This window comes from Atractosteus spatula, unplaced genomic scaffold (genome assembly GCF_055471065.1).
Source record: "Atractosteus spatula isolate fAtrSpa1 unplaced genomic scaffold, fAtrSpa1.hap1 Scaffold_45, whole genome shotgun sequence".
Taxonomy (NCBI): Eukaryota; Metazoa; Chordata; class Actinopteri; order Semionotiformes; family Lepisosteidae; genus Atractosteus; species Atractosteus spatula.
In genome coordinates this window covers 77,943-150,031 of record NW_028296874.1, presented here as the reverse complement: position 1 = coordinate 150,031, position 72,089 = coordinate 77,943, and the positions used below count along the sequence as shown (strand labels likewise).

Sequence of the window (72,089 nt, the reverse complement as noted above, 5' to 3'; positions counted from 1 at the left end):
ACAAAGCAATTAAGTGTGTTTACAAGTCATTTCCTCTGTATCTGGTCTTTCTTTACATATCAGAAAAGTGAATTGGTGGCTGTTGGAAAGTGTCTGCTCCACATGTAATAACCATGTAAAAGATGCGATTACATTTCTTGGTATTAAGATTTTTAAAAATGTGATTTGTGATTTGATGTTCTCTTCTTTAGTAAAATAAAAAAAAACTTTATTCATGGTTGTTATTTGTCAAACACAGACAGAAGGAGGCCTAAATGCTTCAGGTTGTAGAGCATCTAGTATTGATACCGATAGAGAATTATTTACAAAATTGAGCAGTGTAGGTGGTGTATGTTTCCCCTAATTTAATCTTTCAGGAAGTAGAGGGCATAGAGTTTTACTTGAATGTCATTTGGATGCTAGGAACCACCCCCCCAAACTTGCCAGCTTCCATGAAGTTCTCACGTGGTCTCTTACGGATAAACATACCCCCCATAGATGCATCATCTAGAATACAGAGAAATAACTTTGAGACGTAAACCCGTGCTTTGAAAACTGGGTTTAAAATAGTATAATTGGGGTCAAGAAATTAACTGATGTGGATGACAAAATGTTGAATTAAGCAGATTTTGTGATTAGATTTAATGTTTGTGTTAAGTCTGATAACAATACCTCGTAACCAAGGCTACCCCTAGAGAGGTAGCGATGCTTTTAAGAAACTATGGAAGAATTTACAACCTTTATTAGACTACAAGGAAACAGATTTAGTTGCACTTGTACTAATAGATATTTAAGATCCCTCTTGCAATCTCACAATATCTTGTCAAACTATTTTGGAGCACCTCTTTGGGGAAACTAAATAACTGGAAAAAAACATGACTATTGTCAAACAAATATTGTATGAAGGTTAAGGTTAAGGTGGCATCATTACACAATTGTACATTGAATTGACCCGGTAAAGATACATAGTGTGCATAGATTTAAAAGTAATATAGATGATAACCGTCTTTTTCGAAGCAGCCCAGAAACCTTATGTTTGTTTTTGTTTCGTCCTGTTGTTAAAACACTCTGAACTGATCGGCACAATTGTGTAAAGAAGGTTTTTAATTCTGACATTTATTGGTGAGAAATAGATGTTATTTTACTGCTCACTACTGCTGAACCGAATATAAAATATAATTTATCATTGACTTAATCATTATACTTGCTCGTTATGATATGTATAAATAGCCTAAAGATAAGAACTAATCGAAAATTTAATAATTAGACCGAATGTCGTAATAGCAGATTGTACTTCTCGCCTAATTTATGTGGTCGAGCAACACCACAATCGCCATACAATACGTCCGTTCTCATGCTCTGACTTTCAGGTTCGGCAGTGGAATGGAGTCCAGGGCAAACTCGTTCTTGTTTGATTATCCGTGTGAAATCTCGCCCAATATAACAGGTAAGCTCATGCACTGAAATTATGCGCTTCCAAATTGAAGCGACTCGCATTTGAATAATTCAAAATACACACGAGGGAACGTCTCCAAACCATGTCTAAATATCACAACATGAAAGCTGTGCGTCCCTTATCTTTATTTGCCTGTATAATGTACTCCGGTGATCAGGAATGTAGTCTTGCGTGCATCGTAAAGGATTTCTATTATTGGACGATAAAGAAAGAAGAAAACACAATGAGGTCGAATTTATCAGCAGCGTGAGCCGACTCGCCGGTAAATACACTCTCCAGCGGTGTCTGGAGTTCACTAATAACTCTCTGCCCTGAAAGACAGGTTTCCAGGAGCCCGCAGTGCTCGACGAGCAGAGAGCGGAACCACACCGAACTCAGCGACAGACCGGTACTTGTATTTGTATTGTATTCTTTGTTCTTGTTAATGCTTACTTTAAAAAATGTAAAAAAAACAATTCAAAAGTGACGCGTTGTTCTGTCTTCCGGCTGCTTCCGCGTAGATCCGGCGTCCCACATTGACCCCAGCGCCGTGATCTTTTCATAAAACGTTTTCATAAACTTTTTTTCATAATTTCTCCTTAAGCTTCTGAAGAAGAGTATAGAGTGTCGGCATAGGAAAACACGGAGTGGATCAGCCTTCCACTGGATCCGGACTGACGGCAGCAGAAAACCCGGAGTGGATCAGCCTTCCACTGGATCCGGACTGACGGCAGCAGAAAACCCGGAGTGGATCAGCCTTCCACTGGATCCGGACTGACGGCAGCAGAAAACCCGGAGTGGATCAGCCTTCCACTGGATCCGGACTGACGGCAGCAGAAAACCCGGAGTGGATCAGCCTTCCACTGGATCCGGACTGTCGGCATAGGAAAACCCGGAGTGGATCAGCCTTCCACTGGATCCGGACTGACGGCAGCAGAAAACCCGGAGTGGATCAGCCTTCAACTGGATCCGGACTGACGGCAGCAGAAAACCCGGAGTGGATCAGCCTTCCACTGGATCCGGACTGATGGCAGCAGAAAACCCGGAGTGGATCAGCCCTCCACTGGATCCGGACTGTCGGCATAGGAAAACCCGGAGTGGATCAGCCTTCCACTGGATCTGGACTGTCAGCAGCTTTTGTCCAATCAGCGCCGCGATTTCAAGTGACGCGTCGTTCGGACTTCCAGCTGCCTCTGCTCCAGTTTCTGCTCTGAACTTGAGTGACGCCGCGGAGATTTCTTGCCAACAACTCAAACACACATTGACATCTACCTTTACCTTACATGTCAACAAGCTCACTCCCCACAATTTTCTATCCTTTTATTTCATTCTGTTGATGCATGTTTTTGCACATCTGATGTTGTTTTGCACATTACGTGTTACTTTTGTTGTTTTGCCCACTGCCTGTTGTCTCTGTCTTTCTTTAATTATACAATTGTATTGTTGTTGTTTTTTTGTACTACGTATCGTCTGAGAGCTAGCTAAATCGCATTTCGTTATACCATATACCCGTCTATGAGCAGGATGACAACAGACCTGACCTGGAACTGGAGCAGGCGGCTCTTGTCCAGTCACACAGCTTCAGTCCCGGGACTGTCCGCATCCCGGCGGGCGGTGACACTTCCGAGAAATGTCCACTGGGCGGCGACAGAGATACACGAGTCTATGGAGGCGAGTCTCACAGCGCTGTGGCTGACTCTTGACGTGCGGAGATTGAAAATCAGCGTAGATGATAACTGTGACCTTTCTGAAAGCAGCCCTGAAACCTAAAACATTTATTTTGGTCATGTTGTGGTTTGGAAACATTCTGGACTGTTTTAAAAACTGATATAAAGAAAGAGACTAATATTGATATGACTTTTAAATAAATTAATTTATGTTACATTTGAATCCCATTGAAAGTAAGATAGAAATATCGTTTGTATATTTTAAATTATTATACTTGCACGATATAATAATTAACGGAGTGGTGTGGGAAGAAACCCATGTTTGAACAGTTTAAAACAGATGTAAAGACGTACCGTACCGTGTCTAGTTGTAAGAACGTTGAAGCATGGACGGACCTTATCTGCATTTACCTTGTTTAATCTTTTTTTCCATAACATGTACATGTATTATTGCATGTACCCCTGACAATACGATTGCTGCGTTACGTTTTCTTGTAGTTTTTGGTCTCATAAAAAATACAAGAGACGCGAGTCGATGACGTCAAAATGTTGTCGCCCACAGGGCTTGTGGGTAATGTAGTCTGTAGTTCACCGGGCTGCCCTGCCCACGTGTTTCGCTGATTTGATTGAACGTTAGAATAAATTATATTCATACAATTTCAGCGTATTTATCGTGTCTTGTATTTCTATGTCTATGTATATTTATTATATCTATGTATATTTCTTTTATTTCACGTGTCTGCAGCGCTGGTTTATCGACCTGGCACCTAAAGCAAACCCACTGTCGTCGTGTTTCTTAGCTCCCGTCTTGTTTGCAAACTTTTCTCCGGTGTTTATTTTACTTTGGCAATAAAACGTGGTTGCCGTGGCAACGGAGCTGTAAAAGTTGTTGCGATCTGACCTCCAGGAGGTAAACAGCCGGCTTTTTAAATCTAATCGGCGAGTCTCCGGTCCCGTCCTTATCTGCATGTGGAGGTGAAAAGGGGAGAGACGGCAGCGCTGGGACCCTGGGCCCGGTTTCCTGGGGTGCTGTCTGTGTGGAGTTTGCACGCCCTGGCTGTGTTCTCATGGGCCCGGTTTCCTGGGGTGCAGTCTGTGTGGAGCTTGCATGCTCTGCCCCATTCTAATGGGTCTGGTTTCCTGGGGTGCTGTCTGTGTGGAGCTTGCATGGTCTGCTTATGTCCGGAGTCGGAGTCAGCAGTAGATACGCAGTTGTTAGCATTGGAGGATTACAGAAGAGGTTACAGCAGTGCTGGGGACCCCGGTATCTCTTCCACCGAGGACCCTCTAGCACAACCAGAGGTGTGAAATTGCCTCCATTCTTTGTAAAATTACAGGTTTCTCTGGACTGCAGTCCCCTCGCACTTCGCTTTGTATATGCAGTGCTGTTCTCTACAACAGAAGACCCTTTGTTTGGAAGGAATGGGAAGCTAAAGGCAGAGTCACAATCTCTGATACATCTAATCAAAACAGTAAGTTCTTTAAAACAACTAAAAAAACTGTCATCAAATAAAAATGAATTTGCAAGTCAAGGTGCAGTCGTATCGCAGTCGAGGAGAAAGCCAGGGCCCAGGCGCTGCGAGGCTGCAATGGCAACCAGTCCGTCACTCCAGGTGTCGCTACACACGAGTAAAAACCTTTCCTGTTCATCACCTGTCAGGTTTCAAGTCATCGGAGAAGGACGGGCGTCTTCAGGCTGGTCTCTGCAGCTGAGGCTCTGAGGAGCTCCTGACAGACACGAGTGGAGCTTCGCTTTCAACACCACTGTGGTCAGTAAAGGTTTAATATTCTTAAACACCGAGAGCTGGAGTTTCTCTGAACGTGATCTGCATCACAGCGGCTATGTTTCATTCACACCGGAACTCACAACACACACAAACAGTGCAAGTTAACATGACCTTAAAAATACGCATCGTATGACATAATATATTTGTGAAGCAACCCGAAGGCGCTGATTTCACAGGCGTCTCCCTGATGTGCTGTAGAGTGGGACTGCTGGACGATGGACGGACGAGTCGCCCCTTCCTGCAGATGCAGTACTTTGACACCAGAGGGGTGAAAACATTTGTAGAAAATTCATTTTCAGATACGTTGTGTTTTCTTGAGAGAGGGAGTCTTCATTATCCCCGAGGTGGGCATGTGTTTCATGGCAGTAGGCAGTATATAGAAAAGCACACAAACTAACAACACACAGGCACATGCCCAAGACAGTCATCTGTTGAGATCACACACTGTATTATTATTACTGAGATACAGGCTCACTGTCTGTTCCTCAGGCAGGTGTGGGATACATTTGGGTCTTCATCACACAGTTGCTATTGCCTGATTGTGGTCTCTGAACCTGTACTTGTCAGAGTCTGTATCTCTCTGCTGGTTCTTAGCCTGGACAAATATCCAGCTAGATAAGATAAGATTTCATTGTCCCCCGAGGGAAATTTTGTGTGGACACCCAGCACTCCTGTCCATTTAAATAGAATGCAAACAAAAAAAAAGAAGAAAAGAAAAACATTGCACATCGCTCTATTGCACCTGTACAATATAACACATAGCAACATGAAACTTTTATAACACATCACAAAACATATCGCACTCAAGTGGGTTGTAAGAGTCAAAATTGTGTTTATCCTTGACATTTGCATTGGCAGCTTTAATGGATAGTGGAACACAGGTATGTTTGTATCTGTTTGACTTATATTTGGGAACCTAAAAACGTTTGACAGAAGGAAGAGGTTGGTATTCAGAGCTGAGGATGTGGGAGGGATCTGATATATTTCTTCCTGCCTGTTTGATGAGGGACTTTTCAAAGATTGTCTGCAAGGAGAGATGCCGTTTCACTCCCATGACCTTCAAAGCTGTCTGGAAGAGGCGGTTATTTGTGATTTTAAATGAACTGATAGTTCAGTACAGATACACTGTAATACCATATCTGATAATGCTCTCGATTACAGCACGGTAGAAGAGTAGCATTACTTCTTGTCCAACCCCAAGCACTCTTAGTCTTCGCGGGAAATGTAAACTCTGCAGCAGACCAGACACTCTCAACACGAGTAGGTTACTGCCTATGTGTACACCTAAGTACTTATATGAATCAACCTGAGTGACAAATTCATTGTGGATTACTACATGCGTGTGATCACCAACTGCTCTGGGATCAAAAACTATTTCGTTTGTTTTTTTAACATTGAGAATTAGGCTATTGTTGTCACACCATTGCACAAACCTTTAGACTTCTGACATGTATACAGATAAGCTGCTACCTCTATGCATTAACTGGCGATGCTGTTCAGAACAACTGTCATCTGAGAATTTGAAAATGAAGTTGCTTTGACTACTGCTTGTACAATCATTTGTATAAAGTGTGAACAGAACTGGAGAGCTCACACAGCCCTGAGGGGCACCTGAGCTCATAGATCGTGACGCGGAAAGAGTTTTGTTGAGCCTGACATACTGTGTACGATTTGTTAAAAATGAATGGTACCATCTCATAATGTTCTGGTTAACAGAGTTAGTGTGTGTTGTGTGTATTGTCTGTTTAGGATTCTGTAGCATTCCAGTTGGGAGGATGTTTTTTCAGAACTCTGTGCATGGAGTATCTACGGGCTGTTTGTCTCATTTAGTGTCATCTTGCTCAGTGAAGGGATCCCACACTTCCCTGCTGCATAGGGCAAATGGTTCGATTGCACTTTTTAATATTCAGAGCCAGTTGTATTTGGGGGACTGATGTTGTAGAGCCTCCTTTTACTGGCATGGAAAGCCCTGTGTGCCTGCTCCTTCAGTGACTTCACTGCCAGGAAAACTCCCAGATGAACTGCTTGTCAGTCAGAGGTATGTGTAGTAGGTTGGGTTCCCAAGTGTTGTTGTTCAGTGTGAAGTTGTAACTGTTTTCCGGAGATCTGGATCTCTTCTGGAAAAGCATGACTCTGGTCTCATGCAGAAGGGCTGTCAGTGCCCAGGTCTGACAGTCCTGCTCCAGCAGTTCCAGGCTCTGCTGTTCTTGGTCTAGATGGGCTGGCAGTGCCCAGGTATGACAGTCCTGCTCCAGTAGTGCCAGGCGTTACTGTTCTGGGTCCAGATGGGCCATCAGAGCCCAGGTGTGAATGTGTTGGAATGTGTGGGGGTTTGGTAGGAAGCCGGTCTGACTCGAATGCAGGACATTGTGCTCAGTAAGGAGGGCCGGTAATCAGATATTCAAGATACGACAGAGTTCCTTCCCCAGGTTACTGTTCACACTGAAGCCCTGGTACCTGTTGGGGTCGAGTCTGTCTCCATTCTTACAGACGGGCGTGATCAGTCCTTGATTCCAGGCCTCAGGGAAACAGCCAGCCGTCAGGACGAGGTTGAGGAGTTTGAGCAGGCTTTGCTCCAGGTCTGAGCTGCAGTTGGGTCAAGCATTAATACAGCATCGCAAGACTTCTTTAGTCATTTTCCACCCCTCCACCTCGGTGAATCACGCATGTTAAACTTCCATCTCGTGTTTTAGAACAGAAATGGGCAATCCTATAATACTTATAGGATTATAGGAAGTACAAATACTTACCACCAGACAATTTAAAGTTTTCTCACAAATAATTCATGGTGAAACTTTATATTTTCACAAAATAGGTTTTTTTTCAAATCCACAGTGCGTGGGCTTCATTTTCCTGTCCAGTATAGCGCTATATAAGGGTAAGCAATTTTTAATTCATTAGAAGCAGTAGGACGAGTGAAGTGCGCCTCTGATGGCCGATCATTGGAATTAAAAAGGAAAAATTGTCTTAGAAATTATGATTTTTACAATAATGTGCCAATGGCGCCACTTGGTGGTCATGAAGCAAAATTTCACCTACAGTTTTTTTTATTTAAAATACCGTTAAGAATATACGTATTAATAGTTTTTTTGTTTCTATTAAAAAAAGCATTATCAACAACAAATAATACATTGCAAACAAGGGTAAAGTATTAAAGTTATATAATACAAAAGACAAAATAAATAAAATAAACTTCAAAGACGCGAGTCGGTGACGTCAGAAGGATGTCGCCCACATGGCGTATGGGTAATGTAGTCAGTCTCTGTAGTTCTCCTGGCTGCACTGCCCACTTGTTTCGCTGATTCGATTGAAGGGCAAAACTCGTTCTTGTTTGATTATCCGTGTGACATCTCGTCCAATATAACAGGTAGCTCATGCACTGAAATTATGCGCTTCCAAATAGAAGAGACTGGCATTTGAATAATTCAAAATACACACGAGGGAACGTCTCCAAACCATGTCTAAATATCACAACATGAAAGCTGTGCGTACCTTCTCTTTATTTGCCTGTATAATGTACTCCGGTGATCAGTAATGTAGTCTTGCGTGCATCGTAGAGCATTTCTATTATTGCACGATAAAGAAAGAAGAAAACACAATGAGGTCGAATTGATCAGCAGCGTGAGCCGACTCGCCGGTAAACACACTCTCCAGCGGTGTCTGGAGTTCACTAATAACTCTCTGCCCTGAAAGACAGGTTTCCAGGAGCCCGCAGTGCTTGACGAGCAGAGAGCGGAACCACACCGAGCTCAGCGACAGACCGGTACTTGTATTTGTATTGTATTCTTTGTTCTAGTTAATGCTTACTTTAAAAAATGTAAAAAAAAACACTTCAAAAGTGACGCGTTGTTCTGACTTCCGGCTGCTTCCGCGTAGATCCGGCGTCCCACATTGACCCCAGCGCCGTGATCTTTTCATAAAACGTTTTCATGAACTTTTTTTCATAATTTCTCCTTAAACTTCTGGAGAAGAGTATAGACTGTCGGCAGAGGAAAACCCGGAGTGGTTCAGCCTTCCACTGGATCTGGACTGTCAGCAGCTTTTGTCCAATCAGCGCCGCGATTTCAAGTGACGCGTCGTTCGGACTTCCAGCTGCCTCTGCTCCAGTTTCTGCTCTGAACTTGAGTGACGCCGCGGAGATTTCTTACCAACAACTCAAACACACATTGACATCTACCTCTACCTTACATGTCAACAAGCTCACTCCCCACAATTTTCTATCCTTTTATTTCATTCTGTTGATGCATGTTTTTGCACATCTGATGTTGTTTTGCACATTACGTGTTACTTTTGTTGTTTTGCCCACTGCCTGTTGTCTCTGTCTTTCTTTTATGATACAATTGTATTGTTGTCGTTTTTTTGTACTACGTATCGTCTGAGAGCTAGCTAAATCGCATTTCGTTATACCATATACCCGTCTATGAGCAGGATGACAACAGACCTGACCTGGAACTGGAGCAGGCGGCTCTTGTCCAGTCACACAGCTTCAGTCCCGGGATTGTCCGCATCCCGGCGGGCGGTGACACTTCCGAGAAATGTCCACTGGGCGGCGACAGAGATACACGAGTCTATGGAGGTGAGTCTCACAGCGCTGTGGCTGACTCTTGACGTGCGGAGATTGAAAATCAGCGTAGATGATAACTGTGACCTTTCTGAAAGCAGCCCTGAAACCTAACAACATTTATTTTGGTTATGTTGTGGTTTAGAAACATTCTGGACTCTTTTACAAACTTACATAAAGAAAGAGACTAATATTGATATGACTTAAATTAATTTATGTTACATTTGAATCCCATTGAAAGTATGATGAAAATATCGTTTGTAGTTTTTAAATGATTATACTTGCACGATATAATAATTAACGGAGTGGTGTGGGAAGAAACCCATTTTTAAAACAGATGTCAAGACGTACCGTAACCGTGTCTAGTTGTAAGAACGTTGAAGCATGGACGGACCTTATCTGCATTTACCTTGTTTAATCTTTTTTTCCATAAAATGTACATGTATTATTGCATGTACCCCTGACAATACGATTGCTACGGTACGTTTTCTTGTAGTTTTTCGTCTCATAAAAAAAACAAGAGACGCGAGTCGATGACGTCACAATGTTGTCGCCCACAGGGCTTGTGGGTAATGTAGTCTGTAGTTCACCGGGCTGCCCTGCCCATGTGTTTCGCTGATTTGATTAAACGTTAGAATTAATTATATTCATACAATTTCAGCGTATTTATCGTGTCTTGTATTTCTATGTCTCTCTTATGTGTTCCCTTGTGTGTATTTTTTCTTGTATTTCACGTGTCTGCAGAGCTGGTTTATCGACCCGGCACGTAAAGCAAACCCACTGTCGTCGTGTTTCTTAGCTCCCGTCTTGTTTGCAAACTTTTCTCCGGTGTTTATTTTACTTTGGCAATAAAACGTGGTTGCCGTGGCAACGGAGCTGTAAAAGTTGTTGCGATCTGACCTCCAGGAGGTAAACAGCCAGCTTTTTAAATCTAATCGGCGAGTCTCCGGTCGCGTCCTTATCTGCATGTGGAGGTGAAAAGGGGAGAGACGGCAGCGCTGGGACCCTGGGCCCGGTTTCCTGGGGTGCTGTCTGTGTGGAGTTTGCATGCTCTGCCCCCATTCTAATGGGTCCTGTTTCCTGGGGTGCTGTCTGTGTGGAGTTTGCATGCTCTGCCCCCATTCTAATGGGTCCGGTTTCCTGGGGTGCTGTCTGTGTGGAGTTTGCATGCTCTGCCCCCATCCTAATGGGTCCGGTTTCCTGGGGTGCTGTCTGTGTGGAGTTTGCATGCTCTGCCCGCATTCTAATGGGTCCGGTTTCCTGGGGTGCTGTCTGTGTGGAGTTTGCATGCTCTGCCCCCATTCTAATGGGTCTGGTTTCCTGGGGTGCTGTCTGTGTGGAGCTTGCACGCCCTGGCCGTGTTCTCATGGGTCTGGTTTCCTGGGGTGCTGTCTGTGTGGAGCTTGCATGCTCTGCCCCCATTCTAATGGGTCCGGTTTCCTGGGGTGCTGTCTGTGTGGAGCTTACACGCCCTGGCCGTGTTCTCATGGGTCTGGTTTCCTGGGGTGCTGTCTGTGTGGAGCTTGCATGCTCTGCTTATGTCCGGAGTCGGAGTCAGCAGTAGATACACAGTTGTTAGCATTGGAGGATTACAGAAGAGGTGATAGCAGTGCTGGGGACCCCGGTATCTCTTCCACTAAGGACACAGTGGCTGCAATGCCAACCAGTCCGTCACTCCAGGTTCTTTAAAACAACTAAAAAATTGTCATATATATAAATGAATTTGCAAGTCAAGGTGTACCACTAAAACCCCCAGGAAAAAAATCCCCACCTGATCGTATCGCAGTCGAGGAGAAAGCCAGGGCCCAGGCGCTGCGAGGCTGCAATGCCAACCAGTCCGTCAGTACAGGTGTCGCTACACACGAGTAAAAACCGTTCCTGTTCATCACCTGTCAGGTTTCAAGTCATCGGAGAAGGACGGGCGTCTTCAGGCTGGTCTCTGCAGCTGAGGCTCTGAGGAGCTCCTGACAGACACGAGTGGAGCTTCGCTTTCAACACCACTGTGGTCAGTAAAGGTTTAATATTCTTAAACACCGAGAGCTGGAGTTTCTCTGAACGTGATCTGCATCACAGCAGCTATGTTTCATTCACACCGGAACTCACAACACACACAAACAGTGCAAGTTAACGTGACCTTAAAAATACGCATCGTATGACATAATATATTTGTGAAGCAACCCGAAGGCGCTGATTTCACAGGCGTCTCCCTGATGTGCTGTAGAGTGGGACTGCTGGACGATGGACAGACGAGTCGCCCCTTCCTGCAGATGCAGTACTTTGACACCAGAGGGGTGAAAACATTTGTAGAAAATTCATTTTCAGATACGTTGTGTTTTCTTGAGAGAGGGAGTCTTCATTATCCCCGAGGTGGGCATGTGTTTCATGGCAGTAGGCAGTATATAGAAAAGCACACAAACTAACAACACACAGGCACATGCCCAAGACAGTCATCTGTTGAGATCACACACTGTATTATTATTACTGAGATACAGGCTCACTGTCTGTTCCTCAGGCAGGTGTGGGATACATTTGGGTCTTCATCACACAGTTGCTATTGCCTGATTGTGGTCTCTGAACCTGTACTTGTCAGAGTCTGTATCTCTCTGCTGGTTCTTAGCCTGGACAAATATCCAGCTAGATAAGATAAGATTTCATTGTCCCCCGAGGGAAATTTTGTGTGGACACCCAGCACTCCTGTCCATTTAAATAGAATGCAAACAAAAAAAAAGAAGAAAAGACAAACATTGCACATCGCTCTATTGCACCTGTACAATATAACACATAGCAACATGTAGCTTTTATAACACATCACAAAACATATCGCACTCAAGTGGGTTGTAAGAGTCAAAATTGTGTTTATCCTTGACATTTGCATTGGCAGCTTTAATGGATAGTGGAACACAGGTATGTTTGTATCTGTTTGACTTATATTTGGGAACCTAAAAACGTTTGACAGAAGGAAGAGGTTGGTATTCAGAGCTGAGGATGTGGGAGGGATCTGATATATTTCTTCCTGCCTGTTTGATGAGGGACTTTTCAAAGATTGTCTGCAAGGAGAGATGCCGTTTCACTCCCATGACCTTCAAAGCTGTCTGGAAGAGGCGGTTATTTGTGATTTTAAATGAACTGATAGTTCAGTACAGATACACTGTAATACCATATCTGATAATGCTCTCGATTACAGCACGGTAGAAAAGTAGCATTACTTCTTGTCCAACCCCAGGCACTCTTAGTCTTCGCGGGAAATGTAAACTCTGCAGCAGACCAGACACTCTCAACACGAGTAGGTTACTGCCTATGTGTACACCTAAGTACTTATATGAATCAACCTGAGTGACAAATTCATTGTGGATTACTACATGCGTGTGATCACCAACTGCTCTGGGGTCAAAAACTATTTCGTTTGTTTTTTTAACATTGAGAATTAGGCTATTGTTGTCACACCATTGCACAAACCTTTAGACTTCTGACATGTATACAGATAAGCTGCTACCTCTATGCATTAACTGGCGATGCTGTTCAGAACAACTGTCATCTGAGAATTTGAAAATGAAGTTGCTTTGACTACTGCTTGTACAATCATTTGTATAAAGTGTGAACAGAACTGGAGAGCTCACACAGCCCTGAGGGGCACCTGAGCTCATAGATCGTGACGCGGAAAGAGTTTTGTTGAGCCTGACATACTGTGTACGATTTGTTAAAAATGAATGGTACCATCTCATTATGTTATGGTTAACAGAGTTAGTGTGTGTTGTGTGTATTGTCTGTTTAGGATTCTGTAGCATTCCAGTTGGGAGGATGTTTTTTCAGAACTCTGTGCATGGAGTATCTACGGGCTGTTTGTCTCATTTAGTGTCATCTTGCTCAGTGAAGGGATCCCACACTTCCCTGCTGCATAGGGCAAATGGTTCGATTGCACTTTTTAATATTCAGAGCCAGTTGTATTTGGGGGACTGATGTTGTAGAGCCTCCTTTTACTGGCATGGAAAGCCCTGTGTGCCTGCTCCTTCAGTGACTTCACTGCCAGGAAAACTCCCAGATGAACTGATTGTCAGTCAGAGGTATGTGTAGTAGGTTGGGTTCCCAAGTGTTGTTGTTCAGTGTGAAGTTGTAACTGTTTTCCGGAGATCTGGATCTCTTCTGGAAAAGCATGACTCTGGTCTCATGCAGAAGGGCTGTCAGTGCCCAGGTCTGACAGTCCTGCTCCAGCAGTTCCAGGCTCTGCTGTTCTTGGTCTAGATGGGCTGGCAGTGCCCAGGTATGACAGTCCTGCTCCAGTAGTGCCAGGCGTTACTGTTCTGGGTCCAGATGGGCCATCAGAGCCCAGGTGTGAATGTGTTGGAATGTGTGGGGGTTTGGTAGGAAGCCGGTCTGACTCGAATGCAGGACATTGTGCTCAGTAAGGAGGGCCGGTAATCAGATATTCAAGATACGACAGAGTTCCTTCCCCAGGTTACTGTTCACACTGAAGCCCTGGTACCTGTTGGGGTCGAGTCTGTCTCCATTCTTACAGACGGGCGTGATCAGTCCTTGATTCCAGGCCTCAGGGAAACAGCCAGCCGTCAGGACGAGGTTGAGGAGTTTGAGCAGGCTTTGCTCCAGGTCTGAGCTGCAGTTGGGTCAAGCATTAATACAGCATCGCAAGACTTCTTTCAGTCATTTTCCACCCCTCCACCTCAGTGAATCACGCATGTTAAACTTCCATCTCGTGTTTTAGAACAGAAATGGGCAATCCTATATTACAAATACTTACCACCAGACAATTTAAAGTTTTCTCACAAATAATTCATGGTGAAACTTTATATTTTCACAAAATAGGTTTTTTTTCAAATCCACAGTGCGTGGGCTTCATTTTCCTGTTCAGTATAGCGCTATATAAGGGTAAGCAATTTTTAATTCATTAGAAGCAGTAGGACGAGTGAAGTGCGCCTCTGATGGCCGATCATTGGAATTAAAAAGGAAAAATTGTCTTAGAAATTATGATTTTTACAATAATGTGCCATTGGCGCCACTTGGTGGTCATGAAGCAAAATTTCACCTACAGTTTTTTTTATTTAAAATACCGTTAAGAATATACGTATTAATAGTTTTTTTGTTTCTATTAAAAAAAGCATTATCAACAACAAATAATACATTGCAAACAAGGGTAAAGTATTAAAGTTATATAATACAAAAGACAAAATAAATAAATAAAATAAACTTCAAAGACGCGAGTCGGTGACGTCAGAAGGATGTCGCCCACATGGCGTATGGGTAATGTAGTCAGTCTCTGTAGTTCTCCTGGCTGCACTGCCCACTTGTTTCGCTGATTCGATTGAAGGGCAAAACTCGTTCTTGTTTGATTATCCGTGTGACATCTCGCCGAATATAACAGGTAGCTCATGCACTGAAATTATGCGCTTCCAAATGGAAGAGACTCGCATTTGAATAATTCAAAATACACACGAGGGAACGTCTCCAAACCATGTCTAAATATCACAACATGAAAGCTGTGCGTACCTTCTCTTTATTTGCCTGTATAATGTACTCCGGTGATCTGTAATGCAGTCTTGCGTGCATCGTAAAACATTTCTATTATTGCACGATAAAGAAAGAAGAAAACACAATGAGGTCGAATTGATCAGCAGCATGAGCCGACTCGCCGGTAAACACACTCTCCAGCGGTGTCTGGAGTTCACTAATAACTCTCTGCCCTGAAAGACAGGTTTCCAGGAGCCCGCAGTGCTTGACGAGCAGAGAGCGGAACCACACCGAGCTCAGCGACAGACCGGTACTTGTATTTGTATTGTATTCTTTGTTCTTGTTAATGCTTACTTTAAAAAATGTAAAAAAAAAACAATTCAAAAGTGACGCGTTGTTCTGACTTCCGGCTGCTTCCGCGTAGATCCGGCGTCCCACATTGACCCCAGCGCCGTGATCTTTTCATAAAACGTTTTCATAAACTTCTGGAGAAGAGTATAGAGTGTCGGCAGAAAACCCAGAGTGGATCAGCCTTCTACTGGATTCGGACTTTCGGTATAGGAAACCCCGGAGTGGATCAGCCTTCCACTGGATCCGGACTGACGGCATAGGAAAACCCGGAGTGGATCAGCCGTCCACTGGATCCGGACTGTCGGCATAGGAAAACCCGGAGTGGATCAGCCGTCCACTGGATCCGGACTGTCAGCAGCTTTTGTCCAATCAGCGCCGCGATTTCAAGTGACGCGTCGTTCGGACTTCCAGCTGCCTCTGCTCCAGTTTCTGCTCTGAACTTGAGTGACGCCGCGGAGATTTCTTGCCAACAACTCAAACACACATTGACATCTACCTCTACCTTACATGTCAAAAAGCTCACTCCCCACAATTTTCTATCCTTTTATTTCATTCTGTTGATGCATGTTTTTGCACATCTGATGTTGTTTTGCACATTACGTGTTACTTTTGTTGTTTTGCCCACTGCCTGTTGTCTCTGTCTTTCTTTAATTATACAATTGTATTGTTGTTGTTGTTTTGTACTACGTATCGTCTGAGAGCTAGCTAAATCGCATTTCGTTATACCATATACCCGTCTATGAGCAGGATGACAACAGACCTGACCTGGAACTGGAGCAGGCGGCTCTTGTCCAGTCACACAGCTTCAGTCCCGGGATTGTCCGCATCCCGGCGGGCGGTGACACTTCCGAGAAATGTCCACTGGGCGGCGACAGAGATACACGAGTCTATGGAGGCGAGTCTCACAGCGCTGTGGCTGACTCTTGACGTGCGGAGATTGAAAATCAGTGTAGATGATAACTGTGACCTTTCTGAAAGCAGCCCTGAAACCTAACAACATTTATTTTGGTTATGTTGTGGTTTAGAAACATTCTGGACTGTTTTAAAAACTTATATAAAGAAAGAGACTAATATTGATATGTCTTTTAAATAAATTAATTTATGTTACATTTGAATCCCATTGAAAGTAAGATAGAAATATCGTTTGTATTTTTTAAATGATTATACTTGCACGATATAATAATTAACGGATTGGTGTGGGAAGAAACCCATGTTTGAACAGTTTGAAACAGATGTCAAGACGTACCGTACCGTGTCTAGTTGTAAGAACGTTGAAGCATGGACGGACCTTATCTGCATTTACCTTGTTTAATCTTTTTTTCCATAACATGTACATGTATTATTGCATGTACCCCTGACAATACGATTGCTGCGTTATGTTTTCTTGTAGTTTTTGGTCTCATAACACTGCCAAACACTGCCCACGTGTTTCGCTGATTTGATTGAACGTTAGAATTAATTATATTCATACAATTTCAGCGTATTTATCGTGTCTTGTATTTCTATGTCTCTCTTATGTGTTCCCTTGTGTGTATGTTTTCTTTTATTTCACGTGTCTGCAGCGCTGGTTTATCGACCCGGCACATGAAGCAAACCCACTGTCCTCGTGTTTCTTAGCTCCCGTCTTGTTTGCAAACTTTTCTCCGGTGTTTATTTTACTTTGTCAATAAAACGTGGTTGCCGTGGCAACGGAGCTGTAAAAGTTGTTGCGATCTGAGCTCCAGCAGGTAAACAGCCGGCTTTTTTAATCTAATCGGCGAGTCTCCGGTCGCGTCAAGGTGAGAGACCGCGGCGCAGTGGGTGGCAGTGCTCGGACCCTGGGCCTGTTTCTCTCTGTGAGCAACAGGAGGTGTGTGCGTGACAGCTCCTCAGCTGCAGCAGGAGTCCAGGTGTGCACAGAGTTCTTGTTGGGTTTCGTTGTTTGAAGTTTCTGTTTGTATGGAGGAAGCAGTTGTGCCATCGCGTGGTCCCAGTTATAGCAGGGGACGAGAGCTTCCGAGGAGCGCCTGCCTCCTGCCCGATTCGACGTCTAAAATCATCGCAGAACCAGAGGAGCCAAACAGGAATGCACGTCTCTTCCGGTGAGGAGCCTCTGACACAGCCCCAAGTACTGGGTGTGCAGAAAGAATCCTATTCTACAGTTTCGGTGTGAAATGGCCTCCAGTTCTTGTAACATGATGGGTTTCTCTGGACCGCAGTCCCAGTGCACTCCGCTTTGGATATGCGGTGGTGTTTTCTACAATGGAAAACCCTTTGTTTGTACAGAATGGAGATGGCAGTCTGCATGTTTTAATAATCTAACGTGATCATGTACTATAGCTTAAACACTGAGCCAGGTGACGTTTGATTCTAAAAGATTTCTATATCATTTCAGCGGCGCCTTGTCTGCGGCAGCCCGGCAGCTCCTCCTCCCCTCCAGCTGAGACTCTTCCCTCTCCAGAGGTGGGTTAGTGTTCTCAGCTCAACTTCTCTCACACAGCTGCGGGGCAGAAGCACTACTTCCACTGGGCAGAGAGCAGACGGGCAGTGGGAAGGGCAGCCCTGTGTTTGGGGATCAGGGCTGTCCCTGCTGAGGGATGCTTTCCGAGCCAAAGCAACTGGCTGGGTTATGAACTTTATGGTGTGATCCAAATAAGACATAAAAAGACAGAGAATGAGAACGAAATAGAATTGCATGCATCTAATCAAAATAGTCTCTTTCAGACCAAAAAAATATTGAACAAAAACTTAGTTGCAACTCACACTGCACTACACTTTCTTCGAGGCTGACATTACCGATAGTTTGTGCCGTCTTCCTTTCAGTCTGCAGGGTGTGCATCTTTTTCCTCAGCTTCCTGCACGAGGAATCGGTTTCTCCTGCCCTGGTTTCACTCCTTTATATCTCACAGTCTTCTGCAGCTCCTGGAGGCTGACATTTTTGCTGTTTCTGAAAAATTGCTGACTGGCTCATCAGCACAATTGCTGATTCAAAATCCTTTACTCACATGTTGCTTTAGCCTCTGTATCACAGAGATGTGTGCTTTTCTGGGTTGGATAGATCGATAGTGCTCAATGCGTGGTCTTTTAACTCCGGCTGGGTACGAGCACCTCACCCTCCACACGGCTTTCCGAGGCTCTGTCATCATGTGTGAGGATATTGTGTAGCTCGTGAAACAGTTCCCCCATTTGAGCCCTGGATTTACTGGGTACTTGAATACCTGAATCTTGCCGTCAGTCCTGATCACCTTGTTTTTGTTCTGCGAGGACAAGGCACCTCCCCAGCACTGAACACAAACTGATACTGGCGGGTTGATTGTGTTGTGGAAAAATGGGCTGTGGTGTGAGTTTGTGTCTGTGTGCCCTGTGGGGGTGAGGTATCCCCTGCAGCGTGAACAAACATGCAGACTCCACACAGACAGCACCCCCGGAATCAAACCCAGGGCCCCGGTGCTATGAGGCAGCGATGCTAACCACTGTGCCGCGGTGTTGCCCCCTTTGAAAATGTCTGACTTCTGTTTAATTTGAGGTCACAAGCTTATAAATGGTCTCACAACGTTTGTCTCATCTCAGGTTTCTCTGACCAGTCCCAAGGACCTGTAGTCACTGACAGCTTCTGCAGTCTGACGGTTCATTTCAGTAGGCTGGAGGGATGGCGCAATTATCCTCAAATCGGTGAGTATTGTTTTGCTCTTGTAACATGAACCATCAAAGAGAAGTCAACAGACCATTCCGTGAAACTGTTCAGAATGGCCCGTGGTGATTTTCGGGGTCCTTTAGTAAGCTGACCAGGACTGTGTCATCGACACACTTTTTTGTGAGAAGTCAGTCTATGTGTTTGCTCTTGTAATCATTCGTGAACAAAGTGTGTAAGAGAGAGAGAGAAGATTCAGCCCTCAAACTGCAGGAGAGAAATGCTTCATTTCTAAGATGGAAATATAATCGGAAAGTATAATTAGCCATTTGTGTATATCATGTCAAAAAATATGTTTTATATATCAAAAGAATTCAGTAGAGACATTTGCTTAATAAGGCAGTAGAATAAATGTTGTTGTGATGCTGGTGTGATGGTGCTCTCCAAAAAACTGATACAAATGGACAGAGAGACAAAGTGAGAAAGAAAATGTATAAATAACAGACATATATGCAGAATACAATACAGTGCTATAAAGTACAGTACCCTAGAGTGAAGATGGAAATCATTCATTCTAGTGCAGAAGAAGTGAATCTGCTCTCAGTGGTTTTCCTGTACAAATGGAAAACGTTGTGAATTCTACACAATTCACAGGAAACAAAATAAACAACTCATTCACTCACCTGCTGTCCGTGGGTGTCTCTGCTCAAATTTGATTTTTTTTCAAGAGCACCGTGACCCAGAGCTCAGTAATCATTTCGCTACTGAAGATCATGTTTTGTTCATCTTAAAAAGATCAGTTTTTAATGCTTTTCATTTTAACATCCTACTTGTTAATATTTCCTCTTAGATGAGAATATTCTCTTCGGCGTGTCTTTATAACTCTTCTCTTATTGCTCCTCTTGTCAGTAATCCGGTGTGAAAGCTCTCTCTGTCGGAATCAATGTCTTACCTCTCCGTCTTGTGTTTCAGGTCTCCTCTGGCTGCTGACCCTGCCGTCAGGACAGAACACATCCCGCACTGACCAGACTGCTGGGTTTACTGTACGTGACAATAAAGAGCTTGAGCAACACGTCTAATGTGATCTCTGTACGCTTCCCGGGGAGCAGAGATGATAAGGTCTGTGTCCGTTCCCGAGTCTTTGCTAGAGGCCTGTTTAGTCCGTCACTGAAATGATTTTAGATGCCTGTGAGTCGTGCCCCCTGAAAAATGAAATAGTGCAGCACAATGAGACTTCAAGCAAAGATCTCATTAGCCCCTTCTGTGAATCGGTGTCTCGCAAGAGATCTTCCATCTCTTTGAAAGTTTCACAGCTTCGACCTCTAGATTAGAAATGACACCAATTGCACATGGGTCCAGCAACGTTCTATATAGTGCACATCACCATCGGGATGAAAAGCAAAAATCCCCGGTGGGAGTCCAGTCTTTCCCTGCTACGCACATTGCTTTTCGTGAGGTGAGGTCGCAAGTTCTTATTGGAGAATGTTGTACAGTTTCTTAATGCAATAGGGCGAGTAAGACTGAAGTGCCCCCCGTGTTGGCCGATCAGTGGAACAAAACTGAAAAAAGCTCCTTGAAACTGTGATTCATCCACTTATACACTGGCTCAGCTTGGTGCTCACCTGCTGTCCGTGGGTGTCTCTGCTGAAATTTGATTTTTTTCAGGAGCACTGTGACCCAGAGCTCAATAATCATTTAGCTACTGAAGATCATTCAGTTTTTAATGCTTTTCATTTTAACATCCTACTTGTTAGTATTTCCTCTTAGATGAGAATACTCTGGTACTTTTCCAACATGGGTCTTAATTGAGTGAGCTTTATTACAATAATTGAACAATACTTTCACCTCCACATAACGCTCATAGATTTTTCAAGGGGAGCTACGTTTCTTACATGTATCCTTTTGTAAGTTGATTCACAAAGCTTTCACCGCCTCCACTCCAATGAATCACTTTGTTTAGCAAGTGATCACGTGTAACAGTTTAATTTCTTCCTGCAAGTAATGCCTTTTCCTTTTTCATCCCATTCAAGTCTCCATCCTAGTTAAAGTCATTTTGATGTAGAACGACAGTGGTCCCGTTGAAAGGTTCAAGGTTTCACTGCGTTTGAGAGTGCAGATAAAGAAGATAATAGGAGAGGAAACTGGAAAAGCCGTGACTCTGTCACTCAATTCAATTCAATTTATTTTCATATAGCGCCTTTCACAACAAGGTTGCCCCAAGGCGCTTAACAATGCAAGTAAATATACATTTTGTGAATACAGAACTGAAGACAATGGAGGAAAGGAACCAAAGACTCTTCAGTAAGTAGAATAAAATCCTCTAGGGGTCCAAGGTCAACTGGCGGCCCAACCCCTTTGGGCATGCTAACATTAGATCATTAAAAAAAAGAAATAAATGAATGCGGGTATTAATCCATCCATCCATCACGTCGTCTGTATGTCAGTACCCCATGCAGGTCTCTGCAGACCAGCAGAATCCTCCTAAACGATAGCTGTATCCACGATGCCCCTCTTGGATCCATGGCACTGATGCAGCATTCAACTCGCATGGTGCCCAGCCCATGACAGACAGGCCTCTGAAACCATGCTGTGTACAGTATTTCTCCTCTGCAGCATCCCTGCGAGGCAGGACAGGTGCCTGACCTCTGAGAGCCTTGTAAGTAAGTAGAAGGATTTTGAAGTCCGCCCTGTACCTGATAGGAAGCCAATGAAGAGAGATAAGTATGGGGGTTATGTGGTCATACTTTCTGCTCCAAGTAACAATTCTAGCTGCTGCATTCTGTAAGTATTCAAACTCTTTGCTGTGACAAATCTAACATACTTTAGGCAGACAAAATGACCTTAAAAAGCCACGTGATTTTTGAGTAGTCTGTCTGTGTGTAGTAACAGTGGTTCACATTATTTCAGAACGTATACTCCCGTCTCTGTAACGTTCCTCAGTCAGCTAGGGAACATTCTGTATTTACACCACGAATGCGCTACCTTGTCTTGCGCGCGGTCACGCTGGCCGTCCACAAGCACGGGCAGGAGCAGGGAAGACGAGGCCGCTCTGTAGTGCCCCTGTGGCTCTCCAGCAGAGGGGAGCACTTTGCTCAACAGCCCTGAGCCGAAGGACCCGGTGATAAAGCTGAAAATCTGGCCAGTCCTCCAGTCTCCCTGGGGCGCTGAAGAGTATTTCATCTGATGCTGAGGTTCCTGTAACTCAACACAAAATTGAACACGGCGAGTTATGAGTTTGTGAAGAAGTGACAGCGGTACAATGTCAAAAAGGAAGTTAACCTGCAGGAAAGAATGAACTGAATCTCTGATATTCAAGCACGCAGTGTGACGTCCACGGTCTATTCAAATCTGCTCTGCAAGTCTTACAATACTTTTTCATATACCGTCTCCTGGTTATTGTTTTGTGAGGGCTTGAACTGTTTCTCAGTAGAAATAAGACCGATAACTCACTGCTCCAGGATGCACGCTATCGTCGATGAAACCTGTGGTGTAAGCAAGCGAAAAGAGACAGATCCTTCTAAAACACAGAGGCCATCGGGAGGGCAGAAACACTCTTCAACAGGTAGGAGCTGTGGAGCCGTGATTCCCCCGAGCCAGAGCCCTCGTCCTCCCTCGACAGCGAACTGAGCTCCAGCGACTGGAGCAGCTACCTGCCGTCGTGGGACCTCCTGCAGATTGGGAATGGGTAAGGCAATTCGACACGAGCCCATTCCTCTTCCCACTGCCTACACTCCTATAACAAATAGTTTCAGGGTGTTCAAGTACAGGATAAAGAGATTACAGGTGTTCCCAATTGGCTGAGGATACAACTGTCTCTCTGAGAAAGCGCACAGAGGTGGACAAAGCAATTAAGTGTGTTTACAAGTCATTTCCTCTGTATCTGGTCTTTCTTTACACATCAGAAAAGTGAATTGGTGGCTGTTGGAAAGTGTCTGCTCCACATGTAATAACCATGTAAAAGATGCGATTACATTTCTTGGTATTAAGATTTTCAAAAATGTGATTTGTGATTTGATGTTCTCTTCTTTAGTAAAATAAAAAAAAAACTTTATTCATGGTTGTTATTTGTCAAACACAGACAGAAGGAGGCCTAAATGCTTCAGGTTGTAGAGCATCTAGTATTGATACCGATAGAGAATTATTTACAAAATTGAGCAGTGTAGGTGGTGTATGTTTCCCCTAATTTAATCTTTCAGGAAGTAGAGGGCATAGAGTTTTACTTGAATGTCATTTGGATGCTAGGAACCCCCCCCCAAACTTGCCAGCTTCCATGAAGTTCTCACGTGGTCTCTTACGGATAAACATACCCCCCATAGATGCATCATCTAGAATACAGAGAAATAACTTTGAGACATAAACCCGTGCTTTGAAAACTGGGTTTAAAATAGTATAATTGGGGTCACGAAATTAACTGATGTGGATGACGAAATGTAGAATTAAGCAGATTTTGTGATTAGATTTAATGTTTGTGTTAAGTCTGATAACAATACCTCGTAACCAAGGCTACCCCTAGAGAGGTAGCGATGCTTTTAAGAAACTATGGAAGAATTTACAACCTTTATTAGACTACAAGGAAACAGATTTAGTTGCACTTGTACTAATAGATATTTAAGATCCCTCTTGCAATCTCACAATATCTTGTCAAACTATTTTGGAGCACCTCTTTGGGGAAACTAAATAACTGGAAAAAAACATGACTATTGTCAAACAAATATTGTATGAAGGTTAAGGTTAAGGTGGCATCATTACACAATTGTACATTGAATTGACCCGGTAAAGATACATAGTGTGCATAGATTTAAAAGTAATATAGATGATAACCGTCTTTTTCGAAGCAGCCCAGAAACCTTATGTTTGTTTTTGTTTCGTCCTGTTGTTAAAACACTCTGAACTGATCGGCACAATTGTGTAAAGAAGGTTTTTAATTCTGACATTTATTGGTGAGAAATAGATGTTATTTTACTGCTCACTACTGCTGAACCGAATATAAAATATAATTTATCATTGACTTAATCATTATACTTGCTCGTTATTATATGTATAAATAGCCTAAAGATAAGAACTAATCGAAAATTTAATAATTAGACCGAATGTCGTAATAGCAGATTGTACTTCTCGCCTAATTTATGTGGTCGAGCAACACCACAATCGCCATACAATACGTCCGTTCTCATGCTCTGACTTTCAGGTTCGGCAGTGGAATGGAGTCCAGGGCAAACTCGTTCTTGTTTGATTATCCGTGTGAAATCTCGCCCAATATAACAGGTAAGCTCATGCACTGAAATTATGCGCTTCCAAATTGAAGCGACTCGCATTTGAATAATTCAAAATACACACGAGGGAACGTCTCCAAACCATGTCTAAATATCACAACATGAAAGCTGTGCGTCCTTATCTTTATTTGCCTGTATAATGTACTCCGGTGATCAGTAATGTAGTCTTGCGTGCATCGTAAAGGATTTCTATTATTGCACGATAAAGAAAGAAGAAAACACAATGAGGTCGAATTTATCAGCAGCGTGAGCCGACTCGCCGGTAAACACACTCTCCAGCGGTGTCTGGAGTTCACTAATAACTCTCTGCCCTGAAAGACAGGTTTCCAGGAGCCCGCAGTGCTCGACGAGCAGAGAGCGGAACCACACCGAGCTCAGCGACGGACAGGTACTTGTATTTGTATTGTATTCTTTGTTCTTGTTAATGCTTACTTTAAAAAATGTAAAAAAAACAATTCAAAAGTGAATTGACCCCAGCGCCGTGATCTTTTCATAAAACGTTTTCATAAACTTTTTTTCATAATTTCTCCTTAAGCTTCTGGAGAAGAGTATAGAGTGTCGGCATAGGAAAGCCCGGAGTGGATCAGCCTTCCACTGGATCCGGACTGTCGGCATAGGAAAACCCGGAATGGATCAGCCTTCCACTGGATCCGGACTGTCGGCATAGGAAAACCCGGAGTGGAACACCCTTCCACTGGATCCGGACTGTCGGCATAGGAAAACCCGGAGTAGATCAGCCTTCCACTGGATCCGGACTGTCGGCATAGGAAAACCCGGAGTGGATCAGCCTTCCACTGGATCCGGACTGACGGCAGCTTTTGTCCAATCAGCGCCGCGATTTCAAGTGACGCGTCGTTCGGACTTCCAGCTGCCTCTGCTCCAGTTTCTGCTCTGAACTTGAGTGACGCCGCGGAGATTTCTTACCAACAACTCAAACACACATTGACATCTACCTCTACCTTACATGTCAAAAAGCTCACTCCCCACAATTTTCTATCCTTTTATTTCATTCTATTGATGCATGTTTTTGCACATCTGATGTTGTTTTGCACATTACGTGTTACTTTTGTTGTTTTGCCCACTGCCTGTTGTCTCTGTCTTTCTTTAATTATACAATTGTATTGTTGTTGTTTTTTTGTACTACGTATCGTCTGAGAGCTAGCTAAATCGCATTTCGTTATACCATATACCCGTCTATGAGCAGGATGACAACAGACCTGACCTGGAACTGGAGCAGGCGGCTCTTGTCCAGTCACACAGCTTCAGTCCCGGGATTGTCCGCATCCCGGCGGGCGGTGACACTTCCGAGAAATGTCCACTGGGCGGCGACAGAGATACACGAGTCTATGGAGGTGAGTCTCACAGCGCTGTGGCTGACTCTTGACGTGCGGAGACTGAAAATCAGTGTAGATGATAACTGTGACCTTTCTGAAAGCAGCCCTGAAACCTAACAACATTTATTTTGGTTATGTTGTGGTTTAGAAACATTCTGGACTCTTACAAACTTACATAAAGAAAGAGACTAATATTGATATGACTTAAATTAATTTATGTTACATTTGAATCCCATTGAAAGTAAGATGAAAATATCGTTTGTAGTTTTTAAATGATTATACTTGCACGATATAATAATTAACGGAGTGGTGTGGGAAGAAACCCATGTTTGAACAGTTTAAAACAGATGTCAAAGACGTACCGTTACCGTGTCTAGTTGTAAGAACGTTGAAGCATGGACGGACCTTATCTACATTTACCTTGTTTAATCTTTTTTTCCATAAAATGTACATGTATTATTGCATGTACCCCTGACAATACGATTGCTACGGTACGTTTTCTTGTAGTTTTTCGTCTCATAAAAAAAAACAAGAGACGCGAGTCGATGACGTCACAATGTTGTCGCCCACAGGGCTTGTGGGTAATGTAGTCTGTAGTTCACCGGGCTGCCCTGCCCATGTGTTTCGCTGATTTGATTGAACGTTAGAATTAATTATATTCATACAATTTCAGCGTATTTATCGTGTCTTGTATTTCTATGTCTCTCTTATGTGTTCCCTTGTGTGTATTTTTTCTTGTATTTCACGTGTCTGCAGCGCTGGTTTATCGACCCGGCACGTAAAGCAAACCCACTGTCGTCGTGTTTCTTAGTCTGGTGTTTATTTTACTTTGGCAATAAAACGTGGTTGCCGTGGCAACGGAGCTGTAAAAGTTGTTGCGATCTGACCTCCAGGAGGTAAACAGCCAGCTTTTTAAATCTACTCGGCGAGTCTGCATGTGGAGGTGAAAAGGTGAGAGGCGGCAGCGCTGGGACCCTGGGCCCGGTTTCCTGGGGTGCTGTCTGTGTGGAGGTTGCATGCTCTGCCCCCATTCTAATGGGTCCGGTTTCCTGGGGTGCTGTCTGTGTGGAGCTTACACGCCCTGGCCGTGTTCTCATGGGTCTGGTTTCCTGGGGTGCTGTCTGTGTGGAGTTTGCATGCTCTGCCCCCATTCTAATGGGCCCGGTTTCCTGGGGTGCTGTCTGTGTGGAGTTTGCATGCTCTGCCCCCATTCTAATGGGTCCGGTTTCCTGGGGTGCTGTCTGTGTGGAGCTTGCATGCTCTGCTTATGTCCGGAGTCGGAGTCAGGAGTAGATACACAGTTGTTAGCATTGGAGGATTACAGAAGAGGTGATAGCAGTGCTGGGGACCCCGGTATCTCTTCCACTAAGGACCCAGTGGCTGCAATGCCAACCAGTCCGTCACTCCAGGTGTCGCTACACACGAGTAAAAACCTTTCCTTGTCATCACCTGTCAGGTTTCAAGTCATCGGAGAAGGACGGGCGTCTTCAGGCTGGTCTCTGCAGCTGAGGCTCTGAAGAGCTCCTGACAGACACGAGTGGAGCTTCGCTTTCAACACCACTGTGGTCAGTAAAGGTTTAATATTCTTAAACACCGAGAGCTGGAGTTTCTCTGAACGTGATCTGCATCACAGCGGCTATGTTTCATTCACACCGGAACTCACAACACACACAAACAGTGCAAGTTAACGTGACCTTAAAAATACGCATCGTATGACATAATATATTTGTGAAGCAACCCGAAGGCGCTGATTTCACAGGCGTCTCCCTGATGTGCTGTAGAGTGGGACTGCTGGACGATGGACGGACGAGTCGCCCCTTCCTGCAGATGCAGTACTTTGACACCAGAGGGGTGAAAACATTTGTAGAAAATTCATTTTCAGATATGTTGCGTTTTCTTGAGAGAGAGAGTCTTCATTATCCCCGAGGTGGACATGTGTTTCATGGCAGTAGGCAGTATATAGAAAAGCACACAAACTAACAACACACAGGCACATGCCCAAGACAGTCATCTGTTGAGCAGGGTTCTGGCCGCAGGTCTAAGTGAGAACTTGACCCTGTTTGTTTTCAGAGGGGGAAAGCGGTTTCTGTGTTCAGAGGGCAGGGATATGAAATTGTTACACAAAGGGTTAAACATTTCTTACATGTATCCTTTTGTAAGTTGATTCACAAGTTTTTCTTTACCTCCACTCCAATGAATCACTTTCTTTGGCGAGTGATCACGTGTAGCAGTTTAATTTCTCCCTGCAAATAATGCCTTTTCCTTTTTCATCCCATTCAAGTCTCCGTCCTGGAAAAAGTCATTTTGATGGTCCAGTTGAAAGGTTCAAGGTTTCACTGCGTTTGAGAGTGCAGATAAAGAAGATAACAGGAGAGGAAACTGGAAAAGCCGTGACTCTGTCATTCAGTTCAATTCAATTTATTTTCATATAGCGCCGTTCACAACCAGGTTGCCCCAAGGCGCTTAACAGTGTAAGTAACAATACATTTTGTGAATGTACAGAACAGAAGACCAGAAGACAACGGAGGAGAGGAACTAAAAACTCCTTAGTAAGGAGAAAAAAAACCTCTTGGGGTCCAAGGTCAACTGGCTGCCCAACCCCCTTGGGCATCCTAACATTATATCATTAAAAAACAAAAAATAAATAAATGCGGATATTAATCCATCCATCCATCATGTTGTCTGTATGTCAGTACCCCATGCAGATCTCTGCAGAGTCCTCCTAAACGATAGCTGTATCCACGATGCCCCTCTGGGATCCATGGCACTGATGCAGCACTCAACTCACATGGTGCCCAGCCCATGACAGACAGGCCTTTGAAACTATGCTGTGTACAGTATTTCTCCTCTGCAGCATCCCTGCGAGGCAGGACAGGTGCCTGACCTCTGAGAGCCTTGTAAGGAAGTAGAAGGATTTTGAAGTCCGCCCTGTACCTGATAGGAAGCCAATGAAGAGAGAGAAGTATGGGGGTTATGTGGTCATACTTTCTGCTCCAAGTAACAATTCTAGCTGCTGCATTCTGTAAGTATTCAAACTCTTTGCTGTGACAAATCTAACATACTTTAGGCAGACAAAATTACCTTAAAAAGCCACGTGATTTTTGAGTAGTCTGTCTGTGTGTAGTAACAGTGGTTCACATTATTTCAGAACGTATACTCCCGTCTCTGTAACGTTCCTCAGTCAGCTAGTGAACATTCTGTATTTACACCACGAATGCGCTACCTTGTCTTGCGCGCGGTCACGCTGGCCGTCCACAAGCACGGGCAGGAGCAGGGAAGACGAGGCCGCTCTGTAGTGCCCCTGTGGCTCTCCAGCAGAGGGGAGCACTTTGCTCAACAGCCCTGAGCCGAAGGACCCGGTAATAAAGCTGAAAATCTGGCAAGTCCCCCAGTCTCTCTGGGGAGCTGAAGAGTATTTCATCTGATTCTGAGGTTCCTGCCACTCAACACAAAATTAGAACACAGCGAGTTTGTGAAAAAGTGACAGTGGTACAATGTCAAACAGGAAGTTAACCTGCAGGAAAGAATTAATTGAATCTCTGATATTCAAGCACGCAGTTTGACATCCACTGTCTATTCAAATCTACTCTGCAAGTCTTACAATACTTTTTCATATACCATCTCCTGGTTATTGTTTTGTGAGTGCTTGAACTGTTTCTCAGTAGAAATAAGACCGACAACTCACTGCCTCAGGATCCACACTATCGTCGATGAAACCTGTGGTGTAAGCAAGCGAAAAGAGACAGATCCTTCTAAAACACAGAGGCCATCAGGAGGGCAGAAACACTGCAACAGGTAGGAGCTGTGGAGCCGTGATTCCCCCGAGCCAGAGCCCTCGTCCTCCCTCGACAGCGAACTGAGCTTCAGCGACTGGAGCAGCTACCTGCCGTTGTGGGACCTCCTGCAGATTGGGAATGGGTAAGGCAATTCGACACGAGCCCATTCCTCTTCCCACTGCTTACACTCCTACAACAAATAGTTTCAGGGTATTCAAGTATAGGATAAAGAGATTACAGGTGTTCCCAATTGGCTGAGGATACAACTGTCTCTCTGAGAAAGCGCACAGAGGTGGACAAAGCAATTAAATGCTTTTACAAATCATTTCCTCTGTATCTGGTCTTTCTTTACACATCAGAAAAGTGAATTGGTGGCTGTTGGAAAGCGTCTGCTCCATATGTAATATCCATGTAAAAGATGTGATTAAATATCTTGGTATTAAGATTTTCAAAAATCCAAAAAGAGATGTGATTTGATGTTCTTTACCACTGTAAAATAAAATAAAAAATATTCATGGTTGTTATTTGTCAAACACAGGCAGAAGGAGGCCTAAATGCTACAGGGTTTAGAGCATCTAATACTGATACCGACAGAGTATTATTTACAAAATTAAGCAAAGTAGGTGGTGTATGTTTCTCCTAATTTATTCATTCAGGAACTAGCGGGTATAGACTTTTTACTTGAATGTCATTTGGATGCTGGAAACCCCCCTGAAACTTGCCAGCTTCCATGAAGAAGTTCTTCTCACGTGGTCTCTTATAGATAAACATACCTCCCATAGATACATCATCTAGAATACAGAGAAAAAACAAACCCGTGCTTTGAAAACTGGGTTTAAAATAGTATAATTGGGGTCAAGAAATGAACTGATGTGGATGACGAAATGTAGAATTAAGCAGATTTTGTGATTAGATTTAATGTTTGTGTTAAGTCTGATAACAATACCTCGTCACCAAGGCTACCCCTAGAGAGGTATCGATGCTTTTAAGAAACTATGGAAGAATTTACAACCTTTATTAGACTACAAGGAAAACAATTTAGTTATACTTGTACTAATAAATACTTAAGATCCCTCTTGCAATCTCACAATATCTTGTCAAACTATTTTGGAGCACCTCTTTGGGGAAACTGAGTGGAATAAAACATGACTATTGTCAAACACATTTTGTATGAATAATAAGGTTAAGGCGCCATAACAAAATTGTACACTGAATCGACCCGGTAAAGATACATAGTGTGCATAGATTTAAAAGTAATATAGATGATAATTGTCTTTTTCAAAGCAGCCCAGAAACCTTACGTTTATTTTTGTTTTGTCCTGTTGTTAAAGCACTGAATTGATTGGCACAATTGTGTAAAGGAGGTTTCCAATTCTGACATTTATTGGTGAGAAATAGATGTTATTTTACTGCTCAATAAAGCTGAACCGAATATAAAATATAATTTATCGTTGACTTAATCATGATACTTGCTCATTATTATATGTATAAATAGCCTAAAGATAAGAAATAATGGAAAATGTAATAATTAGACCGTATGTCGTCGTAGCAGATTGTACTTCTCGCCTAATTTATGTGGTCGAGCAACACCACAATCGCCATACAATACGTCCGTTCTCATGCTCTGACTTTCAGGTTCGGCAGTGGAATGGATTCCAGGGCAAACTCGTTCTTGTTTGATTATCCGTCTGCAATCTCGCCCAATATAACAGGTAGCTCATGCACTGAAATGATCGTTACTATCTCTTCATTACGATCTCATATTCGAAGCCTTTTCTTTCCTTGGTAGAAGTAAGGCGCTTCCAAATGGAAATAAGTCACATTTGAAACACATGAGGGCACGTCTCCAAACTATTTCTAAATGTCCCAACATAAAAGCTGTGCGTACCTTATCTTTATTTGCCTGTATAATGTACCACGGTGATCTGTAATGTACTCTTGTGTGCATTGAATAGCATTTTTACTATTGCAATATAAATGTTAAAGAAGAGAAAACACAATAAGGTCGAATTAATCAAAAACGTGAGGTGACTCGCCAATAAAGTAACTCTCCAGCGACGTCTGGAGTTCAATAACTCTCTGCCCTGCAATGCGGTTTTCCGGGAGTCCGCAGTGCTTGACGAGCAGAGAGCGGAACCACAGCATCCTGGGCCACGGTTCCACACCGATCTCAGCGACGGACCGGCTGTCGCGCAAATCATGCATCAGATCCGGATCCGTCGTCGTGAAGGGACGTCATAAGAGTGACGCACGGCGTGTCCAATCACCACCGTTGGGTGGGAAAAGGCGGGACTTCCTTTTAATTTGGGTAAGTGACACCGCTGCTAGCCAATCAACACGGAGTTCCGTGTTCTTCTACGGAAATACCGCCCTCACCTTGAGTGACTCGGATCTGAACCAATCAGCGCCGCGATTCCGGCAGGATGCGGGACGGATACGGCTCTCGGCCAATCACAATTTTAATTCCGGGACTTTACTGAATTACGGCGGGCGGTGACACTTCCGAGAAATGTCCACTGGGTGGCGACAGAGATACACGAGTCTATGGCGGCGAATCTTAAAGCGCCTCCTTACAGATCCTCGTTGTGCAGAGATTGAAAATCAATACAGACTGTAACTGTGACTTTTGTGACAGCAACTCTGAAAGCTAATGTAAAGAAGGAAACTAATACTGACATTACTTTTAAAGAAGTAACATCGTGCTACATTTAAACCCATTGAAAGTAATATGAAAATATCGTTTGTATTTAAAAAAAAATATACTTCCACGATATAATAATTAACGAAATGCTGTGGGAGGAGACCCATGTTTGAACACTTTAAAACGGATGTAAATGCGTTTGTACAGACAATTTGAAACATGTACGGACCGTATCTGTTTTTTTATTTACTATTAAACAAGATTACTTGTTTAATCTTTTTGCATGACATGTACATGTATTATTGGATGTACCCCTGACTATACTCTGTGTTATATGTAGTCTTGTTTTTATGGCATGTATTGTTGTTATTATTAAAAAGAAAAAAGACGCGAATCGATTACGTCAAAAGGAAGTCGCCCACACTGCTTGTGGGAAATGTAGTCTCTCTAGTGCTCTATAGAGCACTACAGAACACATGCGCTGCCCACACGTTCCGCAGATTTGATTGAGCATCAGAATTAATTATACAATTTTAGCGTATTTATCGTGTCGCGGATTTCTATGTCTGTCTTACAAGACGGACTCGGCAGGAGCTGTTTCTTGCTCTCCGGAGTGAAGCTGCTCTGGGAAGAGACGAGCAAATCTTCAGACTCTTTGTAAATGAGACATCCTGACAGCTGCGCCGACCTGCTCTTTATTGACCTGTTGAACCTGTCTGTGTAAAGAGCAGGAGTATTGTGTACCCCTGATTATGTTATGTGTACTCTAGTGTGTATTTTTCTTTCTGTTTTCTGTCCTGTTTATTTCACAAGACGGACCCGGGCAGCAGCCTGTGTCTGCAGCGCTCATCCCGCCTGCATGTTTGCAAACTTTTCTCCTGTGTTTATTTTACTTTGTTAAATAAAACGTGGTTGCCGGGGAAACGGTGCTGCAGAAGTTGTTAGGATCTGACCTCCAGGAGGTAAACAGCCGGCTTTTTTAATCTAATCAGCGAGCAAAGCAGAAACGTTAGTCTAAAAAGCGCTGGCTGGAGTATTTTGTGGAAGAAACGGTGAGTCGCAGGCTGTGGGACAGGACTATCAGGGACACATCAGCGCTGGACACCAGACTCACACCGCTGGGCTCACTGCACCATGAGCGAGTCCGTCGGCGCCTCCTCCTGCTGGGGTGTGTTACTGCAGGAGTGAGGAGTCTCCGGTCGCGTCATGATCTGCAAGTGGAGTGAAAAGGTGAGAGACGGCGGCACAGTGGGTTCCAGCGCTGGGACCCTGGATTTAGTTCCTGGGGTGCTGTCTGTGCGGAGCTTGCATGCTCTGCCCCTGTTCTCATGGGTCTGGTTTCCTGGGGTGCTGTGTGTGTGGAGTTTGCATGCTCTGCCCCTGTTCTCGTGGGTCTGGTTTCCTGGGGTGCTGTGTGTGTGGAGTTTGCATGCTCTGCTTATGTTCTCGTGGGTGCGGTTTCCTTGGGTGCTGTGTGTGTGGAGTTTGTGTGCTCTGCTTATGTTCTCGCGGGTCCAGTTTTCTGGGGTGCCGTGTGTGTGGAGTTTGCATGCTCTGCTTATATTCTCATGGGTCTAGTTCCTGGGGTGCTGTGTGCATGTGGAGTTTGCATGCTCTGCTTATATTCTCGTGGGTCCGGTTTTCTGGGGTGCTGTCTGTGCGGAGCTGACTAAAGCAGTGTCCTCCTTCCTCTACAGATTTTTTTTTTATTCTGGTGGGATCATCTGCAGACTTGATTCGTTTCACAGAGTCAGCAGTAGATACACAGTTGTTAGCATAGGAGGAGTACAGAAGAGGTGACAGCAGTCCTGGGGACACTGGTATCTCTTCCACTGAGGACCGTCTTGCACAACCAGAGGTGTGAAATTGAAATTCTTTGGAAGGAATGGGAAGCTAAAGGCAGAGTCACAATCTGTGATACATCTAATCAAAACAGTAAGTTCTTTTAAACAACTAAAAAATTGTCATATATATAAATGAATTTGCAAGTCAAGGTGTACCACTAAAACCCCCAGGAAAAAAATCCCCACCTGATCCTATCGCAGTCGAGGAGAAAGCCAGGGCCCAGGCGCTGCGAGGCTGCAATGGCAACCAGTCCGTCAGTACAGGTGTCGCTACACACGAGTAAAAACATTTCCTGTTCATCACCTGTCAGGTTTCAAGTCATCGGAGAAGGACGGGCGTCTTCAGGCTGGTCTCTTCAGCTGAGGCTCTGAGGAGCTCCTGACAGACACGAGTGGAGCTTCGCTTTCAACACCACTGTGGTCAGTAAAGGTTTAATATTCTTAAACACCGAGAGCTGGAGTTTCTCTGAACGTGATCTGCATCACAGCGGCTATGTTTCATTCACACCGGAACTCACAACACACACAAACAGTGCAAGTTAACGTGACCTTAAAAATACGCATCGTATGACATAATATATTTGTGAAGCAACCCGAAGGCGCTGATTTCACAGGCGTCTCCCTGATGTGCTGTAGAGTGGGACTGCTGGACGATGGACGGACGAGTCGCCCCTTCTTGCAGATGCAGTACTTTGACACCAGAGGGGTGAAAACATTTATAGAAAATTCATTTTCAGATACGTTGTGTTTTCTTGAGAGAGGGAGTCTTCATTATCCCCAAGGTGGACATGTGTTTCATGGCAGTAGGCAGTATATAGAAAAGCACACAAACTAACAACACACAGGCACATGCCCAAGACAGTCATCTGTTGAGATCACACACTGTATTATTATTACTGAGATACAGGCTCACTGTCTGTTCCTCAAGCAGGTGTGGGATACATTTGGGTCTTCATCACACAGTTGCTATTGCCTGATTGTGGTCTCTGAACCTGTACTTGTCAGAGTCTGTATCTCTCTGCTGGTTCTTAGCCTGGACAAATATCCAGCTAGATAAGATAAGATTTCATTGTCCCCTGAGGGAAATTTTGTGTGGACACCCAGCACTCCTGTCCATTTAAATAGAATGCAAACAAAAAAAAAAGAAGAAAAGAAAAACATTGCACATCGCTCTATTGCACCTGTACAATATAACACATAGCAACATGTAACTTTTATAACACATCACAAAACATATCGCACTCAAGTGGGTTGTAAGAGTCACAATTGTGTTTATCCTTGACATTTGCATTGGCAGCTTTAATGGATAGTGGAACACAGGTATGTTTGTATCTGTTTGACTTATATTTGGGAACCTAAAAACGTTTGACAGAAGGAAGAGGTTGGTATTCAGAGCTGAGGATGTGGGAGGGATCTGATATATTTCTTCCTGCCTGTTTGATGAGGGACTTTTCAAAGATTGTCTGCAAGGAGAGATGCCGTTTCACTCCCATGACCTTCAAAGCTGTCTGGAAGAGGCAGTTATTTGTGATTTTAAATGAACTGATAGTTCAGTACAGATACACTGTAATACCATATCTGATAATGCTCTCGATTACAGCACGGTAGAAGAGTAGCATTACTTCTTGTCCAACCCCAAGCACTCTTAGTCTTCGCAGGAAATGTAAACTCTGCAGCAGACCAGACACTCTCAACACGAGTAGTCCAGCAACAGGTTACTGCCTATGTGTACACCTAAGTACTTATATGAATCAACCTGAGTGACAAATTCATTGTGGATTACTACATGCGTGTGATCACCAACTGCTCTGGGATCAAAAACTATTTCGTTTGTTTTTTTAACATTGAGAATTAGGCTATTGTTGTCACACCATTGCACAAACCTTTAGACTTCTGACATGTATACAGATAAGCTGCTACCTCTATGCATTAACTGGCGATGCTGTTCAGAACAACTGTCATCTGAGAATTTGAAAATGAAGTTGCTTTGACTACTGCTTGTACAATCATTTGTATAAAGTGTGAACAGAACTGGAGAGCCCACACAGCCCTGAGGGGCACCTGAGCTCAGATCGTGTCGCGGAAAGAGTTTTGTTGAGCCTGACATACTGTGTACGATTTGTTAAAAATGAATGGTACCATCTCATTATGTTATGGTTAACAGAGTTAGTGTGTGTTGTGTGTATTGTCTGTTTAGGATTCTGTAGCATTCCAGTTGGGAAGATGTTTTTTCAGAACTCTGTGCATGGAGTATCTACGAGCTGTTTGTCTCATTTAGTGTCATCTTGCTCAGTGAAGGGATCCCACACTTCCCTGCTGCATAGGGCAAATGGTTCGATTGCACTTTTTAATACTCAGAGCCAGTTGTATTTGGGGGACTGATGTTGTAGAGCCTCCTTTTACTGGCATGGAAAGCCCTGTGTGCCTGCTCCTTCAGTGACTTCACTGCCAGGAAAACTCCCAGATGAACTGATTGTCAGTCAGAGGTATGTGTAGTAGGTTGGGTTCCCAAGTGTTGTTGTTCAGTGTGAAGTTGTAACTGTTTTCCGGAGATCTGGATCTCTTCTGGAAAAGCATGACTCTGGTCTCATGCAGAAGGGCTGTCAGTGCCCAGGTCTGACAGTCCTGCTCCAGCAGTTCCAGGCTCTGCTGTTCTTGGTCTAGATGGGCTGGCAGTGCCCAGGTATGACAGTCCTGCTCCAGTAGTGCCAGGCGTTACTGTTCTGGGTCCAGATGGGCCATCAGAGCCCAGGTGTGAATGTGTTGGAATGTGTGGGGGTTTGGTAGGAAGCCGGTCTGACTCGAATGCAGGACATTGTGCTCAGTAAGGAGGGCCGGTAATCAGATATTCAAGATACGACAGAGTTCCTTCCCCAGGTTACTGTTCACACTGAAGCCCTGGTACCTGTTGGGGTCGAGTCTGTCTCCATTCTTACAGACGGGCGTGATCAGTCCTTGATTCCAGGCCTCAGGGAAACAGCCAGCCGTCAGGACGAGGTTGAGGAGTTTGAGCAGGCTTTGCTCCAGGTCTGAGCTGCAGTTGGGTCAAGCATTAATACAGCATCGCAAGACTTCTTTCAGTCATTTTCCACCCCTCCACCTCAGTGAATCACGCATGTTAAACTTCCATCTCGTGTTTTAGAACAGAAATAGGCAATCCTATATTACAAATACTTACCACCAGACAATTTAAAGTTTTCTCACAAATAATTCATGGTGAAACTTTATATTGTCACAAAATAGGTTTTTTTTCAAATCCACAGTGCGTGGGCTTCATTTTCCTGTCCAGTATAGCGCTATATAAGGGTAAGCAATTTTTAATTCATTAGAAGCAGTAGGACGAGTGAAGTGCGCCTCTGATGGCCGATCATTGGAATTAAAAAGGAAAAATTGTCTTAGAAATTATGATTTTTACAATGTGCCAATGGCGCCACTTGGTGGTCATGAAGCAAAATTTCACCTACAGTTTTTTTTATTTAAAATACCGTTAAGAATATACGTATTAATAGTTTTTTTGTTTTTATTAAAAAAAAGCATTATCAACAACAAATAATACATTGCAAACAAGGGTAAAGTATTAAAGTAATGTAATACAAAAGACAAAATAAATAAATAAAATAAACTTCAAAGACGCGAGTCGATGACGTCAGAAGGATGTCGCCCACATGGCGTATGGGTAATGTAGTCAGTCTCTGTAGTTCTCCTGGCTGCACTGCCCACTTGTTTCGCTGATTCGATTGAAGGGCAAAACTCGTTCTTGTTTGATTATCCGTGTGACATCTCGCCCAATATAACAGGTAGCTCATGCACTGAAATTATGCGCTTCCAAATGGAAGAGACTCGCATTTGAATAATTCAAAATACACACGAGGGAACGTCTCCAAACCATGTCTAAATATCACAACATGAAAGCTGTGCGTACCTTCTCTTTATTTGCCTGTATAATGTACTCAGGTGATCTGTAATGCAGTCTTGCGTGCATCGTAAAGCATTTCTATTATTGCACGATAAAGAAAGAAGAAAACACAATGAGGTCGAATTGATCAGCAGCGTGAGCCGACTCGCCGGTAAACACACTCTCCAGCGGTGTCTGGAGTTCACTAATAACTCTCTGCCCTGAAAGACAGGTTTCCAGGAGCCCGCAGTGCTCGACGAGCAGAGAGCGGAACCACACCGAGCTCGGCGACGGACCGGAACTTGTATTTGTATTGTATTCTTTGTTCTTGTTAATGCTTACTGTAAAAAATGTAAAAAAAAACAATTAAAAAGTGACGCGTTGTTCTGACTTCCGGCTGCTTCCGCGTAGATCCGGCGTCCCACATTGACCCCAGCGCCGTGATCTTTTCATAAAACGTTTTCATAAACTTTTTTTCATAATTTCTCCTTAAACTTCTGGAGAAGAGTATAGAGTGTCGGCATAGGAAAACCCGGAGTGGATCAGCCTTCCACTGGATCCGGACTGACGGCAGCAGAAAACCCGGAGTGGATCAGCCTTCCACTGGATCTGGACTGTCAGCAGCATTTGTCCAATCAGCGCCGCGATTTCAAGTGACGCGTCGTTCGGACTTCCAGCTGCCTCTGCTCCAGAGTTTCTGCTCTGAACTTGAGTGACGCCGCGGAGATTTCTTACCAACAACTCAAACACACATTGACATCTACCTCTACCTTACATGTCAACAAGCTCACTCCCCACAATTTTCTATCCTTTATTTCATTCTGTTGATGCATGTTTTTGCACATCTGATGTTGTTTTGCACATTACGTGTTACTTTTGTTGTTTTGCCCACTGCCTGTTGTCTCTGTCTTTCTTTAATTATACAATTGTATTGTTGTTGTTTTTTTGTACTACGTATCGTCTGAGAGCTAGCTAAATCGCATTTCGTTATACCATATACCCGTCTATGAGCAGGATGACAACAGACCTGACCTGGAACTGGAGCAGGCGGCTCTTGTCCAGTCACACAGCTTCAGTCCCGGGATTGTCCGCATCCCGGCGGGCGGTGACACTTCCGAGAAATGTCCACTGGGCGGCGACAGAGATACACGAGTCTATGGAGGTGAGTCTCACAGCGCTGTGGCTGACTCTTGACGTGCGGAGATTGAAAATCAGCGTAGATGATAACTGACCTTTCTGAAAGCAGCCCTGAAACCTAACAACATTTATTTTGGTCATGTTGTGGTTTAGAAACATTCTGGACTGTTTTAAAAACTTATATAAAGAAAGAGACTAATATTGATATGACTTTTAAATAAATTAATTTATGTTACATTTGAATCCCATTGAAAGTAAGATAGAAATATCGTTTGTATTTTTTAAATTATTATACTTGCACGATATAATAATTAACGGAGTGGTGTGGGAAGAAACCCATGTTTGAACAGTTTAAAACAGATGTCAAGACGTACCGTACCGTGTCTAGTTGTAAGAACGTTGAAGCATGGACGGTCCTTATCTGCATTTACCTTGTTTAATCTTTTTTTCCATAAAATGTACATGTATTATTGCTTGTACTCCTGACAATACGATTGCTGCGTTACGTTTTCTTGTAGTTTTTGGTCTCATAACACTGCCAAACACTACCCACGTGTTTCGCTGATTTGATTGAACGTTAGATTTAATTATATTCATACAATTTCAGCGTATTTATCGTGTCTTGTATTTCTATGTCTCTCTTATGTGTTCCCTTGTGTGTATGTTTTCTTTTATTTCACGTGTCTGCAGCGCTGGTTTATCGACCCGGCACATGAAGCAAACCCACTGTCCTCGTGTTTCTTAGCTCCCGTCTTGTTTGCAAACTTTTCTCCGGTGTTTATTTTACTTTGTCAATAAAACGTGGTTGCTGTGGCAACGGAGCTGTAAAACTTGTTGCGATCTGACCTCCAGGGGGTAAGCAGCTGGCTTTTTTAATCTAATCGGCGAGAAAAACAAACTTTAGTCTAAAAAGCGGTGGCTGGAGTATTTAGTGGACATTTCGCAGAAGAAAAGGAAGAAACGGTGAGTCGCAGGCTGTAGGACAGGACTGTCGGGGAAACACGCAGCTGGTGGGGACATATCAGCGCTGGGCTGAGCGAGTCCGTCGGCTCCAGAGTTTCTGCTCTGAACTTGAGTGACGCCGCGGAGATTTCTTACCAACAACTCAAACACACATTGACATCTACCTCTACCTTACATGTCAACAAGCTCACTCCCCACAATTTTCTATCCTTTATTTCATTCTGTTGATGCATGTTTTTGCACATCTGATGTTGTTTTGCACATTACGTGTTACTTTTGTTGTTTTGCCCACTGCCTGTTGTCTCTGTCTTTCTTTAATTATACAATTGTATTGTTGTTGTTTTTTTGTACTACGTATCGTCTGAGAGCTAGCTAAATCGCATTTCGTTATACCATATACCCGTCTATGAGCAGGATGACAACAGACCTGACCTGGAACTGGAGCAGGCGGCTCTTGTCCAGTCACACAGCTTCAGTCCCGGGATTGTCCGCATCCCGGCGGGCGGTGACACTTCCGAGAAATGTCCACTGGGCGGCGACAGAGATACACGAGTCTATGGAGGTGAGTCTCACAGCGCTGTGGCTGACTCTTGACGTGCGGAGATTGAAAATCAGCGTAGATGATAACTGTGACCTTTCTGAAAGCAGCCCTGAAACCTAACAACATTTATTTTGGTCATGTTGTGGTTTAGAAACATTCTGGACTGTTTTAAAAACTTATATAAAGAAAGAGACTAATATTGATATGACTTTTAAATAAATTAATTTATGTTACATTTGAATCCCATTGAAAGTAAGATAGAAATATCGTTTGTATTTTTTAAATTATTATACTTGCACGATATAATAATTAACGGAGTGGTGTGGGAAGAAACCCATGTTTGAACAGTTTAAAACAGATGTCAAGACGTACCGTACCGTGTCTAGTTGTAAGAACGTTGAAGCATGGACGGTCCTTATCTGCATTTACCTTGTTTCATCTTTTTTTCCATAAAATGTACATGTATTATTGCTTGTACTCCTGACAATACGATTGCTGCGTTACGTTTTCTTGTAGTTTTTGGTCTCATAACACTGCCAAACACTACCCACGTGTTTCGCTGATTTGATTGAACGTTAGATTTAATTATATTCATACAATTTCAGCGTATTTATCGTGTCTTGTATTTCTATGTCTCTCTTATGTGTTCCCTTGTGTGTATGTTTTCTTTTATTTCACGTGTCTGCAGCGCTGGTTTATCGACCCGGCACATGAAGCAAACCCACTGTCCTCGTGTTTCTTAGCTCCCGTCTTGTTTGCAAACTTTTCTCCGGTGTTTATTTTACTTTGTCAATAAAACGTGGTTGCTGTGGCAACGGAGCTGTAAAAGTTGTTGCGATCTGACCTCCAGGGGGTAAGCAGCTGGCTTTTTTAATCTAATCGGCGAGAAAAACAAACTTTAGTCTAAAAAGCGGTGGCTGGAGTATTTAGTGGACATTTCGCAGAAGAAAAGGAAGAAACGGTGAGTCGCAGGCTGTAGGACAGGACTGTCGGGGAAACACGCAGCTGGTGGGGACATATCAGCGCTGGGCTGAGCGAGTCCGTCGGCGCCTCCTCCTGCAGGATTGAGGAGTCTCCGGTCGCGTCCTTATCTGCATGTGGAGGTGAAAAGGCGAGAGACGGCAGCGCTGGGACCCTGGGCCCGGTTTCCTGGGGTGCAGTCTGTGTGGAGTTTGCATGCTCTGCCCCATTCTAATGGGTCCGGTTTCCTGGGGTGCTGTCTGTGTGGAGCTTGCACGCCCTGGCCGTGTTCTCATGGGTCTGGTTTCCTGGGGTGCTGTCTGTGTGGAGCTTGCATGCTCTGCTTATGTCCGGAGTCGGAGTCAGCAGTAGATACGCAGTTGTTAGCATTGGAGGATTACAGAATTGGTGACAGCAGTGCTGGGGACCCCGGTATCTCTTCCACCGAGGACCCTCTAGCACAACCAGAGGTGTGAAATTGCCTCCATTCTTTGTAAAATTACAGGTTTCTCTGGACTGCAGTCCCCTCGCACTTCGCTTTGTATATGCAGTGCTGTTCTCTACAATAGAAGACCCTTTGTTTGGAAGGAATGGGAAGCTAAAGGCAGAGTCACAATCTCTGATACATCTAATCAAAACAGTAAGTTCTTTAAAACAACTAAAAAAACTGTCATCAAATAAAAACGAATTTGCAAGTCAAGGTGCACCACTAAAAACACCCAGAAAAAAAATCCCTACCTGATCGTATCGCAGTCGAGGAGAAAGCCAGGGCCCAGGCGCTGCGAGGCTGCAATGGCAACCAGTCCGTCACTCCAGGTGTCGCTACACACGAGTAAAAACCTTTCCTGTTCATCACCTGTCAGGTTTCAAGTCAACGGAGAAGGACGGGCGTCTTCAGGCTGGTCTTCAGCTGAGGCTCTGAGGAGCTCCTGACAGACACGAGTGGAGCTTCGCTTTCAACACCACTGTGGTCAGAAAAGGTTTAATATTCTTAAACACCGAGAGCTGGAGTTTCTCTGAACGTGATCTGCATCACAGCGGCTATGTTTCATTCACACCGGAACTCACAACACACACAAACAGTGCAAGTTAACGTGACCTTAAAAATACGCATCGTATGACATAATATATTTGTGAAGCAACCCGAAGGCACTGATTTCACAGGCGTCTCCCTGATGTGCTGTAGAGTGGGACTGCTGGACGATGGACGGACGAGTCGCCCCTTCCTGCAGATGCAGTACTTTGACACCAGAGGGGTGAAAACATTTATAGAAAATTCATTTTCAGATATGTTGTGTTTTCTTGAGAGAGGGAGTCTTCATTATCCCCGAGGTGGGCATGTGTTTCATGGCAGTAGGCAGTATATAGAAAAGCACACAAACTAACAACACACAGGCACGTGCCCAAGACAGTCATCTGTTGAGCAGGGTTCTGGCCGCAGGTCTAAGTGAGAACTTGACCCTGTTTGTTTTCAGAGGGGGAAAGCGGTTTCTGTGTTCAGAGGGCAGGGATATGAAATTGTTACACAAAGGGTTAAACATTTCTTACATGTATCCTTTTATAAGTTGATTCACAAGTTTTTCTCCACCTGTCACATGTAACAGTTTAATTTCTCCCTGCAAATAATGCCTTTTCCTTTTTCATCCCATTCAAGTCTCTGTCCTGGATAAAGTCATTTTGATGGTCCAGTTGAAAGGTTCAAGGTTTCACTGTGTTTTAGAGTGCAGGTGAAGAAGATAACAGGAGAGGAAACTGGAAAAGCCATGACTCTGTCATTCAGTTCAATTCAATTTATTTTCATATAGCGCCTTTCACAACAAGGTTGCCCCAAGGCGTTTAACAGTGTAAGTAACAATACATTTTGTAACAATTACAGCTGTATCCACGATGCCCCTCTTGGATCCATGGCACTGATGCAGCATTCAACTCGCATGGTGCCCAGCCCATGACAGACAGGCCTCTGAAACCATGCTGTGTACAGTATTTCTCCTCTGCAGCATCCCTGCGAGGCAGGAGAGGTGCCTGACCTCTGAGAGCCTTGTAAGTAAGTAGAAGGATTTTGAAGTCCGCCCTGTACCTGATAGGAAGCCAATGAAGAGAGATAAGTATGGGGGTTATGTGGTCATACTTTCTGCTCCAAGTAACAATTCTAGCTGCTGCATTCTGTAAGTATTCAAACTCTTTGCTGTGACAAATCTAACATACTTTAGGCAGACAAAATGACCTTAAAAAGCCACGTGATTTTTGAGTAGTCTGTCTGTGTGTAGTAACAGTGGTTCACATTATTTCAGAACGTATACTCCCGTCTCTGTAACGTTCCTCAGTCAGCTAGGGAACATTCTGTATTTACACCACGAATGCGCTACCTTGTCTTGCGCGCGGTCACGCTGGCCGTCCACAAGCACGGGCAGGAGCAGGGAAGACGAGGCCGCTCTGTAGTGCCCCTGTGGCTCTCCAGCAGAGGGGGAGCACTTTGCTCAAAAGCCCCGAGCCGAAGGACCCGGTAATAAAGCTGAAAATCTGGCCAGTCCTCCAGTCTCCCTGGGGAGCTGAAGAGTATTTCATCTGATGCTGAGGTTCCTGTAACTCAACACAAAATTGAACACGGCGAGTTATGAGTTTGTGAAGAAGTGACAGCGGTACAATGTCAAACAGGAAGTTAACCTGCAGGAAAGAATGAACTGAATCTCTGATATTCAAGCACGCAGTGTGACATCCACTGTCTATTCAAATCTACTCTGCAAGTCTTACAATACTTTTTCATATACCGTCTCCTGGATATTGTTTTGTGAGGGCTTGAACTGTTTCTCAGTAGAAATAAGACCGATAACTCACTGCTCCAGGATGCACGCTATCGTCGATGAAACCTGTGGTGTAAGCAAGCGAAAAGAGACGGATCCTTCTAAAACACAGAGGCCATCGGGAGGTCAGAAACACTCTGCAACAGGTAGGAGCTGTGGAGCCGTGATTCCCCCGAGCCAGAGCCCTCGTCCTCCCTCGACAGCGAACTGAGCTCCAGCGACTGGAGCAGCTACCCGCCGTCGTGGGACCTCCTGCAGATTGGGAATGGGTAAGGCAAGTCGACACGAGCCCATTCCTCTTCCCACTGCTTACACTCCTACAACAAATAGTTTCAGGGTGTTCAAGTACAGGATAAAGAGATTACAGGTGTTCCCAATTGGCTGAGGATACAACTGTCTCTCTGAGAAAGCGCACAGAGGTGGACAAAGCAATTAAGTGTGTTTACAAGTCAGTTCCTCTGTATCTGGTCTTTCTTTACATATCAGAAAAGTGAATTGGTGGCTGTTGGAAAGTGTCTGCTCCACATGTAATAACCATGTAAAAGATGTGATTACAGTTCTTGGTATTACGATTTTCAAAAATGTGATTTGATGTTCTCTACCTTAGTAAAATAAAAAAAAACTTTATTCATGGTTGTTATTTGTCAAACACAGACAGAAGGAGGCCTAAATGCTTCAGGTTGTAGAGCATCTAGTATTGATACCGATAGAGAATTATTTACAAAATTGAGCAGTGTAGGTGGTGTATGTTTCCCCTAATTTAATCTTTCAGGAAGTAGAGGGCATAGAGTTTTACTTGAATGTCATTTGGATGCTAGGAACCCCCCCCCCCCCCCCCAAACTTGCCAGCTTCCATGAAGTTCTCACGTGGTCTCTTACGGATAAACATACCCCCCATAGATGCATCATCTAGAATACAGAGAAATAACTTTGAGACATAAACCCATGCTTTGAAAACTGGGTTTAAAATAGTATAATTGGGGTCAAGAAATTAACTGATGTGGATGACGAAATGTAGAATTAAGCAGATTTTGTGATTAGATTTAATGTTTGTGTTAAGTCTGATAACAATACCTCGTAACCAAGGCTACCCCTAGAGAGGTAGCGATGCTTTTAAGAAACTATGGAAGAATTTACAACCTTTATTAGACTACAAGGAAACAGATTTAGTTACACTTGTACTAATAGATATTAAAGATCCCTCTTGCAATCTCACAATATCTTGTCAAACTATTTTGGAGCACCTCTTTGGGGAAACTAAATAACTGGAAAAAAACATGACTACTGTCAAACAAATATTGTATGAAGGTTAAGGTTAAGGTGGCATCATTACACAATTGTACATTGAATTGACCCGGTAAAGATACATAGTGTGCATAGATTTAAAAGTAATATAGATGATAACTGTCTTTTTCGAAGCAGCCCAGAAACCTTATGTTTGTTTTTGTTTCATCCTGTTGTTAAAACACTCTGAACTGATCGGCACAATTGTGTAAAGAAGGTTTCTAATTCTGACATTTATTGGTGAGAAATAGATGTTATTTACTGCTCACTACTGCTGAACCGAATATAAAATATAATTTATCATTGACTTAGTCATTATACTTGCTCGTTATTATATGTATAAATAGCCTAAAGATAAGAACTAATCGAAAATTTAATAATTAGACCGAATGTCGTAATAGCAGATTGTACTTCTCGCCTAATTTATGTGGTCGAGCAACACCACAATCGCCATACAATACGTCCGTTCTCATGCTCTGACTTTCAGGTTCGGCAGTGGAATGGAGTCCAGGGCAAACTCGTTCTTGTTTGATTATCCGTGTGAAATCTCGCCCAATATAACAGGTAAGGTCATGCACTGAAATTATGCGCTTCCAAATTGAAGCGACTCGCATTTGAATAATTCAAAATACACACGAGGGAACGTCTCCAAACCATGTCTAAATATCACAACATGAAAGCTGTGCGTACCTTCTCTTTATTTGCCTGTATAATGTACTCCGGTGATCAGTAATGTAGTCTTGCGTGCATCGTAAAGGATTTCTAGTATTGCACGATAAAGAAAGAAGAAAACACAATGAGGTCGAATTTATCAGCAGCGTGAGCCGACTCGCCGGTAAATACACTCTCCAGCGGTGTCTGGAGTTCACTAATAACTCTCTGCCCTGAAAGACAGGTTTCCAGGAGCCCGCAGTGCTCGACGAGCAGAGAGCGGAACCACACCGAGCTCAGCGACAGACCGGTACTTGTATTTGTATTGTATTCTTTGTTCTTGTTAATGCTTACTTTAAAAAATGTAAAAAAAAAAACAATTCAAAAGTGAATTGACCCCAGCGCCGTGATCTTTTCATAAAACGTTTTCATAAACTTTTTTTCATAATTTCTCCTTAAGCTTCTGGAGAAGAGTATAGAGTGTCAGCATAGGAAAACCCGGAGTGGTTCAGCCTTCCACTGGATCCGGACTGTCGGCATAGGAAAACCCGGAGTGGATCAGCCTTCCACTGGATCCGGACTGACGACAGCAGAAAACCCGGAGTGGATCAGCCTTCCACTGGATCCGGACTGTCGGCATAGGAAAACCCAGAGTGGATCAGCCTTCCACTGGATCCGGACTGTCGGCATAGGAAAACCCGGAGTGGATCAGCCTTCCACTGGATCAGGACTGACGGCAGCAGAAAACATGGAGTGGATCAGCCTTCCACTGGATCCAGACTGACGGCAGCAGAAAACCCGGAGTTGATCAGCCTTCCACTGGATCCGGACTGACGGCAGTCATGCTCTGACTTTCAGGTTCGGCAGTGGAATGGATTCCAGGGCAAACTCGTTCTTGTTTGATTATCCGTGTGAAATCTCGCCTAATATAACAGGTAGCTCATGCACTGAAATGATCGTTACTATCTCTTCATTACGATCTCATTTTCGAAGCCTTTTCTTTCCTTGGTAGAAGTAAGGCGCTTCCAAATGGAAAGAAGTCACATCTGAAACACATGAGGGCACGTCTCCAAACTATTTCTAAATGTCCCAACATGAAAGCTGTGCGTACCTTATCTTTATTGGCCTGTATAATGTACCCCGGTGATCTGTAATGTACTCTTGTGTGCACTGAATAGCATTTTTACTATTGCAATATAAATGTTAAAGAAGAGAAAACACAATAAGGTCGAATTAATCAACAACGTGAGGTGACTCGCCAATAAAGTAACTCTCCAGCGACGTCTGGAGTTCAATAACTCTCTGCCCTGCAATGCGGTTTTCCAGGAGTCCGCAGTGCTTGACGAGCAGAAAGCGGAACCACAGCATCCTGGGCCGCGACTCCAGACCGATCTCGGCGACGGACCGGCTGTCGCGCAAATCATGCATCAGATCCGGATCCGTCGCAGTTAAGGGACGTCATAAGAGTGACGCACGGCGTGTCCATTCACCGCCGTTGGCTGAAAAGAGGCGGGACTTCCTCTTATTTTAGGTGAATGACACCGCTCCTAGCCAGTCACCGCGGACTTCCGTGTTCTTCCACGGAAATACCGCCCTCACCTTGAGTGAGTCGGCTCTGAACCATTCAGCGCCGAGATTTCGGCAGGAGGCGGGACGGATACGGCTCTCGTCCAATCACAATTTCAATTCCGGGACTTTACTGAATTACGGCGGGCGGTGACACTTCCGAGAAATGTCCACTGGGTGGCGACAGAGATACACGAGTCCACGGAGGTGAGTCTCAAAGCGCTATCAGAAAGACTTGTTCTGCGGGAAAAGGAATCTTTGGTGCATTTATTTGTTAGGTGTAGGTTTGTGAAGCTGTTTTGGACGGATTTACAGAGTTTTGTTTGCAGGCAGTTAAAGGTGTTTGTTAGACTGAAGGATTTTGACATTTTAATGTACTGTTTAGTAGAAAATTTGGAAAAAGAGCCTTTATTTATAGTCAATTTATTAATCATTCTTGGTCAATTTCACATCCATAAATCCAAATGGTCTAATAATACTCCCCTTTTTAGTTCTTTTGAGGTGGAGCTGAAACACTATTTAAATTCTATTAAAAATGTGAGAAATAATAAAGCACGAAAAATATTTGTAAATTCTTTATACATTTAATAAAAAATTCTTTAAAAAAAGACTTATGCGGAGATTGATCGTCAATATAGATGATAACTGTGACCTTTCTGACAGCAGCCCTGAAACCTAACAACATTTATTTTGGTTATGTTGTGGTTTATAAACATTCGGGACTTTTTTTACAAACTTATATAAAGAAAGAGACTAATTTATTTTTAAAGAAATACATTTGTTACATTTTAATCCCATTGAAAGGAAGATGAAAATATCGTTTGTATTTTTAAAAATTATTATACTTGGCGCAACATAATTATTAACGGAATGGTGTGAGAGGAGACCATGTTTGGACAGTTTGAAACAGGTGTAAAGACGTACTGTGTCTAGTTGTAAGAACGTTGAAGCATGGACGGACCTTATCTGCATTTACCTTGTTTAATCTTTTTTTCCATAAAATGTACATGTATTATTGCACGTACCCCTGACAATACGATTGCTGCGTTACGTTTTCTTGTAGTTTTTGGTCTCATAAAAAATACAAGAGACGCGAGTCGATGACGTCACAATGTTGTCGCCCACAGGGCTTGTGGGTAATGTAGTCTGTAGTTCACCGGGCTGCCCTGCCCACGTGTTTCGCTGATTTGATTGAACGTTAGAATTAATTATATTCAAAAGATATTATGTTAAGTTTCAGCCCCAGTGAAAACAATATAAAAATTTCTTTTGTAATAAATTTAATTATTATATGGGCTCGTTATCACATTCATAAAATGAAGTGGTCTGGGAAGTACCCTGTGTTTGAGTATTTTAAAATGGATGTAAGGGGGTATTTGCAGACTATTTCGAAATGCAAAAATATGAAAGCGGTGCGGACATTATTTTTATTTAATTTGTTTAATCTTTTTTCATAACTTGAATTGATGTAGTAGTATGTACCCTGACGATAATTTTGTTTGGAATTGTTATATGTACTCTTGTTTGTATTGTAATGTTTGTTCTTTTGTTAAGCATAAATAAAAAATAAAAAAAAGAATTAATTATATTCATACAATTTCAGCGTATTTATCGTGTCTTGTATTTCTGTCTCTCTTATGTGTTCCCTGTGGGTATGTTTTCTTTTATTTCACGTGTCTGCAGCGCTGGTTTATCGACCCGGCACATAAAGCAAACCCACTGTCGTCGTGTCGTCTTGTTTGCAAACTTTTCTCCGGTGTTTATTTTACTTTGTCAATAAAACGTGGTTGCTGTGGCAACGGAGCTGTAAAAGTTGTTGCGATCTGACCTCCAGGGGGTAAGCAGCTGGCTTTTTTAATCTAATCGGCGAGAAAAACAAACTTTAGTCTAAAAAGCGGTGGCTGGAGTATTTAGTGGACATTTCGCAGAAGAAAAGGAAGAAACGGTGAGTCGCAGGCTGTAGGACAGGACTGTCGGGGAAACACGCAGCTGGTGGGGACATATCAGCGCTGGGCTGAGCGAGTCCGTCGGCGCCTCCTCCTGCAGGATTGAGGAGTCTCCGGTCGCGTCCTTATCTGCATGTGGAGGTGAAAAGGCGAGAGACGGCAGCGCTGGGACCCTGGGCCCGGTTTCCTGGGGTGCAGTCTGTGTGGAGTTTGCATGCTCTGCCCCATTCTAATGGGTCCGGTTTCCTGGGGTGCTGTCTGTGTGGAGCTTGCACGCCCTGGCCGTGTTCTCATGGGTCTGGTTTCCTGGGGTGCTGTCTGTGTGGAGCTTGCATGCTCTGCTTATGTCCGGAGTCGGAGTCAGCAGTAGATACGCAGTTGTTAGCATTGGAGGATTACAGAAGAGGTGACAGCAGTGCTGGGGACCCCGGTATCTCTTCCACCGAGGACCCTCTAGCACAACCAGAGGTGTGAAATTGCCTCCATTCTTTGTAAAATTACAGGTTTCTCTGGACTGCAGTCCCCTCGCACTTCGCTTTGTATATGCAGTGCTGTTCTCTACAACCGAAGACCCTTTGTTTGGAAGGAATGGGAAGCTAAAGGCAGAGTTACAATCTCTGATACATCTAATCAAAACAGTAAGTTCTTTAAAACAACTAAAAAAACTGTCATCAAATAAAAACGAATTTGCAAGTCAAGGTGCACCACTAAAAACACCCAGAAAAAAAATCCCTACCTGATCGTATCGCAGTCGAGGAGAAAGCCAGGGCCCAGGCGCTGCGAGGCTGCAATGGCAACCAGTCCGTCACTCCGGTGTCGCTACACACGAGTAAAAACCTTTCCTGTTCATCACCTGTCAGGTTTCAGGTCATCGGAGAAGGACGGGCGTCTTCAGGCTGGTCTCTGCAGCTGAGGCTCTGAGGAGCTCCTGACAGACACGAGTGGAGCTTCGCTTTCAACACCACTGTGGTCAGTAAAGGTTTAATATTCTTAAACACCGAGAGCTGGAGTTTCTCTGAACGTGATCTGCATCACAGCGGCTATGTTTCATTCACACCGGAACTCACAACACACACAAACAGTGCAAGTTAACGTGACCTTAAAAATACGCATCGTATGACATAATATATTTGTGAAGCAACCCGAAGGCGCTGATTTCACAGGCGTCTCCCTGATGTGCTGTAGAGTGGGACTGCTGGACGATGGACGGACGAGTCGCCCCTTCTTGCAGATGCAGTACTTTGACACCAGAGGGGTGAAAACACTTATAGAAAATTCATTTTCAGATACGTTGTGTTTTCTTGAGAGAGGGAGTCTTCATTATCCCCAAGGTGGACATGTGTTTCATGGCAGTAGGCAATATATAGAAAAGCACACAAACTAACAACACACAGGCACGTGCCCAAGACAGTCATCTGTTGAGCAGGGTTCTGGCCGCAGGTCTAAGTGAGAACTTGACCCTGTTTGTTTTCAGAGGGGGAAAGCGGTTTCTGTGTTCAGAGGGCAGGGATTGGAAATTGTTAAACAAAGGGTTAAACATTTCTTACATGTACCCTTTTGTAAGTTGATTCACAAGTTTTTCTCCACCTGTCACATGTAACAGTTTAATTTCTCTGTAGCGGCGAGGCTTAATAATAAGGCAGAATTAAGTGTTTCTGAGCTTCCCAAATGAGGCCCCATTTCTCTGTTCATCTCTGTGGTGCAGCCACAGAGAGACCATTAGTGCAGGGTGATTTAAGGTCCTAGGACAGCTCCCAAAGGGGGATGCACTTAGCTAAGCCTGGCTTTCATGATCAATGGTCATCCATTGGCGCCTATCTGTCTAGGGAGTGCCAGATGGACATCTGGACTGCATTACTAAGTGTCAGGAGTAAGTGACTCATATCTCACCATGATCAACCAATCAGGGACTGGTAGGGCCGAGTAACCCACGTGGGACTCTGATGCCCATGGAACTTTCAGCCAATCAACGAGCTGAAGTTCCTCCAGGTAAAAACAGGCAACACAGAGAGCCTGTGAGATTCAGTAAGATTCAGAAGGGATTCTGGAGAGGATTCTGTGGACTTTTCTAAAGGGAATTCAAAGGAGAATTTCTAGGGCAGGACAGCCCAGGAGCAGAAGGCTCCCAAGGGCAGGACATTCTCGCAGCGCGCCTCCTGACCATCCTGAGACTCAGCCCGAACAACCACGGAACGGCCAGTGTGTCCGAGTGCCAGAACTTTCCTTTGTTCTAAGAGTCTAGAGCGGAGGTTGCCAGAGAATAACCAGAGGATCCATCCGAGGTTAGAAACAGCAGCAGGCCTCGTGAACAGGTCGGAACTCTGGACAGCTGAATCACTATTCAGAACTAGCGCTTCATCAGGAACGAACCGGTCCTCTTCCTGACTTGCTGGGACCCACAGTCATCTTTTCTCCTGTGCACAAACTGTGCTAGTTAAAGCCAACACTAACTAGCCGGCCAGTGAGCATCAGCAGCGCACCGTTGCAAGCCGCACAGCACAGCCTGGCACACAGCCAGAGAGCGCGGATTGGACAACAACAGTCTGCAACTGTTTCTTTGAGCCCGCAGGAGATCTGAATCCCCAGAGATTGGATGAGTATTCAACTTCACTGCATTACTGCTCGAGAATTCAATTGTTATCCAAACCAGTTGATATCAATTTAATTCCTAAGAGTTATGTACTTGTTTTGAGTATCTAATGTAGAAGTTATAACCAAGTTCATTTACGAAACGGTCTAAATGAATGATATACTGAACGTATGTCCTCTTGATATGTGTAACACTTCGTAACTGAATGAATATATACCTTTTGTATTCTGATAACCCTCTCGATAAGATCTGTTAGGTTTATATGCATATTCTATGTATTAATAAATGTATCCTCGTGTATTAGTACCTGTGTGTGTGCGTTGTTTGAGTTATGTCGCATGGTTGGATTCTAAAGCCATCGCAAGAATCAACTTTGTGATTTACTGCTACAATTAATAATTGTCACAGTAAATGCCCAAACCCTACAGAACTGGTGCCTTCAGAGAGCCACTACATTTACATTTTGGCTATAGCAACGTTACATATTTGGCGTCCCTGGGCCGGCTATGATTACATCTCCCTGCAAATAATGCCTTTTCCTTTTTCATCCCATTCAAGTCTCTGTCCTGGATAAAGTCAGTTTGATGGTCCAGTTGAAAGGTTCAAGGTTTCACTGTGTTTGAGAGTGCAGATAAAGAAGATAATAGGAGAGGAAACTGGAAAAGCCATGACTCTGTCATTCAGTTCAATTCAATTTATTTTCATATAGCGCCTTTCACAACAAGGTTGCCCCAAGGCGCTTAACAGTGTAAGTAACAATACATTTTGTAACAATTACAGCTGTATCCACGATGTCCCTCTGGGATCCATGGCACTGATGCAGCATTCAAGTCACATGGTGCCCAGCCCTTGACAGACAGGCCTCTGAAACCATGCTGTGTACAGTATTTCTCCTCTGCAGCATCCCTGCGAGATCTATAGTGATCTTATAGAAGACAACAGTTCTATACTTTTTCTTGAGTTTTATAAGGCTTTTGATACGATAGAACATAATTTTAGTTTTAATGTTTGGAATTATTTGGTTTTGGTCAGTATTTTCAGAATGTTATTAAAACTATTTATAATAGTTGTAATAGTTCAGTTAAGTTACACAGTGGGACTTCTCCAAGATTTGATATTGGTAGAGGTATTAGACAAGGATGCCCTATTTCTCCATTTTGTTTTTATTAGTAACTCAAACTTTAGCTCTTTATATTAATAATAGTGCTATGAAAGGTATTAATAACTCAGGTAGAGAAATAAAAATTTGTCAGCTTGCAGATGATACTACTATATTTCTTAAAGATAGTAGAAAATTGGCTAAGGCAATAGAAGACGGGTACATTTTCTTTGGTGTCAGGATTATATCTAAATTTTAATAAATGTGAATTATGCTCCCTAAAGGACTCGGATTTAATTATTGCTGACAAAATACCTGTAAAAAAGGTGGTGACTTACTTAAGGATTATAATTTCTAAAGATCAGGAGGAAAGATGTAGATTAAATTTTAGACTATTTTAGACAAAACAAAGAGATTTGTCTCTGACAAGTCGGGTTTTATTATCAAAAGCAGAAGGCCTTTCTCACTTTGTATATGCTTCTCTCTCCTTGGATGTCCCTAAGTATATTAATGATTTTGATAAAGTATTTTATAACTTCCAATTGGAAAACAAACCTCATTATATAAGAAAATCTCTTCTAATTTAACCTAGGAATTGTGGTGGTTTGAATGTCTTTTTTATTTTTATACTGCTAATAATAACTTTAAAAGCAATTGGATTCGAAATTATACTATAAACAAAAATAGTATATGGAATTTGATTCCCAAGTCGTTTTTTAAATATATAGGTGATCTCGAATTTCTGTTAAAATGTCATTTTGATATTAATAGAATTCCTCATAACTTATCTAACTTTCATAAACAAGTTTTATTATGTTGGAATTTAATGTATAAGCATAACTTTTCACCACATACATATTATATTTGGAATAATAACGATATAAGGTATACAAATAAAAGCATATTTTTTCCGACTTGGTATGATAAGAAAATCTGGCCTGTGGCCCAATCGTTACAAGAAGAGGGTAGATTGTTCACATATACAGAATTTTTGGAAAAAGTTAAGATTCCTATCTCTCCCCGTGAATATGCCATAGTCTTTGATGCAATTCCTATGAAAGTGGTGAGGCTGTTTAGAGGTAGTCTTGGCCTTGCAAATAGAGTTTTTTCTGATTTCTCTGATAATTTATTGTTGGATGGAATAGATATAAAAGATAAAAAATGCAATAATAATTACATTAGGAACTTGTGCAAGTCATGTTATACCGTCTTGTATCTCCTTTTGGAATACTATGTTTAGGAATATAAATGGGAAATTAGTTTGGTCAATTGCTGGTAAATACTGTCTTAAAAATAAAGTTAAAGAAATTTCATTTAAGATCGTTCACAGATTTTATCCTGTTAAATTGACACTTTCTAGATTTAAACATGAACAAGATGACTTACTGTAGGTGTATTTTGTAATAATGAGAAGGAATCTTTGTTACATTTGTTTGTTAACTGCATATTTACAAAACTGTTTTGGATAGATCTGCAAAATGTTATTGCTCAACATGTAAAGGTAAATGTTAAATTGAAAGATTTTGACATTAATTTATATTTTGTTAGATATGATTTGGATAAAGGATATGTTTTTATTATTAATGTTAATTATTTTGGCAAAATACTTTACCCACAAATGTAAATGGTCTAAAACTGCTCCATCTATTCATGCTTTTAAAGTTGAATTCCTTTTTTATTTAAATTCTATTAGAGATTTAAAGAATCAAAAGGCAACACATACAATGGAAATATCTAATGGAAAAAAACCTCTTGGGGTCCAAGGTCAACTGGCTGCCCAACCCCTTTGGGCATGCTAACATTAGATCATTAAAAAAAAAATAAATAAATGAATGCGGGTATTAATCCATCCATCCATCACGTCGTCTGTATGTCAGTACCCCATGCAGGTCTCTGCAGACCAGCAGAATCCTCCTAAACGATAGCTGTATCCACGATGCCCCTCTGGGATCCATGGCACTGATGCAGCATTCAACTCACATGGTGCCCAGCCTGGGCACCATCCAGACATGTGGGGAGGAGAATAGGATAGTTTGGTCAGAACAGATGTATCTACCTGGATGGCCAACATAGAGACACACAATGGCATGTACAGCAGCACCAGCAGGCTATAATGTAAGGTGTGAGTAGGCTAGGCTGAAGTAATAGGTCTTCAGTCTGGATTTGAATACTGAGATTGACTCGGCATCCCGAATATGGGGTGGGAGACTGTTCCAGAAGCTAGGGCCCCTGTAACTAAAGGCTTTACCACTGACTGTTTTTTTTTATTAATGCATGGAATATGAAGAAGACCTGCATTCTGTGATCTACGCGGTCGACTTGGATGGTAAACATTAATAAGTTCCATTAGATAGACAGGTGCCTGAGCCTTGTAAGTAAGTAGAAGGATTTTGAAGTCCGCCCTGTACCTGATAGGAAGCCAATGAAGAGAGATAAGTATGGGGGTTATGTGGTCATACTTTCTGCTCCAAGTAACAATTCTAGCTGCTGCATTCTGTAAGTATTCAAACTCTTTGCTGTGACAAATCTAACATACTTTAGGCAGACAAAATGACCTTAAAAAGCCACGTGATTTTTGAGTAGTCTGTCTGTGTGTAGTAACAGTGGTTCACATTATTTCAGAACGTATACTCCCGTCTCTGTAACTTTCCTCAGTCAGCTAGTGAACATTCTGTATTTACACCACGAATGCGCTACCTTGTCTTGCGCGCGGTCACGCTGGCCGTCCACAAGCACGGGCAGGAGCAGGGAAGACGAGGCCGCTCTGTAGTGCCCCTGTGGCTCTCCAGCAGAGGGGAGCACTTTGCTCAACAGCCCCGAGCCGAAGGACCCGGTAATAAAGCTGAAAATCTGGCCAGTCCTCCAGTCTCCCTGGGGCGCTGAAGAGTATTTCATCTGATGCTGAGGTTCCTGTAACTCAACACAAAATTGAACACGGCGAGTTATGAGTTTGTGAAGAAGTGACAGCGGTACAATGTCAACCAGGAAGTTAACCTGCAGGAAAGAATGAACTGAATCTGTGATATTCAAGCACGCAGTGTGACGTCCACTGTCTATTCAAATCTACTCTGCAAGTCTTACAATACTTTTTCATATACCGTCTCCTGGTTATTGTTTTGTGAGGGCTTGAACTGTTTCTCGGTAGAAATAAGACCGATAACTCACTGCTCCAGGATGCACGCTATCGTCGATGAAACCTGTGGTGTAGGCAAGCGAAAAGAGACAGATCCTTCTAAAACACAGAGGCCATCGGGAGGGCAGAAACACTGCAACAGGTAGGAGCTGTGGAGCCGTGATTCCCCCGAGCCAGAGCCCTCGTCCTCCCTTGACAGCGAACTGAGCTCCAGCGACTGGAGCAGCTACCTGCCGTCGTGGGACCTCCTGCAGATTGGGAATGGGTAAGGCAATTCGACACGAGCCCATTCCTCTTCCCACTGCTTACACTCCTACAACAAATAGTTTCAGGGTGTTCAAGTGCAGGATAAAGAGATTACAGGTGTTCCCAATTGGCTGAGGATACAACTGTCTCTCTGAGAAAGCGCACAGAGGTGGACAAAGCAATTAAGTGTGTTTACAAGTCATTTCCTCTGTATCTGGTCTTTCTTTACATATCAGAAAAGTGAATTGGTGGCTGTTGGAAAGTGTCTGCTCCACATGTAATAACCATGTAAAAGATGCGATTACATTTCTTGGTATTAAGATTTTCAAAAATGTGATTTGTGATTTGATGTTCTCTTCTTTAGTAAAATAAAAAAAAACTTTATTCATGGTTGTTATTTGTCAAACACAGACAGAAGGAGGCCTAAATGCTTTAGGTTGTAGAGCATCTAGTATTGATACCGATAGAGAATTATTTACAAAATTGAGCAGTGTAGGTGGTGTATGTTTCCCCTAATTTAATCTTTCAGGAAGTAGAGGGCATAGAGTTTTACTTGAATGTCATTTGGATGCTAGGAACCCCCCCCCCCCAAACTTGCCAGCTTCCATGAAGTTCTCACGTGGTCTCTTACGGATAAACATACCCCCCATAGATGTATCATCTAGAATACAGAGAAATAACTTTGAGACATAAACCCGTGCTTTGAAAACTGGGTTTAAAATAGTATAATTGGGGTCAAGAAATTAACCGATGTGGATGACGAAATGTAGAATTAAGCAGATTTTGTGATTAGATTTAATGTTTGTGTTAAGTCTGATAACAATACCTCGTAACCAAGGCTACCCCTAGAGAGGTAGCGATGCTTTTAAGAAACTATGGAAGAATTTACAACCTTTATTAGACTACAAGGAAACAGATTTAGTTACACTTGTACTAATAGATATTAAAGATCCCTCTTGCAATCTCACAATATCTTGTCAAACTATTTTGGAGCACCTCTTTGGGGAAACTAAATAACTGGAAAAAAACATGACTACTGTCAAACAAATATTGTATGAAGGTTAAGGTTAAGGTGGCATCATTACACAATTGTACATTGAATTGACCCGGTAAAGATACATAGTGTGCATAGATTTAAAAGTAATATAGATGATAACTGTCTTTTTCGAAGCAGCCCAGAAACCTTATGTTTGTTTTTGTTTCATTCTGTTGTTAAAACACTCTGAACTGATCGGCACAATTGTGTAAAGAAGGTTTCTAATTCTGACATTTATTGGTGAGAAATAGATGTTATTTACTGCTCACTACTGCTGAACCGAATATAAAATATAATTTATCATTGACTTAATCATTATACTTGCTCGTTATTATATGTATAAATAGCCTAAAGATAAGAACTAATCGAAAATTTAATCATTAGACCGAATGTCGTAATAGCAGATTGTACTTCTCGCCTAATTTATGTGGTCGAGCAACACCACAATCGCCATACAATACGTCCGTTCTCATGCTCTGACTTTCAGGTTCGGCAGTGGAATGGAGTCCAGGGCAAACTCGTTCTTGTTTGATTATCCGTGTGAAATCTCGCCCAATATAACAGGTAAGGTCATGCACTGAAATTATGCGCTTCCAAATTGAAGCGACTCGCATTTGAATAATTCAAAATACAAACGAGGGAACATCTCCAAACCATGTCTAAATATCACAACATGAAAGCTGTGCGTCCTTATCTTTATTTGCCTGTATAATGTACTCCGGTGATCAGTAATGTAGTCTTGCGTGCATCGTAAAGGATTTCATTATTGCACGATAAAGAAAGAAGAAAACACAATGAGGTCGAATTGATCAGCAGCGTGAGCCGACTCGCCGGTAAACGCACTCTCCAGCGGTGTCTGGAGTTCACTAATAACTCTCTGCCCTGAAAGACAGGTTTCCAGGAGCCCGCAGTGCTCGACGAGCAGAGAGCGGAACCACACCGAGCTAAGCGACAGACCGGTACTTGTATTTGTATTGTATTCTTTGTTCTTGTTAATGCTTACTTTAAAAAATGTAAAAAAAACAATTCAAAAGTGACGCGTTGTTCTGACTTCCGGCTGCTTCCGCCTAGATCCGGCGTCCCTCATTGACCCCAGCGCCGTGATCTTTTCATAAAACGTTTTCATAAACTTTTTTTCATAATTTCTCCTTAAGCTTCTGGAGAAGAGTATAGAGTGTCGGCATAGGAAAACCCGGAGTGGATCAGCCTTCCACTGGATCCGGACTGACGACAGCAGAAAACCCGGAGTGGATCAGCCTTCCACTGGATCCGGACTGTCGGCATAGGAAAACCCGGAGTGGATCAGCCTTCCACTGGATCCGGACTGACGACAGCAGAAAACCCGGAGTGGATCAGCCTTCCACTGGATCCGGACTGTCGGCATAGGAAAACCCAGAGTGGATCAGCCTTCCACTGGATCCGGACTGTCGGCATAGGAAAACCCGGAGTGGATCCGCCTTCCACTGGATCCGGACTGACGGCAGTCATGCTCTGACTTTCAGGTTCGGCAGTGGAATGGATTCCAGGGCAAACTCGTTCTTGTTTGATTATCCGTATGAAATCTCGCCTAATATAACAGGTAGCTCATGCACTGAAATGAACGTTACTATCTCTTCATTACGATCTCATTTTCGAAACCTTTTCTTTGCTTGGTAGAAGTAAGGCGCTTCCAAATGGAAAGAAGTCACATCTGAAACACATGAGGGCACGTCTCCAAACTATTTCTAAATGTCCCAAAATGAAAGCTGTGCGTACCTTATCTTTATTGGCCTGTATAATGTACCTCGGTGATCTGTAATGTACTCTTGTGTGCACTGAATAGCATTTTTACTATTGCAATATAAATGTTAACGAAGAGAAAACACAATAAGGTCGAATTAATCAACAACGTGAGGTGACTCGCCAGTTAAGTAACTCTCCAGCGACGTCTGGAGTTCAATAACTCTCTGCCCTGCAATGCGGTTTTCCAGGAGTCCGCAGTGCTTGACGAGCAGAAAGCGGAACCACAGCATCCTGGGCCACGGCTCCAGACCGATCTCGGCGACGGACCGGCTGTCGCGCAAATCATGCATCAGATCCGGATCCGTCGCAGTTAAGGGACGTCATAAGAGTGACGCACGGCGTGTCCAATCACCGCCGTTGGCTGAAAAGAGGCGGGACTTCCTCTTACATTTGGGTGAATGACACCGCTCCTAGCCAGTCACCGCGGACTTCCGTGTTCTTCCACGGAAATACCGCCCTTACCTTGAGTGACTCGGCTCTGAACCATTCAGCGCCGAGATTTCGGCAGGAGGCGGGACGGATACGGCTCTCGTCCAATCACAATTTCAATTCCGGGACTTTACTGAATTACGGCGGGCGGTGACACTTCCGAGAAATGTCCACTGGGTGGGGACAGAGATACACGAGTCCACGGAGGTGAGTCTCAAAGCGCTATCGGAAAGACTTGTTCTGCGGGAAAAGGAATCTTTGGTGCATTTATTTGTTAGGTGTAGGTTTGTGAAGCTGTTTTGGACGGATTTACAGAGTTTTGTTTGCAGGCAGTTAAAGGTGTTTGTTAGACTGAAGGATTTTGACATTTTATTGTACTGTTTAGTAGAAAATTTGGAAAAAGAGCCTTTATTTATAGTCAATTTATTAATCATTCTTGGTCAATTTCACATCCATAAATCCAAATGGTCTAATAATACTCCCCTTTTTAGTTCTTTTGAGGTGGAGCTGAAACACTATTTAAATTCTATTAAAAATGTGAGAAATAATAAAGCACGGAAAATATTTGTAAATTCTTTATACATTTAATAAAAAATTCTTTAAAAAAAAGACTTATGTGGAGATTGATCGTCAATATAGATGATAACTGTGACCTTTCTGACAGCAGCCCTGAAACCTAACAACATTTATTTTGGTTATGTTGTGGTTTATAAACATTTGGGACTTTTTTACAAACTTGTATAAAGAAAGAGACTAATTTATTTTTAAGGAAATACATTTGTTACATTTTAATCCCATTGAAAGGAAGATGAAAATATCGTTTGTATTTTTAAAAATTATTATACTTGCGCAACATCATTATAAACGGAATGGTGTGAGAGGAGACCATGTTTGGACAGTTTGAAACAGGTGTAAAGACGTACTGTGTCTAGTTGTAAGAACGTTGAAGCATGGACGGACCTTATCTGCATTTACCTTGTTTAATCTTTTTTTCCATAAAATGTACATGTATTATTGCACGTACCCCTGACAATACGATTGCTGCGTTACGTTTTCTTGTAGTTTTTGGTCTCATAAAAAATACAAGAGACGCGAGTCGATGACGTCACAATGTTGTCGCCCACAGGGCTTGTGGGTAATGTAGTCTGTAGTTCACCGGGCTGCTGATTTGATTGAACGTTAGAATTAATTATATTCATACAATTTCAGCGTATTTATCGTGTCTTGTATTTCTATGTCTCTCTTATGTGTTCCCTTGTGTGTATGTTTTCTTGTATTTCACGTGTCTGCAGCGCTGGTTTATCGACCCGGCACGTAAAGCAAACCCACTGTCCTCGTGTTTCTTAGCTCCCGTCTTGTTTGCAAACTTTTCTCCGGTGTTTATTTTACTTTGTCAATAAAACGTGGTTGCCGTGGCAACGGAGCTGTAAAAGTTGTTGCGATCTGACCTCCAACAGGTAAACAGCCGGCTTTTTTAATCTAATCGGCGAGTCTCCGGTCGCGTCAAGGTGAGAGACCGCGGCGCAGTGGGTGGCAGTGCTGGGACCCTGGGCCTGTTTCTCTCTGTGAGCAACAGGAGGTGTGTGCGTGACAGCTCCTCAGCTGCAGCAGGAGTCCAGGTGTGCACAGAGTTCTTGTTGGGTTTCGTTGTTTGAAGTTTCTGTTTGTATGGAGGAAGCAGTTGTGCCATCGCGTGGTCCCAGTTATAGCAGGGGACGAGAGCTTCCGAGGAGCGCCTGCCTCCTGCCCGATTCGACGTCTAAAATCACCACTGACTGACTGGCTCATCAGCACAATTGCTGATTCAAAATCCTTTACTCACATGTTGCTTTAGCCTCTGTATCACAGAGATGTGTGCTTGTCTGGGTTGGATAGATCGATAGTGCTCAATGCGTGGTCTTTTAACTCCGGCTGGGTACGAGCACCTCACCCTCCACACGGCTTTCCGAGGCTCTGTCATCATGTGTGAGGATATTGTGTAGCTCGTGAAACAGTTCCCCCATTTGAGCCCTGGATTTACTGGGTACTTGAATACCTGAATCTTGCCGTCAGTCCTGATCACCTTGTTTTTGTTCTGCGAGGACAAGGCACCTCCCCAGCACTGAACACAAACTGATACTGGCGGGTTGATTGTGTTGTGGAAAAATGGGCTGTGGTGTGAGTTTGTGTCTGTGTGCCCTGTGGGGGTGAGGTATCCCCTGCAGCGCGAACAAACATGCAGACTCCACACAGACAGCACCCCCGGAATCAAACCCAGGGCCCCGGTGCTATGAGGCAGCGATGCTAACCACTGTGCCGCGGTGTTGCCCCCTTTGAACATGTCTGACTTCTGTTTAATTTGAGGTCACAAGCTTATAAATGGTCTCACAACGTTTGTCTCATCTCAGGTTTCTCTGACCAGTCCCAAGGACCTGTAGTCACTGACAGCTTCTGCAGTCTGACGGTTCATTTCAGTAGGCTGGAGGGATGGCGCAATTATCCTCAAATCGGTGAGTATTGTTTTGCTCTTGTAACATGAACCATCAAAGAGAAGTCAACAGACCATTCCGTGAAACTGTTCAGAATGGCCCGTGGTGATTTTCGGGGTCCTTTAGTAAGCTGACCAGGACTGTGTCATTGACACATTTTTTTGTGAGAAGTCAGTCTATGTGTTTGCTCTTGTAATCATTCGTGAACAAAGTGTGTAAGAGAGAGAGAGAAGATTCAGCCCTCAAACTGCAGGAGAGAAATGCTTCATTTCTAAGATGGAAATATAATCGGAAAGTATAATTAGCCATTTGTGTATATCATGTCAAAAAATATGTTTTATATATAAAAAGAATTCAGTAGAGACATTTGCTTAATAAGGCAGTAGAATAAATGTTGTTGTGATGCTGGTGTGATGGTGCTCTCCAAAAAACTGATACAAATGGACAGAGAGACAAAGTGAGAAAGAAAATGTATAAATAACAGACATATATGCAGAATACAATACAGTGCTATAAAGTACAGTACCCTAGAGTGAAGATGGAAATCATTCATTCTAGTGCAGAAGAAGTGAATCTGCTCTCAGTGGTTTTCCTGTACAAATGGAAAACGTTGTGAATTCTACACAATTCACAGGAAACAAAATAAACAACTCATTCACTCACCTGCTGTCTGTGGGCGTCTCTGCTCAAATTTGATTTTTTTTCAAGAGCACCGTGACCCAGAGCTCAGTAATCATTTCGCTACTGAAGATCATTCAGTTTTTAATGCTTTTCATTTTAACATCCTACTTGTTAATATTTCCTCTTAGATGAGAATATTCTCTTTGGCGTGTCTTTATAACTCTTCTCTTATTGCTCCTCTTGTCAGTAATCCGGTGTGAAAGCTCTCTCTGTCGGAATCAATGTCTTACCTCTCCGTCTTGTGTTTCAGGTCTCCTCTGGCTGCTGACCCTGCCGTCAGGACAGAACACATCCCGCACTGACCAGACTGCTGGGTTTACTGTACGTGACAATAAAGAGCTTGAGCAACACGTCTAATGTGATCTCTGTACGCTTCCCGGGGAGCAGAGATGATAAGGTCTGTGTCCGTTCCCGAGTCTTTGCTAGAGGCCTGTTTAGTCCGTCACTGAAATGATTTTAGATGCCTGTGAGTCGTGCCCCCTGAAAAATGAAATAGTGCAGCACAATGAGACTTCAAGCAAAGATCTCATTAGCCCCTTCTGTGAATCGGTGTCTCGCAAGAGATCTTCCGTCTCTTTGAAAGTTTCACAGCTTCGACCTCTAGATTAGAAATGACACCAATTGCACATGGGTCCAGCAACGTTCTCTATCGTGCACATCACCATCGGGATGAAAAGCAAAAATCCCCGGTGGGAGTCCAGTCTTTCCCTGCTACGCACATTGCTTTTCGTGAGGTGAGGTCGCAAGTTCTTATTGGAGAATGTTGTACAGTTTCTTAATGCAATAGGGCGGGTAAGACTGAAGTGCCCCCCGTGTTGGCCGATCAGTGGAACGAAACTGGAAAAAGCTCCTTGAAACTGTGATTCATCCACTTATACACTGGCTCAGCTTGGTGCTCACCTGCTGTCCGTGGGTGTCTCTGCTGAAATTTGATTTTTTTTCAGGAGCACTGTGACCCAGAGCTCAATAATCATTTAGCTACTGAAGATCATTCAGTTTTTAATGCTTTTCATTTTAACATCCTACTTGTTAGTATTTCCTCTTAGATGAGAATACTCTGGTACTTTTCCAACATGGGTCTTAATTGAGTGAGCTTTATTACAATAATTGAACAATACTTTCACCTCCACATAACACTCATAGATTTTTCAAGGGGAGCTACGTTTCTTACATGTATCCTTTTGTAAGTTGATTCACAAAGTTTTCACCGCCTCCACTCCAATGAATCACTTTGTTTAGCAAGTGATCACGTGTAACAGTTTAATTTCTTCCTGCAAGTAATGCCTTTTCCTTTTTCATCCCATTCAAGTCTCCGTCCTAGTTAGTCATTTTGATGTAGAACGACAGTGGTCCCGTTGAAAGGTTCAAGGTTTCACTGCGTTTGAGAGTGCAGATAAAGAAGATAATAGGAGAGGAAACTGGAAAAGCCGTGACTCTGTCATTCAATTCAATTCAGTTTATTTTCATATAGCGACTTTCACAACAAGGTTGCCCCAAGGCGCTTAACAATGCAAGTAAATATACATTTTGTGAATACAGAACTGAAGACAATGGAGGAAAGGAACCAAAGACTCTTCAGTAAGTAGAATAAAATCCTCTAGGGGTCCAAGGTCAACTGGCTGCCCAACCCCTTTGGGCATGCTAACATTAGATCATTAAAAAAAATAAATGAATGCGGGTATTAATCCATCCATCCATCACGTCGTCTGTATGTCAGTACCCCATGCAGGTCTCTGCAGACCAGCAGAATCCTCCTAAACGATAGCTGTATCCACGATGCCCCTCTGGGATCCATGGCACTGATGCAGCATTCAAGTCACATGGTGCCCAGCCCATGACAGACAGGCCTCTGAAACCATGCTGTGTGCAGTATTTCTCCTCTGCAGCATCCCTGCGAGGCAGGACAGGTGCCTGACCTCTGAGAGCCTTGTAAGTAAGTAGAAGGATTTTGAAGTCCGCCCTGTACCTGATAGGAAGCCAATGAAGAGAGATAAGTATGGGGGTTATGTGGTCATACTTTCTGCTCCAAGTAACAATTCTAGCTGCTGCATTCTGTAAGTATTCAAACTCTTTGCTGTGACAAATCTAACATACTTTAGGCAGACAAAATGACCTTAAAAAGCCACGTGATTTTTGAGTAGTCTGTGTAGTAACAGTGGTTCACATTATTTCAGAACGTATACTCCCGTCTCTGTAACGTTCCTCAGTCAGCTAGTGAACATTCTGTATTTACACCACGAATGCGCTACCTTGTCTTGCGCGCTGTCACGCTGGCCGTCCACAAGCACGGGCAGGAGCAGGGAAGACGAGGCCGCTCTGTAGTGCCCCTGTGGCTCTCCAGCAGGGGGGGAGCACTTTTCTCAACAGCCCCGAGCCGAAGGACCCGGTAATAAAGCTGAAAATCTGGCCAGTCCTCCAGTCTCCCTCGGGCGCTGAAGAGTATTTCATCTGATGCTGAGGTTCCTGTAACTCAACACAAAATTGAACACGGCGAGTTATGAGTTTGTGAAGAAGTGACAACGGTACAATGTCAAACAGGAAGTTAACCTGCAGGAAAGAATGAATTGAATCTCTGATATTCAAGCACGCAGTGTGACATCCACGGTCTATTCAAATCTGCTCTGCAAGTCTTACAATACTTTTTCATATACCGTCTCCTGGTTATTGTTTTGTGAGTGCTTGAACTGTTTCTCAGTAGAAATAAGACCGATAACTCACTGCCTCAGGATCCACACTATCATCGATGAAACCTGTGGTGTAAGCAAGCGAAAAGAGACAGATCCTTCTAAAACACAGAGGCTATCAGGAGGGCAGAAACACTGCAACAGGTAGGAGCTGTGGAGCCGTGATTCCCCCGAGCCAGAGCCCTCGTCCTCCCTCGACAGCGAACTGAGCTCCAGCGACTGGAGCAGCTACCTGCCGTCGTGGGACCTCCTGCAGATTGGGAATGGGTAAGGCAATTCGACACGAGCCCATTCCTCTTCCCACTGCCTACACTCCTATAACAAATAGTTTCAGGGTGTTCAAGTACAGGATAAAGAGATTACAGGTGTTCCCAATTGGCTGAGGATACAACTGTCTCTCTGAGAAAGCGCACAGAGGTGGACAAAGCAATTAAATGCTTTTACAAGTCATTTCCTCTGTATCTGGTCTTTCTTTACACATCAGAAAAGTGAATTGGTGGCTGTTGGAAAGCGTCTGCTCCATATGTAATATCCATGTAAAAGATGAGATTAAATATCTTGGTATTAAGATTTTCAAAAATCCAAAAAGAGATGTGATTTGATGTTCTTTACCACTGTAAAATAAAAAAAATATTCATGGTTGTTATTTGTCAAACACAGGCAGAAGGAGGCCTAAATGCTACAGGGTTTAGAGCATCTAATACTGATACCGACAGAGTATTATTTACAAAATTAAGCAAAGTAGGTGGTGTATGTTTCTCCTAATTTAATCATTCAGGAACTAGCGGGTATAGACTTTTTACTTGAATGTCATTTGGATGCTGGAAACCCCCCTGAAACTTGCCAGCTTCCACGAAGAAGTTCTCCTCACGTGGTCTCTTATAGATAAACATACCTCCCATAGATACATCATCTAGAATACAGAGGAAAAAACAAACCCGTGCTTTGAAAACTGGGTTTAAAATAGTATAATTGGGGTCAAGAAATGAACTGATGTGGATGACGAAATGTAGAATTAAGCAGATTTTGTGATTAGATATAATGTTTGTGTTAAGTCTGATAACAATACCTCATAACCAAGGCTACCCCTAGAGAGGTAGCGATGCTTTTAAGAAACTATGGAAGAATTTACAACCTTTATTAGACTACAAGGAAAACAATTTAGTTATACTTGTACTAATAAATACTTAAGATCCCTCTTGCAATCTCACAATATCTTGTCAAACTATTTTGGAGCACCTCTTTGGGGAAACTGACTGGAATAAAACATGACTATTGTCAAACAAATATTGTATGAAGGTTAAGGTTAAGGTGGCATCATTACACAATTGTACATTGAATCGACCCGGTAAAGATACATAGTGTGCATAGATTTAAAAGTCATATAGATGATAATTGTCTTTTTCAAAGCAGCCCAGAAACCTTACGTTTGTTTTTGTTTTGTCCTGTTGTTAAAGCACTGAATTGATCGGCACAATTGTGTAAAGAGGGTTTCCAATTCTGACATTTATTGGTGAGAAATAGATGTTGTTTTACTGCTCAATACTGCTGAACCGAATATAAAATATAACTTATCATTGACTTAATCATGATACTTGCTCGTTATTATATGTATAAATAGCCTAAAGATAAGAAATAATCGAACATTTAATAATTAGACCGAATGTCGTAGTAGCAGATTGTACTTCTCGCCTAATTTATGTGGTCGAGCAACACCACAATCGCCATACAATACGTCCGTTCTCATGCTCTGACTTTCAGGTTCGGCAGTGGAATGGATTCCAGGGCAAACTCGTTCTTGTTTGATTATCCGTGTGCAATCTCGCCCAATATAACAGGTAGCTCATGCACTGAAATGATCGTTACTATCTCTTCATTACGATCTCATATTCGAAGCCTTTTCTTTCCTTGGTAGAAGTAAGGCGCTTCCAAATGGAAATAAGTCACATTTGAAACACATGAGGGCACGTCTCCAAACTATTTCTAAATGTCCCAACATAAAAGCTGTGCGTACCTTATCTTTATTTGCCTGTATAATGTACCCCGGTGATCTGTAATGTACTCTTGTGTGCATTGAATAGCATTTTTACTATTGCAATATAAATGTTAAAGAAGAGAAAACACAATAAGGTCGAATTAATCAAAAACGTGAGGTGACTCGCCAGTAAAGTAACTCTCCAGCGACGTCTGGAGTTCAATAACCCTGCCCTGCAATGCGGTTTTCCGGGAGTCCGCAGTGCTTGACGAGCAGAGAGCGGAACCACAGCATCCTGGGCCACGGTTCCACACCGATCTCAGCGACGGACCGGCTGTCGCGCAAATCACGCATCAGATCCGGATCCTTCGTCGTGAAGGGACGTCATAAGAGGGACGCACGGCTTGTCTAATCACCACCGTTGGCTGGAAAAAGGCGGGACTTCCTTTTAATTTGGGTAAGTGACACCGCTGCTAGACAATCAACGCGGAGTTCCATTTTCTTCTACGGAAATACCGCCCTCACCTTGAGTGACTCGGGTCTGAACCAATCAGCGCCGCGATTCCGGCAGGAGGTGGGACGGATACAGCTCTCGGCCAATCACAATTTTAATTCCGGGACATTACTGAATTACGGCGGGCGGTGACACTTCCGAGAAATGTCCACTGGGTGGCGACAGAGATACACGAGTCTATGGCGGCGAATCTTAAGATCCTCGTTGTGCAGAGATTGAAAATCAATACAGATGGTAACTGTGACTTTTGTGACAGCAACTCTGAAAGCTAATGTAAAGAAGGAAACTAATACTGACATTACTTTTAAAGAAGTAACATCGTGCTACATTTAAACCCATTGAAAGTAATATGAAAATATCGTTTGTATTTAAAAAAAAATTATACTTCCACGATATAATAATTAACGAAATGCTGTGGGAGGAGACCCATGTTTGAACACTTTAAAACGGATGTAAATGCGTTTGTACAGACAATTTGAAACATGTACGGACCTTATCTGCTTTTGTTTACTATTAAACAAGATTACTTGTTTAATCTTTTTGCATGACATGTACATGTATTATTGGATGTACCCCTGACTATACTCTGTGTTATATGTAGTCTTGTTTTTATGGCATGTATTGTTGTTATAATTAAAAAGAAAAAAGACGCGAATCGATTACGTCAAAAGGAAGTCGCCCACAGTGCTTGTGGGAAATGTAGTCTCTCTAGTGCTCTATAGAGCACTACAGAACTCATGCGCTGCCCACGCGTTTTGCAGATTTGATTGAGCATCAGAATTAATTATACAATTTCAGCGTATTTATCGTGTCGCGGATTTCTATGTCTGTCTTACAAGACGGACTCGGCAGGAGCTGTTTCTTGCTCTCCGGAGTGAAGCTGCTCTGGGAAGAGACGAGCAAATCTTCAGACTCTTTGTAAATGAGACATCCTGACAGCTGCGCCGACCTGCTCTTTATTGACCTGTTGAACCTGTCTGTGTAAAGAGCAGGAGTATTGTGTACCCCTGATTATGTTATGTGTACTCTAGTGTGTATTTTTCTTTCTGTTTTCTGTCCTGTTTATTTCACAAGACGGACCCGGGCAGCAGCCTGTGTCTGCAGCGCTCATCCCGCCTGCATGTTTGCAAACTTTTCTCCTGTGTTTATTTTACTTTGTTAAATAAAACGTGGTTGCCGGGGAAACGGTGCTGCAGAAGTTGTTGGGATCTGACCTCCAGGAGGTAAACAGCCGGCTTTTTTAATCTAATCAGCGAGCAAAGCAGAAACGTTAGTCTAAAAAGCGCTGGCTGGAGTATTTTGTGGAAGAAACGGTGAGTCGCAGGCTGTGGGACAGGACTATCAGGGACACATCAGCGCTGGACACCAGACTCACACCGCTGGGCTCACTGCACCATGAGCGAGTCCGTCGGCGCCTCCTCCTGCTGGGGTGTGTTACTGCAGGAGTGAGGAGTCTCCGGTCTCCGGTCGCGTCATGATCTGCAAGTGGAGTGAAAAGGTGAGAGACGGCGGCACAGTGGGTTCCAGCGCTGGGACCCTGGATTTAGTTCCTGGGGTGCTGTGTGTGCGGAGCTTGCATGCTCTGCCCCTGTTCTCATGGGTCTGGTTTCCTGGGGTGCTGTGTGTGTGGAGTTTGCATGCTCTGCCCCTGTTCTCATGGGTCTGGTTTCCTGGGGTGCTGTGTGTGTGGAGTGTGCATGCTCTGCCCCTGTTCTCATGGGTCTGGTTTCCTGGGGTGCTGTGTGTGTGGAGTTTGCATGCTCTGCCCCTGTTCTCGTGGGTCTGGTTTCCTTGGGTGCTGTGTGTGTGGAGTTTGCGTGCTCTGCTTATGTTCTCGCGGGTCCAATTTTCTGGGATGCCGTGTGTGTGGAGTTTGCGTGCTCTGCTTATGTTCTCGTGGGTCCAGTTTTCTGGGGTGCCGTGTGTGTGGAGTTTGCGTGCTCTGCTTATTTTCTCGTGGGTCCGGTTTTCTGGGGTGCTGTGTGTGTGGAGTTTGCATGCTCTGCTTATGTTCTCGTGGGTCTAGTTCTCTGGGGTGCTGTCTGTGTGGAGTTTGCATGCTCTGCTAATGTTCTCGTGGGGCAAGTTCCTGGGGTGCTGTGTGTGTGGAGTTTGCATGCTCTGCTTATATTCTCGTGGGTCTAGTTCCTGGGGTGCTGTGTGTGTGGAGTTTGCGTGCTCTGCTTATGTTCTCGTGGGTGCGGTTTCCTTGGTTGCTGTGTGTGTGTAGTTTGCGTGCTCTGCTTATGTTCTCGCGGGTCCAGTTTTCTGGGGTGCCGTGTGTGTGGAGTTTGCGTGCTCTGCTTATTTTCTCGTGGGTCCGGTTTTCTGGGGTGCTGTGTGTGTGGAGTTTGCATGCTCTGCTTATGTTCTCGTTGGTCTAGTTTTCTGGGGTGCTGTGTGTGTGGAGTTTGCGTGCTCTGCTTATTTTCTCGTGGGTCCGGTTTTCTGGGGTGCTGTCTGTGTGGAGTTTGCATGCTCTGCTAATGTTCTCGTTAGTCAAGTTCCTGGGGTGCTGTGTGTGTGGAGTTTGCATGCTCTGCTTATATTCTCGTGGGTCTAGTTCCTGGGGTGGTGTGTGTGTGGAGTTTGCATGCTCTGCTTATATTTTCATGGGTCTAGTTCCTGGGGTGCTGTGTGTGTGGAGTTTGCATGCTCTGCCCCTGTTCTCGTGGGTCCGGTTTTCTGGGGTGCTGTGTGTGTGGAGTTTGCATGCTCTGCTTATGTTCTCGTGGGTCTAGTTTTCTGGGGTGCTGTCTGTGTGGAGTTTGCATGCTCTGCTAATGTTCTCGTGGGTCTAGTTCCTGGGGTGCTGTCTGTGTGGAGTTTGCATGCTCTGCCCCCATTCTAATGGGTCTGGTTTCCTGGGGTGCTGTCTGTGTGGAGTTTGCATGCTCTGCCCCTGTTCTCGTGGGTCTGGTTTCCTGGGGTGCTGTGTGTGTGGAGTTTGCATGCTCTGCTTATGTTCATGTGGGTCCGGTTTCCTTGGGTGCTGTGTGTGTGGAGTTTGCATGCTCTGCTTATATTCTCGTGGGTCCGGTTTTCTGGGGTGCTGTCTGTGCGGCGCTGACTAAAGCAGTGACCTCCTTCCTCTACAGATTTTTTTTTTATTCTGGTGGGATCATCAGCAGACTTGATTCCTTTCACAGAGTCAGCAGTAGATACACAGTTGTTAGCATAGGAGGAGTACAGAAGAGGTGACAGCAGTCCTGGGGACCCTGGTATCTCTTCCACTGAGGACCGTCTGGCACAACCAGAGGTGTGAAATTGAAATTCTTTGGAAGGAATGGGAAGCTAAAGGCAGAGTCACAATCTCTGATACATCTAATCAAAACAGTAAGTTCTTTAAAACAACTAAAAAATTGTCATATATATAAACAAATTTGCAAGTCAAGGTGTACCACTAAAACCCCCAGGAAAAAAATCCCCACCTGATCGTATCGGAGTCGAGGAGAAAGCCAGGGCCCAGGCGCTGCGAGGCTGCAATGCCAACCAGTCCGTCAGTACAGGTGTCGCTACACACGAAAAAAAAAAAACCTTTCCTGTTCATCACCTGTCAGGTTTCAAGTCATCGGAGAAGGACGGGCGTCTTCAAGCTGGTCTTCAGCTGAGGCTCTGAGGAGCTCCTGACAGACACGAGTGGAGTTTCGCTTTCAACACCACTGTGGTCAGTAAAGGTTTAATATTCTTAAACACCGAGAGCTGGAGTTTCTCTGAACGTGATCTACATCACAGCGGCTATGTTTCATTCACACCGGAACTCACAACACACACAAACAGTGCAAGTTAACGTGACCTTAAAAATACGCATCGTATGACATAATATATTTGTGAAGCAACCCGAAGGCGCTGATTTCACAGGCGTCTCCCTGATGTGCTGTAGAGTGGGACTGCTGGACGATGGACGGACGAGTCGCCCCTTCCTGCAGATGCAGTACTTTGACACCAGAGGGGTGAAAACATTTGTAGAAAATTCATTTTCAGATACGT

At 43.5% G+C, this 72,089-nt stretch overlaps 4 long non-coding RNA genes across 4 annotated transcripts in view; 3 read left to right on the top strand and 1 right to left on the bottom strand.

Moving 5' to 3' along the window:
* The first annotated feature begins 39,583 nt into the window (after positions 1 to 39,583).
* LOC148806860 (uncharacterized) lies at positions 39,584 to 44,639 on the top strand. The gene is made up of 3 exons (XR_016089173.1): positions 39,584 to 39,713; positions 40,128 to 41,854; positions 42,078 to 44,639. It is a non-coding gene; the product is annotated as an uncharacterized LOC148806860 (long non-coding RNA).
* Positions 44,640 to 49,964: 5,325 nt separating this feature from the next.
* Positions 49,965 to 52,356, top strand: LOC148806859 (uncharacterized). The gene is made up of 2 exons (XR_016089172.1): positions 49,965 to 50,100; positions 50,323 to 52,356. It is a non-coding gene; the product is annotated as an uncharacterized LOC148806859 (long non-coding RNA).
* Positions 52,357 to 64,367: 12,011 nt separating this feature from the next.
* Positions 64,368 to 65,663, bottom strand: LOC148806858 (uncharacterized). Its single transcript, XR_016089182.1, has 2 exons — positions 65,176 to 65,663; positions 64,368 to 64,892 (listed from the first exon to the last, which is right to left on the bottom strand). It is a non-coding gene; the product is annotated as an uncharacterized LOC148806858 (long non-coding RNA).
* A 3,129-nt stretch (positions 65,664 to 68,792) lies between these two features.
* Positions 68,793 to 72,089, top strand: part of LOC148806857 (uncharacterized) — a 3,713-nt gene continuing 416 nt past the window's right edge. Inside the window, exons 1-2 of the long non-coding RNA XR_016089181.1 lie at positions 68,793 to 69,597; positions 71,660 to 72,089. The exon at positions 71,660 to 72,089 is cut by the window's right edge and continues 416 nt beyond it. This is a non-coding gene — a long non-coding RNA (uncharacterized LOC148806857). The remainder of the gene's footprint in view (positions 69,598 to 71,659) is intronic.